Below are 72,089 nucleotides of genomic sequence, written 5' to 3' on the forward strand. Positions count from 1 at the left end.
AACAACATGGTCAATTATTTCAGCACGAAATACAGAAAGATCTTCAGATGGGTATTTCATAGCATCCAGAATATTAAAATGAACAGTTATATAACCAAACTCCATGGATAGTGTGCCTGCATATACATCTATCTTAGTTCTAGCAGTTTTCATAAACGGTCTGCCTAGAATGATGGGAACTGATCCTTGAGAAAATCCATCTTCCATATTCAAAATATAAATATCAACAGGGAAAATCAGTTCACCAACTCTAACTAAGACATCTTCTATGAAACCAACAGGATAGGCAACACTTCTATTAGCTAAATGAATTACCACATCAGTTGACTGCAAGGGACCTAGAGATAGAGAATTAAAAATAGACAGAGGCATAACACTAACAGAAGCTCTTAAGTCTAGCATGGCATTGTCAAACTTACTATTCCCTATAATACAAGATATGCTGAATGTACCTGGATCTTTGCATTTTTCAGGAATTTGAGGAACAGATTTACCAATCAATGCGGAGACATTTCTGCCCATGCTAATCCGTTCACTTCCTTTAAGCTTCCGCTTATTAGTGCACAGCTCCTTCAAGAATTTGGCATATCTTGGAATTTGCTTTATTGCATCTAATAGAGGTATGTTTACCTCTACTTTTCTAAACGTTTCCAAGATCTCTTTCTCCGCCTCTTCCATTTTTTTGTTAGAAACTGCTCTTGGAGGGAATGGAAGAGGAGGAATGTGCTGCTTTTGCAAATCAGAATTACCTGTGGAAGAAGATTCACCTGCACAGAAATTGTTAGGTAAATTTTTGTCATCACCTTTTCCTGGAGTAGAGTGAAGTTTGGCAGGTTCATTTGCAGACGAGGAAGGTGCTACTGGTTGAGGTCCTTGACACTGCTTTCCCGACCTCAATGAAATGGCACTGACATTTTGGGATTTTGGACAGCTTGAGAAGGTAGCTTGTCAAAATTCTGGGACTGTTGTTGATTCAATTGTGTAGCTAATTGTCCCATCCGATTAGTCAAGCTCTGAATGGAAGCTCTGGTCTCTTGCTGAAACTGCATGTTCTGCATAGTCATTTGCCTCACAAGTTCTTCGAGGGAAGGTTGTGGAGGGGCCTCAACTGTTGGCTGTTTCTGGGGTTGTTGTTGGATTGGTGGAGGAATGTATGGTCTGCTTGGGCCAGCAGCATTTTGGAAGGAAGGAGCAGGCTGCTGTTGTTGTTGCTGAGGGCTGGACCATTTGAGGTTAGGGTGATTCCTCCATCCAGGGTTGTATCTATTGCTGGAGAGGTCATAATTGTTCTGCTGAGGTTGAGGAGGTCTATTGTAAATGTTTGCAGCATAAGCTTTAGGCTGCACAATTGCTCCAGGTTGCTGCATGGAAGGGCAAAGGTCTGTATGGTGGTCAGCAAAGGAGCACACAAACCACAAACTCTTGCGACAGGAACAGATTTCTGATTCAAGGCCAGCTGGGTTACTAAGTTAACCAATGCATCCAGTTTGCCTTCAAGCTTCTTAGTTTCAGATGATGCAGATGGGCTTGTAGCTACCTCATGCACTCCTCTAATGACTATGGCATCATTTCTGGCGCTAAACTGTTGGGAGTTGGAAGCCATCTTCTCAATTAAATTTCTGGCTTCAGCAGGAGTCATGTCTCCAAGGGCTCCACCACTGGCAGCATCTATCATACTTCTCTCCATATTGCTGAGTCCTTCATAAAAATATTGGAGAAGAAGCTGCTCTGAAATCTGATGGTGGGGGCAACTGGCACATAGTTTCTTAAATCTCTCCTAGTACTCATACAGGCTCTCTCCACTAAGTTGTCTAATACCTAAGATATCCTTCCTGATGGCTGTGGTCCTGGAAGCAGGGAAAATTGTTTCTAAGAATACTCTCTTAAGGTCATCCCAGCTCGTGATGGACCTTGGAGCAAGGTAATACAACCAGTCCTTTGCCACTCCCTCTAATGAATGAGGAAAAGCCTTCAGAAATATGTGATCCTCTTGGACATCTGGGGGTTTCATGGTGGAGCAAACAATATGAAATTCCTTCAAATGTTTGTGCGGGTCTTCACCTGCAAGGCCATGAAACTTTGGAAGCAAATGAATCAGTCCAGTTTTAAGAACATATGGGACATCCTCATCAGGGTATTGGATGCACAAGCTTTCGTAGGTGAAATCAGGTGCAGCCATTTCCCTTAGAGTCCTCTCACGGGGTGGAGGTTGTGCCATGTTCTCAGAATGTGCAAAATCAGAATGCTCAGAATCAGAATGCTCAAAATTATAATGCTCAAGATCAGGATGTTCTAAATCACCAATAACAGAATGCACAGATTCACCAGTAATGGAATGCTCAGAATGATCAAAAGGTATAAAATGATGCCTAACTAATCTATGAAATGTCCTATCTATCTCAGGATCAAAGGGTTGTAAGTCAGATGGATTGCCTCTAGTCATACACTACATTCAACATGCACACAACTAGTTGCCTTGTCATGTAAATAAAGGTGTAGGTTTGAACTACAACTACCCTCAAATGATATCCAAATGACTTGAAATTTTGTGAGCAACCTTATAAAATTATGAGAAGATAGCACAAAACATTTCAAACAAAAATTCAAAGTCTAACTATGAAAGCTAAAAATGGTAAGTTAAGAAAAATAAGTGAATAAAACTTGAAAAATAAAAAACTTTTGACAGAATCGCTTTTTTTTTAAACGATGGAGACCTCAGCCAGCCTAGGGCAGGTTGCCACGGCGTAGGAAAGTTTTTTCTACCCCAAATGCATATATAATAATTGCGATTCTGATAACCGGAGCGAAAGTTATGGCCGTTTGAAGTTTTGACAAACACAAAATTTGCTACTTTTTTTGGAACTTTCAAATCTGACCAAACTAAAGGCTCTAGCAATTTTTCTTACAAAATGTGGATTAAAAGAAGTGACCACAAAAAAATTCATCCAAAAATAACAACCCTAGCTACTAAAACAAAAAATCACAAATAATTCAGCATGGGTGGTCGCTAAAATCCGTCGCTAAGGGATTTCTACTACTACTCTGGTTTGCCGCAAGCAGAAATGGTCGCTAAGTCCGTCGCAAAACACCCAAAACTGAAACAGGGGAAGCGCTTAGCAGGAAAACTGAAACAGAACACACACTAAACAAAATACCAAGATACTAAACAAACACTAACACACATACTAACAATTAAACATAAAACACGAAAGAATTAAACACACGATGCGCTAGCTATTATGAACCTTTGGACACTGCTCCCTGGCAACGGTGCCAAATTTGATCGAGGGCGTACCCGAATCAAATAAACATGAAAATGCAATAACTAGGAAGTGATCCTAGGTCGTTTCCCAACGAGCAGTGACACACCAATTGTTCATAATATACTTGCAGTAACAGTAACGATTGAGGGGGTTTTGTTTGTTTTGTGATTAAAGAGTAGAACAAGTAAACTGGAATACGAAACTACTAATATTAAAAACGGGTTGTTTCCTTTGATTCAGAAGCCATTCTCTTATCCTGGGTTGTGGAGAATTCGTCCCTAACAGTCAACCACTTAATCCAACCCTATTTCAATTTACTAAGCGAAAATCAACTTAGGGTTGTCAATACGTGATTAGGCACCACATACACCAGTTAGCCCTTCGTCCATTAAGCATGAACGCAAGTTAGGCTAAGAGGCAATTAATCGAACACGAAGCGTGCACTGATTAATATTCACGAATTTGGGATAACCGGTGAAGGGAAAACTGCCAGGAAACCACATTACAAGCGAAACCTCAAAGAGAGTTGGGCTTCGTCCTCAAAAGGAAACAACACTAGAAAATCTAGCCTTCCATGGATTCAAACAGAAAACGCAAATGAAACATGAAGCAGAAACGTAAATGAACAGAAACGTAAATGAGACGGAAACGTAAATGAGAGTAGAAGAAGAAGCAAGAACGAAAATGTAATTAGAAGCAGAAAACGTAAAATTGCATTACGAACTCAGAAGCATCAAAGCAGAAAAACGAAAACCCTAAAACAAAAGCTCTGAATAATGAATAGCATAACAGAATGCCTTGCACGAATCCCAAGGCTGCTATTTAAAAAGAGTCACTCAAAGTCACTGGGCCCTATTACAATACTCTGGCCCAAAATGAAATAAACACTGAACAACATAAAATAAAATTGCGAAATTTCCTAATTAACTAAGGTAAGCACTGCTTAATTTGCCCTCTTCAAGTCCATAACCAAAATCCGGATTAAGACCAATGTTTCCTTAATTCCTGAAATTAGATTAAAAACATCAAATTAGCTAAATGAGCCCAAATAATAAAACTGCCTGATTAATTGACAATTAAGACCAATTAGTAATTAAAATGGTGCAAAAAAGGTTTAGAAAATAGAAGAAAATGATGGCACATCAACTGGTTCATTGTCATGGAAGAAGAACTTCACCAGTTTACCAGAAAGGATGTCTACGCACTTGTTCTTAAGCCTAAGAAAAAGCATCATTGGAACAAGACGAGTGTTCATAAACAAACTGGATGAACAAGGCAAATTAGTAAGAAACAAAGCAAGGTTAGTAGCTCAAGGTTGTAACCAGCAAGAAGGTATAGATTTCACTAAAACCTTTTCTTATGTTGCTAGACTTGAAGGTATACCTATCATGCTTGCCTTTGTTGCTCATAAAAACATAAAGATTTTTAAAATGAATGTTAAAAGTGCCTTCTTTAATGGCTTTATTGAAGAGGAAATGTATGTCAAATAATCTCCTAGCTTTGAAGATCATACTTTTCCAGACTGTTAGTGCTTAGCTTTACTGAGCTTTAAAAGATTGGCTAAAATTTTGTTAAAACATAAGCACTTAGACAATGAAGGAAAGCTGGAGTTGCTGCACATGATGTCCAACGCTATGTCAAGGAATCAGATTGGGCTGCACAATGCACAAGGCAAGACAAAATGTCAAATGAAGAATTGAAGCTGCAGGATCCACGATGTCGGATACAATGTCCAGGACATCCTGCCCGAAAATACTGGACACATAAATCTGTTATATCTTTAACAGATTAATGTGCAGGACCCACGATGTCGGATACAATGTCCAGGACATCCTGCCCGAAAATACTGGACACATAAATCTGTTATATCTTTAACAGATTAATGTGCAGTTAGCAACAGATTTGGCGATCTATCTTTAGGAACGAATTAAAAGATAATTAAAGTTCGAATTACAAACTTGAATAGTTCGTTCAGGGATTAGAGATTAAAGATAAAAACTAAAAGATCAAACTGTATCTTTTAGTTCTTTAAGTGCAAATTTTTCGGGAGAATGATAGATCTCATCCAGCACAAGTTGATGCAGCCCAGATACGCACACTGCTATATAAACATGAAGGCTGCACGAGTTCTATACCAAGTCCGAGATTGAAGAGTTATTTTGTGAGTTTTGGGACTTGAGTGTTTTGTGAGCCACCTTGATGGTACCCTAACATCAAGTGTTGGACCTGAGTGTGTAGAGTTGATCTCTAATGTTCAGAGAGCAATCTCTGGTGTGTCTTTGATTTAATTGTAAACACGGGAGAGTGTTTGAGAGGGAGTGAGAGGGGTTCTCATATCTAAGAGTGGCTCTTAGGTAGAGGTTGCACGGGTAGTGGTTAGGTGAGAAGGTTGTAAACAGTGGCTGTTAGATCTTCGAACTAACACTATTTTAGTGGATTTCCTCCCTGGCTTGGTAGCCCCCAGATGTAGGTGACGTTGCACCGAACTGGGTTAACAATTCTCTTGGGTTATTTACTTGTTTAATCTGTTCATACAGTCAAATATAATCTGCATGTTCTGAAGCGTGATGTCGTGACATCCGGTACGACATCTGTCCCCAGTATCAGAATTTCAATTGGTATCAGAGCAGGCACTCGAAATCACTGAGTGAGATCTAGGGAGATAAATTCTGATGAACATGGAGAAAGAAGGAGGACCAGTGAACAGACCACCAATTCTGGATGGAACCAACTATGAATACTGGAAAGCAAGGATGGTGGCCTTTCTCAAATCACTGGATAGCAGAACCTGGAAAGCTGTCATCAAAGGCTGGGAACATCCCAAGATGCTGGACACAGAAGGAAAGCCCACTAATGAATTGAAGCCAGAAGAAGACTGGACAAAAGAAGAAGACGAATTGGCACTTGGAAACTCCAAAGCCTTGAATGCTCTATTCAATGGAGTTGACAAGAATATCTTCAGACTGATCAACACATGCACAGTGGCCAAGGATGCATGGGAGATCCTGAAAACCACTCATGAAGGAACCTCCAAAGTGAAGATGTCCAGATTGCAACTATTGGCTACAAAATTCGAAAATCTGAAGATGAAGGAGGAAGAGTGTATTCATGACTTCCACATGAACATTCTTGAAATTGCCAATGCTTGCACTGCCTTGGGAGAAAGGATGACAGATGAAAAGCTGGTGAGAAAGATCCTCAGATCTTTGCCTAAGAGATTTGACATGAAAGTCACTGCAATAGAGGAGGCCCAAGACATTTGCAACATGAGAGTAGATGAACTCATTGGTTCCCTTCAAACCTTTGAGCTAGGACTCTCGGATAGGACTGAAAAGAAGAGCAAGAATCTGGCGTTCGTGTCCAATGATGAAGGAGAAGAAGATGAGTATGACCTGGATACTGATGAAGGTCTGACTAAAGCAGTTGTGCTCCTTGGAAAACAGTTCAACAAAGTGCTGAACAGAATGGACAGGAGGCAGAAACCACATGTCCGGAACATCCCTTTCGACATCAGGAAAGGTAGTGAATACCAGAAAAGGTCAGAGGAAAAGCCCAGTCACAGCAAAGGAGTTCAATGCCATGGGTGTGAAGGCTATGGTCACATCAAAGCTGAATGTCCCACTCATCTCAAGAAGCAGAGGAAAGGACTTTCTGTATGTCGGTCTGATGATACAGAGAGTGAACAAGAAAGTGATTCTGACAGAGATGTGAATGCACTCACTGGGAGATTTGAATCTGCTGAAGATTCAAGTGATACAGATAGTGAAATCACTTTTGATGAGCTTGCTATATCCTATAGAGAACTATTCATCAAAAGTGAGAAGATTCTTCAGCAAGAAGCACAACTAAAGAAGGTCATTGCAAATCTGGAGGCTGAGAAGGAGGCACATGAAGAGGAGATCTCTGAGCTTAAAGGAGAAGTTGGTTTTCTGAACTCTAAACTGGAAAACATGACAAAATCAATAAAGATGCTGAATAAAAGCTCAGATATGCTTGATGAGGTGCTGCAGCTTGGGAAGAATGTTGGAAACCAGAGAGGACTTGGGTTTAATCATAAATCTGCTGGCAGAATAACCATGACAGAATTTGTTCCTGCCAAAAACAGCACTGGAGCCACGATGTCACAACATCGGTCTCGACATCATGGAACGCAGCAGAAAAAGAGCAAAAGAAAGAAGTGGAGGTGTCACTACTGTGGCAAGTATGGTCACATAAAGCCCTTTTGCTATCATTTACATGGCCATCCACATCATGGAACTCAAGGTCGCAGCAGTGGAAGGAAGATGATGTGGGTTCCAAAACACAAGACTGTTAGTCTTGTTGTTCATACTTCACTTAGAGCATCAGCTAAGGAAGATTGGTACCTAGATAGCGGCTGTTCCAGACACATGACAGGAGTTAAAGAATTCCTGGTGAACATTGAACCTTGCTCCACTAGCTATGTGACATTTGGAGATGGCTCTAAAGGAAAGATCACTGGAATGGGAAAACTAGTCCATGATGGACTTCCTAGTCTGAACAAAGTATTGCTGGTGAAGGGACTGACTGCGAACTTGATCAGCATCAGTCAGTTGTGTGATGAAGGATTCAATGTAAACTTCACAAAGTCAGAATGCTTGGTGACAAATGAGAAGAGTGAAGTCCTAATGAAGGGCAGCAGATCAAAGGACAACTGTTACCTATGGACACCTCAAGAAACCAGTTACTCCTCCACATGTCTATTCTCCAAAGAAGATGAAGTCAAAATATGGCATCAAAGATTTGGACATCTGCACTTAAGAGGTATGAAGAAAATCATTGACAAAGGTGCTGTTAGAGGCATTCCCAATCTGAAAATAGAAGAAGGCAGAATCTGTGGTGAATGTCAGATTGGAAAGCAAGTCAAGATGTCCCACCAGAAGCTTCAACATCAGACCACTTCCAGGGTGCTGGAACTACTTCACATGGACTTGATGGGGCCTATGCAAGTTGAAAGCCTTGGAGGAAAGAGGTATGCCTATGTTGTTGTGGATGATTTCTCCAGATTTACCTGGGTCAACTTTATCAGAGAGAAATCAGACACCTTTGAAGTATTCAAAGAGTTGAGTCTAAGACTTCAAAGAGAAAAAGACTGTGTCATCAAGAGAATTAGGAGTGATCATGGCAGAGAGTTTGAAAACAGCAAGTTTACTGAATTCTGCACATCTGAAGGCATCACTCATGAGTTCTCTGCAGCCATTACCCCACAACAAAATGGCATAGTTGAAAGGATAAACAGGACTTTGCAAGAGGCTGCTAGGGTCATGCTTCATGCCAAAGAACTTCCCTATAATCTCTGGGCTGAAGCCATGAACACAGCATGCTACATCCACAACAGAGTCACACTTAGAAGAGGGACTCCAACCACACTGTATGAAATCTGGAAAGGGAGGAAGCCAACTGTCAAGCACTTCCACATCTTTGGAAGTCCATGTTACATTTTGGCAGATAGAGAGCAAAGGAGAAAGATGGATCCCAAGAGTGATGCAGGAATATTCTTGGGATACTCTACAAACAGCAGAGCATATAGAGTATTCAATTCCAGAACCAGAACTGTGATGAAATCCATCAATGTGGTTGTTGATGATCTAACTCCAGCAAGAAAGAAGGATGTCGAAGAAGATGTCAGAACATCGGGAGACGATGTAGCAGATACAGCTAAAAGTGCAGAAAATGCAGAAAACTCTGATTCTGCTACAGATGAACCAAACATCAATCAACCTGACCAGAGACCCTCCATTAGAATCCAGAAGATGCACCCCAAGGAGCTGATTATAGGAGATCCAAACAGAGGAGTCACTACAAGATCAAGGGAGATTGAGATTGTCTCTAATTCATGTTTTGTCTCCAAAATCGAGCCCAAGAATGTGAAAGAGGCACTGACTGATGAGTTCTGGATCAATGCTATGCAAGAAGAATTGGAGCAATTCAAAAGGAATGAAGTTTGGGAGCTAGTTCCTAGACCCGAGGGAACTAATGTGATTGGCACCAAGTGGATCTTCAAGAACAAAACCAATGAAGAAGGTGTTATAACCAGAAACAAGGCCAGACTTGTTGCTCAAGGCTACACTCAGATTGAAGGTGTAGACTTTGATGAAACTTTCGCACCTGTTGCTAGACTTGAATCCATCAGATTGTTACTTGGTGTAGCTTGCATCCTCAAATTCAAGCTGTACCAGATGGATGTGAAGAGCGCGTTTCTGAATGGATACCTGAATGAAGAAGCCTATGTGGAGCAGCCAAAGGGATTTGTAGATCCAACTCATCCAGATCATGTATACAGGCTCAAGAAGGCTCTCTATGGATTGAAGCAAGCTCCAAGAGCTTGGTATGAAAGGCTAACAGAGTTCCTTACTCAGCAAGGATATAGGAAGGGAGGAATTGACAAGACTCTCTTTGTCAAACAAGATGCTGAAAACTTGATGATAGCACAGATATATGTTGATGACATTGTGTTTGGAGGGATGTCGAATAAGATGCTTCGACATTTTGTCCAACAGATGCAATCTGAATTTGAGATGAGTCTTGTTGGAGAGCTGACTTATTTTCTGGGACTCCAAGTGAAGCAGATGGAAGACTCCATATTCCTCTCACAAAGCAAGTATGCAAAGAACATTGTCAAGAAGTTTGGAATGGAAAATGCCAGCCATAAAAGAACACCTGCACCTACTCACTTGAAGCTATCAAAGGATGAAGCTGGCACCAGTGTTGATCAAAGTCTGTACAGAAGCATGATTGGGAGCTTACTATATTTAACAGCAAGCAGACCTGACATCACCTATGCAGTAGGTGTTTGTGCAAGATATCAAGCCAATCCTAAGATAAGTCACTTGAATCAAGTAAAGAGAATTCTGAAATATGTAAATGGCACCAGTGACTATGGGATTATGTACTGTCATTGTTCAGATTCAATGCTGGTTGGGTATTGTGATGCTGATTGGGCTGGAAGTGCAGATGACAGAAAAAGCACTTCTGGTGGATGCTTCTATTTGGGCAACAATCTTATTTCATGGTTCAGCAAGAAGCAGAACTGTGTGTCCCTATCTACGGCAGAAGCAGAGTATATTGCAGCAGGAAGCAGCTGTTCACAACTAGTTTGGATGAAGCAGATGCTTAAGGAGTACAATGTCGAACAAGATGTCATGACATTGTACTGTGACAACTTGAGTGCTATTAATATTTCTAAAAATCCTGTTCAACACAGCAGAACCAAGCACATTGACATTAGACATCACTATATTAGAGATCTTGTTGATGATAAAGTGATCACACTGAAGCATGTTGACACTGAGGAACAAATAGCAGATATTTTCACAAAGGCATTGGATGCAAATCAGTTTGAAAAACTGAGGGGCAAGCTGGGCATTTGTCTGCTAGAGGATTTATAGCAATTACTGATAGCGCGTTCTCTACTGGGTCAAAACAAATTCGACCGTTGCTTCACACGTCCCTCTAAATTCCTCATTCAAACTCATATTTACGTGGTAATCTCGGTTTCATCAGCATTCCCCAACAGCTCTCAGAAATTCACGAAACCATTCCAAAGGCTCTGCTTCTCCATGGCTACCGCACCAAAAGAAACCTCAGCTCCTGGTTCACCCTCTGTACCATCATCTCCATCATCCACTAAAGCACCATCACACCAGGAACGACCTGAATTCAATATCCAACCCATACAAATGATTCCTGGTTCAGCCCCTGTTCCTGAGAAACTGGTCCCTCAAAGACAACAGGGAATGAAGATTTCTGAAAACCCTAGCCTTGCAACAAGTCCTAGGGAAGTAGACACGGAGATGGACAAGAAGATTCGCAGTATTGTGAGTAGCATTCTGAAAAATGCTTCTGTCCCTGATGCTGATACAGATGTTCCAACATCTTCCACCCCAAATGTTTCTGTCCCTGATGCTGATAAAGATGTTCCAACATCTTCCACCCCAAATACTGAAGTCCTCGCTTCATCCAGTAAAGAGGAATCAACAGATGAAGAGGATCAAGCCACAGAGGAGACCCCTGCACCAAGGGCACCAGAACCTGTTCCAGGTGACCTCATTGACCTAGAAGATGTAGAATCTGATGAGGAACCCATTGCCAACAAGTTGGCACCTGGTATTGCAGAAAGACTACAAAGCAGAAAGGGAAAAACCCCCATTACTAGGTCTGGACGAATCAAAACTATGGCACAGAAGAAGAGCACTCCAATCACTCCTACCACATCCAGATGGAGCAAAGTTGCAATCCCTTCCAAGAAGAGGAAAGAAATTTCCTCATCTGATTCTGATGATGATGTCGAACTAGATGTTCTCGACATCAAGAGAGCCAAGAAATCAGGGAAAAAGGTGCCTGGAAATGTCCCTGATGCTCCATTGGACAACATTTCATTCCACTCCATTGGCAATGTTGAAAGGTGGAAATTTGTATATCAACGCAGACTAGCTTTAGAAAGAGAGCTGGGAAGAAATGCCTTGGATTGCAAGGAGATCATGGACCTCATCAAGGCTGCTGGACTGCTGAAAACAGTCACCAAGTTGGGAGACTGTTATGAAAGCCTAGTCAGGGAATTCATTGTCAACATTCCCTCTGACATAACAAACAGAAAGAGTGATGATTATCAGAAAGTGTTTGTCAGAGGAAAATGTGTTAGATTCTCCCCTGCTGTAATCAACAAATACCTGGGCAGACCAACTGAAGGTGTGGTGGATATTGATGTTTCTGAGCATCAGATTGCCAAGGAAATGATGTTTCTGAGCATCAGATTGCCAAGGAAATCACTGCCAAACGAGTCCAGCATTGGCCAAAGAAAGGGAAGCTTTCTGCATTGGGGCTGCAAACTGGGTACCCACCAATCATACTTCCACTGTTGCCACAGGTTTGGGTAAATTTCTGTATGCTGTTGGCACAGGTTTGGGTAAATTTCTGTATGCTGTTGGAACCAAGTCCAAATTTAATTTTGGAAACTATATTTTTGATCAAACTGTTAAGCATTCAGAATCGTTTGCTGTCAAATTACCCATTGCCTTCCCAACTGTATTGTGTGGCATTATGTTGAGTCAACATCCCAATATCTTAAACAACATTGACTCTGTGATGAAGAGAGAATCTCCTCTATCCCTGCATTACAAACTGTTTGAGGGGACACATGTCCCAGACATTGTCTCGACATCAGGGAAAGCTGCTGCTTCAGGTGCTGTGTCCAAGGATGCTTTGATTGCTGAACTCAAGGACACATGCAAGGTGCTGGAAGCAACCATCAAAGCCACCACAGAGAAGAAAATGGAGCTGGAACGGCTGATCAAAAGACTCTCAGAAAGTGGCATTGATGATGGAGAAGCAGCTGAGGAAGAAGAAGAAGCTGAGGAAGAAGAAGAAGCAGCTGAGGAAGAAGAAGAAGCAGCTGAGGAAGAGGAAGATGCAGCAGAGGATACCGAATCCGATGATGATGATTCTGAAGCCACCCCATGACCATCAGACCTTTATTTTTGCTTTTTACTCTTACTAGCTATAGGGGCATGTCCCTTTGAACAATTGATTGCTATTGGTCTGTAATATTTGCATGCATTCTACTTTTGTCAAATTCTGTCTAAAAAGGGGGAGTAATAGTATTATGCATGATTTATGATTTTGAGTAAGTAGGATACGATGTATGCATGTATGCATGATTCATGATTTTGAGGGGGAGTTGTATGTATATGGTTTTGAGGGGGAGACTGTTGCTGATGATAACTGATGTAAGCTGATAGAAGATGCTGCAGTAAGAGCATGGAGACAGGGGGAGCAGAAAGGGGATGTCACATGAGATGTCTTGACATCCTGGAAAAGACTAGTAGCTGATAGAAGATGCTGCAGTGAACTGCTTCACAGCAGTAGGAGCATGGAGACAGGGGGAGCAGAAAGCTGATGTCACGTGAGATGTCTTGACATCCTGGAAACGACTTGCAACTTGCAGAATTTTGCTGTCGCCACTACAGATACCGCTGTGCTTGATTACTCTGATAATGAAAGTTGCTGATCCCACTTGCATAACTGCTCGTACCTGCTCAGGAAGTGTCTAAGTATGTTTTAGACAAAATTTGCCAAAGGGGGAGATTGTTAGTGCTTAGCTTTACTGAGCTTTAAAAGATTGGCTAAAATTTTGTTAAAACATAAGCACTTAGACAATGAAGGAAAGCTGGAGTTGCTGCACATGATGTCCAACGCTATGTCAAGGAATCAGATTGGGCTGCACAATGCACAAGGCAAGACAAAATGTCAAATGAAGAATTGAAGCTGCAGGATCCACGATGTCGGATACAATGTCCAGGACATCCTGCCCGAAAATACTGGACACATAAATCTGTTATATCTTTAACAGATTAATGTGCAGGACCCACGATGTCGGATACAATGTCCAGGACATCCTGCCCGAAAATACTGGACACATAAATCTGTTATATCTTTAACAGATTAATGTGCAGTTAGCAACAGATTTGGCGATCTATCTTTAGGAACGAATTAAAAGATAATTAAAGTTCGAATTACAAACTTGAATAGTTCGTTCAGGGATTAGAGATTAAAGATAAAAACTAAAAGATCAAACTGTATCTTTTAGTTCTTTAAGTGCAGATTTTTCGGGAGAATGATAGATCTCATCCAGCACAAGTTGATGCAGCCCAGATACGCACACTGCTATATAAACATGAAGGCTGCACGAGTTCTGTACCAAGTCCGAGATTGAAGAGTTATTTTGTGAGTTTTGGGACTTGAGTGTTTTGTGAGCCACCTTGATGGTACCCTAACATCAAGTGTTGGACCTGAGTGTGTAGAGTTGATCTCTAATGTTCAGAGAGCAATCTCTGGTGTGTCTTTGATTTAATTGTAAACACGGGAGAGTGATTGAGAGGGAGTGAGAGGGGTTCTCATATCTAAGAGTGGCTCTTAGGTAGAGGTTGCACGGGTAGTGGTTAGGTGAGAAGGTTGTAAACAGTGGCTGTTAGATCTTCGAACTAACACTATTTTAGTGGATTTCCTCCCTGGCTTGGTAGCCCCCAGATGTAGGTGACGTTGCACCGAACTGGGTTAACAATTCTCTTGGGTTATTTACTTGTTTAATCTGTTCATACAGTCAAATATAATCTGCATGTTCTGAAGCGTGATGTCGTGACATCCGGTACGACATCTGTCCCCAGTATCAGAATTTCACAGACCATGTCTTCAAACTCAGATAGGCTTTGTATGGTCTAAAACAGGCACCCCATGCTTGGTATGATAGGCTGAGCTCTTTTCTCTTAGAAAATGGTTTTATGAGAGGCAAAGTAGACACAAATCTTTTCAGAAGAGAAGTTGACAAAGATTTCATTATAGTTTAGATATATGTAGATGATATCATTTTTGGAGCTACTAATGAATCTCTATGCAAGGATTTCTCTGATATGGTGAAGAATAAGTTTGAAATGAGCATGATGGGAGAACTTAAGTTCTTTCTAGGGCTTCAGATTAAGCAATACATCAAATGTATATATATTCATCAATGGAAATTCTAAAGAATTTCTAAAGATGGAAGATGCTAAACCAATGAAAACCCCCATGCATGCTATCAATCCTTTAAGCAAAGAAAAATTAGGTAAACTAGTGGATCGAGCGATGTAGAGGTATGATTTGGTCACTTTGATATCTAACATATAGCAGACTTGATATTATGTGTAATGTATGTCTATGTGCTATATTTTAGTATGATCCTCAAGAGTCACACTTCAAAGTTTTTAAGAGGATCTTATGATATCGAGTATGCCCTAGTAACCAAAGTTTGTTCTATAAAAAAAATTAAGATTCTAAGTTAGTAGAATATTATGATACAAATTATGCATAAGATAGAGTGAAACGAAAAAGCACAAGTGGAGGATGTCATTATATCGAACCTTGTTTAATATCATAGGCAAGCAAGAAGAAAAACTCTATTATTTTCTTCCCTCATGTTGATTTAAGTTGATGGTCCAATCAACCACAACCATAACAAAAATTACTCAAGCGCTCACACTTAAAGGAGACCATCAAGGCTTGATTGTTGCCAAATTTCAATTGTCACTCTTCTTATAAGTTTACACTACTATGAATAAGGCTTTCGATGACGGTTCTCTAAGGCCTTTTATGATGATTTTAACCATGATGGAATTCATCGTTGTTGAATGTAAACTACTTTTAATGAAAATTTTAAAATTGTCATAGAATATGTTATGGTTTTACAAAAAAAAAAAAAAAAACATTTTTACTTGCAGTTTTATGATGATTTTTATAACTTTTTTTCTATGACAATTTTTTGAAAACTATCGTAGAAAGTTTATCTTCTATGACAATTTTCTAAAAATCGTCATAAAAGATTGACTTTCCATGATAGATTTTTGAGAATTTTCATAGAATTCTTTTTAATGTTCCTTTTGTTTTAAGGAATACTAAATTTGTAATTTAACAAAGAACAAATACATGTTATCTAGTGCAAAATAAATATAGGAAATACGTCCCGACAGTCTAGAGCAAATTATAAATTAGGATAATTAATTAATATCAATAAATATGATATAAAATTTATATAACATTAACAAACATTATTCACATAAATGCGTTGTTTTTCATTTTAAAAAGCATGTTTTTCATTCCTTGCAAATTGTTGTAATCTTCTCCAATTCCAATGGTGTTTGACCACTAAACCAGTGCAATATATAATAAAAAAAGTTATAAAACATTAAGTTAAGGATTGAGATATTACTAGACATAATTTGATTTGTAATTTAAAACATGTAATAAGAACAGATGTGTCAGAAAGAGATACATACCTCCAAAGATGCTCAGTAACAAAAACAAAAAGTGTGGTGATGGCAGTAATATACTATACAAAAGTGTTGAGTCGAGTACTTGTACCTACAAGCAAAACTAATTGTTAAAGATTAAAGATTAAAAATTGTTGGCATAACAAGATTAATTATAATAACTTCAAGGGGAAATGAAGCCAAAGCCTCAGACATGGCATAATCCAAAATAGTTAAAAATAAAAATAACACTCTATCACACACACACACACACACACACACAATAGTCAAATGTAAGATTTAGGTAAGGCATAGCATGAAAAGATAAACACAAGTTGTCCTATTAAATTAATCAAATCATATTTTTATGCTACCATGACCATATGACCTATTAAATTAATTTCCTTGGATAGAATTTTCCAAGTTGTCATCTCAGCCTATTTCATCAAATTCTTGACAAGAAATTTCATCTTGGTTCATATTTTATACTAGTTTTGTAGTTTTACGATGTGAATTCATGCTCCTCGGTTCTCTTTATGTGTCGTGTACTATCTCTTATCTTTATATATAGTATTCTTTTATAAAATAGGAACTGATTATCCTTGCTCATATACCAATATGCTTCATTCTATCATAATTATTTAATCTTAGATTGATACTAGTTTTTTCTAAAATTTGTGTCATGTGGGATCACAAGAAGCAATGTTCATAAATGGAATAAATACATAACAAGCTAACACAATCACAAAATTAAATAGGTTGTTGTAAGATGAAACAAAGCTATATTACCAAAAAAAATAACCATAAGATTGAAGGGGTTTATCATAATTATACAAAACATTTCCATATTGAATCAATAAAACAGAGTCAGAGAAGGAAATGTAGAAAATAAATTGAATATCTCAAGCAAGGATGAGACTTTATAAATTGTGCTTCCTCAACGTGTGTCAATGGTTTATTAGGATGATAAGTATGGTTTTGCCGCTTTGCCCATAGCCAATAGCACTGAAATTGAACGGGTTATGTTACAAGCATCAAGAGTCATACATAAGTACATAACAAAGTAATTTTAGAAAAGTTCAATATAATTACCCTCAATAGTACCAACAGATAATGCATATATGTGTTCACTAGTAATCTATTAAATTAGGAGGATCATGGATGTCTGTTAACGCAAAAAACAAAAATTCATGTAAGGAAAAAAGTTGAGTGCTTCACTATGTGAAGGTTGTCATAAGGAACTTCTAGGAATACAATTATATTCTACTAAAAAGAACATCCACAATAATATCAATAGCATATTGAAGTGAAATTAGTGCTATAGGACTATTATTATCTCTATATTACTTTGAAAAATCACGCATAAGGATATTAATGAATTTGAATGCAAAGAACACAATATCTATTCCTTAACCTATTAACAAAACTGAAAAGTACTTAATTTTCTTATACTGATCTTGTGGGTTCTTTAACAATTAACAGTTGTAGTGTAGTCAAGTGAAAATCAGAAAGGAAACACCTTGAAAAATAGATTGCATATACTAGTGTAAAATATGCAGTTCATGTACCATGTGATTTTTATTAATTAATGTCACATTAACATTAAAACATAATGCAATTCATATTCAAGTATGATGGGCGAAATTCAGTTATACTATATTTTCCATTCAGAACAATGAAACATTGAATTCCAAATAAGTTTAAAACTAGTACAATAAAACATAATTTGTAGCTATCAAATAAAAATGTGTATATGACACATCACATACATTCCTCATTCTACAACCATATGTGTTCTTTCCAAATACATCAATCCCCATGTACATATCAGACTTTCTATCACCAGCAACAACAACAACAGATCGCCTCGGATAATCTTCCTACATTGTATTGATAACAATAAAATTAACTCATAGAAAATAACAATTGACTAAACAACAGTATTGGAGCAGCATGCCATGGGAACATAAGCAATACTTGCCATGAATAGTTTGTAATATCCCACCATATATATCAAAGAAAGGCTTATTACGTTCATTTAGTTCATCTTGCCACCACAACCATTAATAGTGACACTGTTATACTTGCATGATCTAGAAAGGGCATAAAAGTCACTAAAGAATGTGTTAAAAATGATATATGATTGACAAACTCTTTCAAATTAGAAATCTGTTCTGGCTTTAATGATGCCTCTATATTCAACTACAATTGAGTGTAGCTATTTGAATCATTGAAAAGATTAAAAAATGGCATGCTTCATGGTATTAGAAGATTAATTATGTATATTTATCTTAATTATGACAAATTGATTACCAGTCGTCCGTCAAAGCCTAAATTAACAGCAAGCTCTACCAAGTGTTTTGCATACATTTGGGCAGACTCCTTTGTTGAAAGCATTTCATCACAAACCACCTTTCCTTCATCCCCTTTAGTGATGAAAGCCCTCATAAGGGTACAATTTCAACAAAAAAAGTTTAAGAGCCATAAAACATTTAGTAATAAATAATGTGATGCTTATTTAATTCGAATTTAGTCAAGTAAAGCAATTGAATTATCTGGTTATCCTGATTAAAGCATTTGGCAAAAAATAATATTGCAATAAACATTTGACAAGGGTTATATTTACCATCTACTAATCTCTAATAAGATAAACTAAACCAACTATAGAAGCTTATGATTGACCTTAACCAACACCAGTTAATGCAAAATAAAAATAATTTATCACATTTTTAAAGCTTACAATTGTGCTTATACTATCGGCCAACTCTAAGCTCTCATATTGGTCTTGGTTCAATCTATTTTATCTTGTTATTATATTTTCTAAATACTTCTAAAATAAAACCAGCCAATTTCAAAGCTAAAGTGAATATCATACATAAGCAACAAGAAAGAATAATTAATTAGTACCTTAACACCATGACGATGAGAGATCATATTGATTTGTGTAATATATTATATTATATTCCAATTTTCAAATAAAACATAATTTATTTACAAAATATGTCAGACCATATTGATTCATGTAATACATTACATTCCTAATACCAAATACAAAAGTTTCCAAGTGATTTCACTAGTTGAATATGAAGGTTAGAAATAATTATGCAAAACCCAAGGTTTGTGTTGTAAGCAATACTGTTATAGATTAGAGGTATGTTACACACCTAATAGTATACAAAAGATCCTAGAGATCGATGTTAATACACTGTCGAGATATCATTTCAAATAACTAAAGTAAATTCACAAGGTTAAGACAATAAAAATTCTTTCATCAAAAGAAGAGGTTTAGTAAAATGAGTTAATGTGATTTTAACAATATTATCCAACAACTAAGAAGTGAAATAGTATATATATTAAGTGACACATGCTTAATATCTTCTCTAGTCACCTATTCTACACTAACAACAGATTTGGCAATGTAGATGATGCATAATTGATTAGGAATTTATGTAATTTTTACATTATGAAATTGATTAGGCTAAATACAATTTTGGTACCCTTGGTTTCATGATTTTGGTCCCCTTGATTTTTAATGCTTCATTGTTTTGGCCAATAACACACTTTTACAAGTTTAGGAATTGTTTGGATAAACTTCACAATAAACAATTATAGAAGAAGAAAACAAGAAGTAAAATGAATTAAACTCTTCCTATATATGAACAAGTTAATTTATAGAAGCTCTCTTATTTGACTCCTCCAAAAGCTAACTTAAACTTGGGCAAAAGCTAATTTTAACTTGGAAAAAGTTTAATTCATTTGACCTTCTTACTCATTTCTCCTACAAGTGCCTATCCAAAAGTGCATACAAACAGAGCCCAAGTCAAAAACCACACAAGATACAATGTTATACAAATTTACTCTGTAATCATATGAAATGCCAACAATAGTTCATATCAATCACCAAATAAACTAATAGAACCTACCCTCAGAAACTTCACTTAGGAGAAGCAACAAAGAACTGAAATGCACACACACAACACATGTAAAACAAGACCACATCATCACTAGCAGTCAACAAAACCTTCAAATCCTAAAGTCAAAATTTTGCAAACACAAGGCAAATGAATGCCAAGGAAGAACTCAACAACAAGTTCAAGAATGTTGGAAAAAAAGAGGCAAACACAGAGCAACACAACAAGCACACTATCTCACAGTAAGCACAATGCAGTGACCTAGATGTTGAGGCCAAGGGTGTCGAGAGCATAAGTAGCATGCAAAGTAGAGAATGAGTGTGGAAATAATTCTAAAGGGTTTTTTTCCTTGATTTCTATGATGATTTATATAAAACAATTTTTGAAACTTGATATCTATGATGTTTTTATAAAACCGTCGTTAAAAAGATTCTATTATTTACAAAAATACCATCACATCTTGAATAATGACGATTTTGAAAAAAAAACTCTTATATCCAACGTCATTGAAGATCAATTTTGTAGTAGTGTTAGTAGCGTCCAGGGGAACTCTCACTCTCATGGATTTCCTAAATAGTTATCCTCATTATCATCCCAATCCAAAAAATATGCCAAAGTATTTGCAATAATCTCTGCCACTTTTTTAGTACGTCAGTTAATAGGAAGATCGTAAGCAATACCAGAAAAGAACATTGACTGAGAGGCACTAGACTAAGTTTTGTCTCCCTATCAAGATCGTTGAGGATAACCAATTTGCAATCAAAATTCCACGAGGCCTGCTTCATCACCACATCCATGTCCTTCTTCTGAAAGAACCTAAAGATGAACAAATTCTTTTCAATGTCCTTATTTCCACTCTAACTTTTATCTTCTAAGCTTGTGCCATTGTTGCCTTTTAAAATCCTTTGCATTCACTAATCCTTGTGTAAGTACCCTTCCAACCAACCAATGATGATCTGGTTCTATCTTCCAAACATGACCATATTCACCTAGATCTAGAATCTTAATCACATCTCCATCATCTTCCACTAAAACTTTATTTGTGCACAATCCATGATAACATTCACGAGATCCACACCACAAACCCTAATGAGTTGTGCATGTGAGCGGGATTAAACCCTAACAATCAACAATAGTGCTGAGAAAAGCAAGAATACATATCTTGGGAATGTCAAAACCTTAATGACACCCCTAAGGGAGCATGTAGGAAGAATAAACTTAGGTTTTCTTTTGAATTAAAAGTTTTTGTGGATTTTTCAAAATAAAGGAAATTTTAAAAAGTGCATTTTTATCCCTTTATAATATTTTTTTCTTTTGATTTCTCAATATAGATATTATTTTGTCTTCTGGTATATCACTGTAATTAATGGTTTTGTGTTCATCTCTATCATGTCCCTTCACTATCAAATTAAACAAGTTCTAATTTGACCATAGTCTGAATTGTGGCTTGGACTCTTCTTCCCAGCAATGTACAATGTCCTTCTTCATGTGATGTTCAAAAGTAGTAGAATGTGATTGTGAGATGAGGGGCTAGTATGTACATCCACTATGTGCTTGACTCATTACTAACATGAGAAAAACAAGGGTGTGTATAAATAAGTAAAAATATCTAAGGGTGGTTAGTATAGTTTAGTAAGATCATGTTATGAGTTTTTTTATTACCAGAATAATGTTGGAAATTCCTCCATAATTAATGTTGTTTCATATTTAAGTAAACATACTGTCATACCCTAATTTCGTCTGGGGACCATTGTTTGTTGACATGCGACTTTTGCTTGACCACCTCAAAATGTTTAACACCCATCGTTGTGGAATCCGTAAAGTTCCGAGATGTTTCGAGAAGAAATCGGTCAAAAATACGAAAACGGGAGTGTATTTAGCAAAGTGGGGTGTGTGTAAATAAACTGTTACACTCTAATTTCATCCGAGGACCATTGTTGATCGCTTCGGAAGGCTTAACACTCATCACGGTGGAATCCGTAAAGTTTCGTGAGATTCCGGAGAGAAAACGGCCAAAAACACAAAAATGGGGGGGGGGTGAACTTATCAAGATAGGGGTGTAAATAGCAATTCGAATCTAGGCCCTTTCGGAAAATTTTGGAAATTGGGTTGCTTAAGGAGGAAGCAACTGGGTGGCAAGCTCCTTCACGTTATTGAAAAATGGTTTCCAGGGCTTCCGTAATGCTTCCGTAAAATTTATGAAAACCTTGGGTAAGCATATTTCACTTAACATTGGTGAAAGGGAAGATAAAAAAAGATGAAAATCAAATCCGAAACACTTCCATAAGGCTTCCGTAAATTTTTCGTAAAAAGATCGTTAATGGTCCAACACCTTAACATTTCTCTCCTTTCAAAAACAAAGAGATCGTTAATGGTCTAACACCTTAACGTTTCTCTCCTTTCAAAAGAATCAAAAGATCATTTAAATGGTCCAACGCCTTAAACGACTTTTGTGCAGTTAAAATTGATCTTGCGGAAAAAGATCAAAACAACTTAACCAACGTTTAGTTCTAAAAGAACTACGTAGATCTGATTTCCTCATTGCAATTGAGGATACGTAGGAGCGAGGGAAACACCCTTGTCGACCACAAAAAGATAAAAAAAAATACAAAAAACATAAAAAGCATAAAAATACAAAAAGACATAAAAAAGGGAAAATAAAACAAATTGAAGACATGATATTGCACATTTGATTAAAGGCTGTCGTCCCTTGTGATGGACGCGTGGGGTGCTAATACCTTCCCTGTGCGTAAAAACAACTCCCGAACCTTTCACACTTAAAGTTCGTAGACCACACCTTTCCGGTTTTTTCAACATTTTCCTCGAATAAATGTTTGTGGCGACTCCGCGCATTTTCCTCCCATGGAAGACGCACCTGTGAGCCCTCGCGTCGCCCTCTCGCCGAAGGGTAGGTTACGACAGTTGGCGACTCCACTGGAACTGTTGTTAGAGAGTTAGGCCTTGTAATCTCGTGCAATATCATGACTTCCTCTTTTGTCGGTTTCCTTTTATTTCCCTTACGTTCTTGTATATAACTCTTTGATGCTTTTAGTGTGTTTTTGAAATGTATGCATGAGATAGATATTTATTCATTTGATGCACACAAACACCAATACTATTTGTACACACGGTGAGTTGAAAAGGGGCCCTATACCCGGGTCCATGGGAACATAAGGAGTGGAGGTGAATCTGTGATCATGCTGGGTCTCTGACTTGTTTGATAATAGTGAACCCTCATCTAGAGTTTTTCTCTTTGATAACATATTGTTACTGGTAGTCCCTACTGCCGCAATATGTTTTTTCGAAGGGGATGATACCTCTAGAAACCATTGTCGCAACCTACCCTTTCACGGGAGGGCGATGCGAGGGTGATGTGCCATCATTTTCTTCTATTTTCTAAATCCTTTTTGCACCATTTTAATTACTGATTGGTCTTAATTGTCAATTAATCAGGCAGTTTTATTATTTGGGCTCATTTAGCTAATTTGATGTCTTTTATCTAATTTCAGGAATTAATGAAACATTGGGCTTAATCCGGATTTTGGTTATGGACTTGAAGGGGGCAAATTAAGCAGCGCTTACCTTAGTTAATTAGGAAATTTCACAATTTTATTTTATGTTATTTAGTGTTTATTTTGTTTTGGGCCAGAGTATTGTAATAGGGCCCAGTGACTTTGAGTGACTCTTTTTAAATAGTAGCCTTGGGATTCGTGCAAGACATTCTGTTATGCTATTCATTATTCAGAGCTTTTGTTTTAGGGTTTTCGTTTTTCTGCTTAATGCTACTGTTCACATAATGCAATTTTACGTTTTCTGTTTCTAATTACAATTTCGTTCTTGCTTCTTCTTCTACTCTCATTTACGTTTCTGTTTCATCTACGTTTCTGTTCATTTACATTTTTGTTCATTTACGTTTCTGTTTCATGTTTCATTTGCGTTTTCTGTTTGAATCCATGAAGGCTAGATTTTCTGGTGTTGTTTCCTTTTGAGGACGAAGCCCAACTCTCTTTGAGGTTTCGCTTGCAATGTGGTTCCCTGGCAGTTTTCCCTTCACCAGTTATCCCAAATTCGTGAATATTAATCAGTGCACGCTTCGTGTTCGATTAATTGCCTCTGAGCCTAACTTGCGTTCATGCTTAATGGACGAAGGGCTAACTGGTGTATGTGGTGCCTAATCACGTATTGACAACCCTAAGTTGATTTTCGCTTAGTAAATTGAAATAGGGTTGGATTAAGTGGTTGACTGTTAGGGACAAATTCTCCATAACCCAGGATAAGAGAATGGCTTCTGAATCAAAGGAAACAACCCGTTTTTAATATTAGTAATTTCGTATTCCAGTTTACTTATTCTGCTCTTTAATCAGAAAACAAACAAACCCCCCCCAATCGTTACTGTTACTGCAAGTATATTATGAACATTTGGTTTGTCACTGCTCGTTGGGAAACGACCTAGGATCACTTCCTAGTTATTGCATTTTCATGTTTATTTGATTCGGGTACGGCCTCGATCAAATTTGGCGCCGTTGCCGGGGAGCAGTGTCCAAAGGTTCATAATAGTTAGCTAGTGTGTGTGTATAATCCTTTCGTGTTTTATGATTAATTGTTAGTATTGTGTTAGTATATGTGTTAGTGTTGTTTAGTGTCCTGGTATTTTGTTTAATGTGTGTTCTGTTTCAGTTTTCCCATTAAGCGTTTCCCCTGTTTCAGTCTTGGGTGTTTTGCTGTGAAGATTGTGCTTGCGGCAAAACAGAGTAGTAGTAGAAATACATTAGAGACGGATTTTAGCGACCACCCATGCTGAATTATTTGAGATTTTTTGTTTTAGTAGCTAGGGTTGATATTTTTGGCTGAATTTTTTTGTGGTAACTTCTTTTAATCCATATTTTGTGGGAAAAATAGCTAGAGCCTTTAGTTTGGTCAGATTTGAAAGTTCCAAAAAACTAGCAAATTTTGTGTTTGTCAAAACTTCAAACGGCCATAACTTTTGCTCCGGTTATCAGAATCGCAATTATTATATATGCATTTGGGGTAGAAAAAAATTTCCTACGCCATCGTCTCCATCGTTTAAAAAAACGATTCTGTCAAAAGTTTTTTTTTTCAAGTTTTATTCACTTATTTTTCTTAACTTACCATTTTTAGCTTTCATAGTTAGACTTTGAATTTTTGTCTGAAAGTTTTTGTGCTATCTTCTCATCATTTTATAAGGTTGCTCACAAAATTTCAAGTCATTTGGATATCATTTGAGGGTAGCTGTAGTTCAAACCTACACCTTTATTTACATGATAAGGCAACTAGTTGTGTGCATGCTGAATGTAGTGTATGACTAGAGGCAATCCATCTGACTTACAACCCTTTGTTCCTGAGATAGATATGACATTTCATAGATTAGTTAGGCATCATTTTATACCTTTTGATCATTTTGAGCATTCCATTACTGGTGAATCTGTGCATTCTGTTATTGGTGATTTTGAACATCCTGATCTTGAGCATTCTGATTCTGAGCATTCTGATTCTGAGCATTCTGATTTTGCACATTCTGAGAACATGGCACAACCTCCACCCCGTGAGAGGACTCTAAGGGAAATGGCTGCACCTGATTTCACCTACGAAAGCTTGTGCATCCAATACCTTGATGAGGATGTCCCATATGTTCTTAAAACTGGACTGATTCATTTGCTTCCAAAGTTTCATGGCCTTGCAGGTGAAGACCCGCACAAACATTTGAAGGAATTTCATATTGTCTGCTCCACCATGAAACCCCCAGATGTCCAAGAGGATCACATATTTCTGAAGGCTTTTCCTCATTCATTAGAGGGAGTGGCAAAGGACTGGCTGTATTACCTTGCTCCAAGGTCCATCACGAGCTGGGATGACCTTAAGAGAGTATTCTTAGAAAAAAATTTCCCTGCTTCCAGGACCACAGCCATTAGGAAAGATATCTCAGGTATTAGAAAACTCAGTGGAGAGAGCCTGTATGAGTACTGGGAGCGATTTAAGAAACTATGTGCCAGTTGCCCTCACCATCAGATTTCGGAGCAGCTTCTTCTCCAATATTTTTATGAAGGACTTAGCAATATGGAGAGAAGTATGATAGATGCTACCAGTGGTGGAGCCCTTGGAGACATGACTCCTGCTGAAGCCAGAAATTTAATTGAGAAGATGGCTTCCAACTCTCAGCAGTTTAGCGCCAGAAATGATGCCATAGTCATTAGAGGAGTGCATGAGGTAGCTACAAACTCAGCTGCATCATCTGAGACTAAGAAGCTTGAAGGAAAACTGGATGCATTGGTTAACTTGGTAACCCAACTGGCCTTGAATCAGAAATCTATACCTGTTGCAAGGTTTGTGGTTTGTGCTCCTCTGCTGACCACCATACAGACCTTTGCCCTTCCATGCAGCAACCTGGAGCGATTGAGCAGCCTGAAGCTTATGCTGCAAATATTTACAATAGACCTCCTCAACCTCAGCAGCAAAATCAACCACAGCAGAAAAATTATGACCTCTCCAGCAACAGATACAACCCTGGATGGAGGAATCACCCTAACCTCAGATGGTCCAGCCCTCAGCAACAACAACAGCAGCCTGCTCCTTCCTTCCAAAATGCTGCTGGCCCAAGCAGACCATACATTCCTCCACCAATCCAACAACAGCAACAACCCCAGAAACAACCAACAGTTGAGGCCCCTCCACAACCTTCCCTTGAAGAACTTGTGAGGCAAATGACTATGCAGAACATGCAGTTTCAGCAAGAGACCAGAGCCTCCATTCAGAGCTTAACCAATCAGATGGGACAATTGGCTACCCAATTGAATCAACAACAGTCCCAGAATTCTGACAAGCTGCCTTCTCAAGCTGTCCAAAATCCCAAAAATGTCAGTGCCATTTCATTGAGGTCGGGAAAGCAGTGTCAAGGACCTCAACCCGTAGCACCTTCCTCATCTGCAAATGAACCTGCCAAACTTCACTCTACTCCAGAAAAAGGTGATGACAAAAATTTACCTAACAATTTCTGTGCAGGTGAATCTTCTTCCACAGGTAATTCTGATTTGCAGAAGCAGCACATTCCCCCTTTTCCATTCCCTCCAAGAGCAATTTCCAATAAAAAAAATGGAAGAGGCAGAGAAAGAGATCTTGGAAACGTTTAGAAAAGTAGAGGTAAACATACCTCTGTTGGATGCAATAAAGCAAATTCCAAGATATGCCAAATTCTTGAAGGAGCTGTGCACTAATAAGCGGAAGCTTAAAGGAAGTGAATGAATTAGCATGGGTAGAAATGTCTCCGCATTGATTGGTAAATCTGTTCCTCAAATTCCTGAAAAATGCAAAGATCCAGGTACATTCAGCATACCTTGTATTATAGGGAATAGTAAGTTTGACAATGCCATGCTAGACTTAGGAGCTTCTGTTAGTGTTATGCCTCTGTCTATTTTTAATTCTCTATCTCTAGGTCCCTTACAGTCAACTGATGTGGTAATTCATTTAGCTAATAAAAGTGTTGCCTACCCTGTTGGTTTCATAGAAGATGTCTTAGTTAGAGTTGGTGACCTGATTTTCCCTGTTGATTTTTATATTTTGAATATGGAAGATGGATTTTCTCAAGGATCAGTTCCCATCATTCTAGGCAGACCCTTTATGAAAACTGCTAGAACTAAGATAGATGTTTATGCAGGCACACTATCCATGGAGTTTGGTGATATAACTGTTCATTTTAATATTCTGGATGCTATGAAATACCCATCTGAAGATCTTTCTGTATTTCGTGCTGAAATAATTGACCATGTTGTTGATGAATACATGACTGATCTTTATTCTAATCTGCATGCCTCTCACTCTTCATGCATTGAGTCTGAAATTGTACTTGATCATATGTCTGAATTTGATGCTGAGAGTGATATTGATTGCATGCCTGGTGGTGGTGTTTTACCTCTTGAGATTGATTTTATAGAGTCAGATAGGACTAACCATGTTTCAGGAAGTACACATACCTCTGACTTTCTTTATGAGGTAAAGGCTGAGAAACCATCTCCTTCTACCACTGTCCAGCCGACCACATCAGAGTTGAAGCCTCTGCTATCAAATTTAAAATACGCTTACTTGGATGATAGCAAGGAGAAAGAGGAGAAGTTGTTGTCAGTTCTCAAGAAACATAAGAAGGCTATAGGCTGGACCTTGGCGGACATTCCTGGTATTAGCCCATCCACATGTATGCATCGAATAAATTTAGAGGATGGAGCTAAACCAGTAAGACAGCCACAGAGAAGACTCAACCCGGTGATTCTTGACGTAGTGAAGAAGGAGATAACCAAGCTTTTGCAAGCTGGAATCATTTATCCTATCTCTGACAGCCAATGGGTGAGTCCCGTCCAGGTAGTCCCGAAGAAGACCGGCCTCACAGTGATCAAAAATGAGAAGGAGGAGCTAATTCCTACTCGGGTGCAGAACAGTTGGAGAGTCTGCATTGACTATAGGAGGCTGAACCAGGTTACCAAAAAGGACCATTTTCCCCTGCCATTCATTGACCAGATGCTTGAACGACTGGCAGGTAAATCCCACTACTGTTTCCTTGATGGTTTTTCTGGTTATATGCAAATTACTATTGCTCCTGAGGATCAGGAAAAGGCCACATTCACCTGCCCCTTCGGCACTTTTGCCTATAGGAGGATGCCTTTCGGCCTGTGCAATGCCCCTGGTACCTTCCAGCGGTGCATGATTAGTATTTTCAGTGATTTTTTAGAAAATTGCATAGAGGTGTTTATGGATGATTTCATTGTATATGGATCCTCTTTTGATGGTTGTTTGAATAGTTTGGAAAAAGTTTTGAATAGATGCATTGAAACTAACCTTGTTCTAAATTTTGAAAAATGTCATTTTATGGTTGAGCAAGGTATAGTTTTAGGCCTCATTATTTCCAATAAGGGTATTGAAGTAGATCCTGCAAAAATTTCTGTTATTTCACAATTGCCTTACCCTTCTTTCGTGCGAGAGGTGCGATCTTTTCTTGGTCATGCAGGATTCTACAGGCGCTTTATAAGGGATTTTAGCAAAGTAGCCCTTCCACTGTCCAACTTGTTGCAAAAGGAGGTGGAGTTTGACTTTAATGACAGATGCAAAGAGGCTTTTGATTGCCTCAAAAGAGCACTGACTACCACCCCCATCATCCAGGCACCCGATTGGACAGCCCCTTTTGAGCTTATGTGTGATGCATCAAATTATGCATTGGGGGCTGTCCTAGCTCAGAAAATTGATAAATTGCCCAGGGTGATATATTATGCTTCTAGGACTTTAGATGCTGCCCAAGCGAATTATACTACTACTGAGAAAGAGCTTGATGGAAGCTTGCTTGTGGAGCTTCTATGGAGGATGGATCTTTGAGCTTCAATGTGGTCCTTCAATGGTGATTTTTCACCATGGAGATGCAGCGGAAGGCAAAGGAGAATAGGAGAGGGGAGGCACCATCCACTAGGGAATAAGCCAAGGAAGAAGGAGCTTCACCACCAAGAATTGCCTTGGATAAGAAGCTTGAAGATGATGCTTTAATGGAGGAAAAGAAAGAGAGAAGGGGGGAGCACGAAATTGAAGGAATAAAAGAGGGAGAGAAGTGGAACTTTGAAGTGTGTCTCATAAGACTCTCATTCATCAAAGTTACAACAAGTGTTACACATGCTTTTATTTATAGACTAGGTAGCTTCCTTGAGAAGCTTTCTTGAGAAAACTTCCTTGAGAAGCTTCTTTGAGAAAACTTCCTTGAGAAGCTAGAGCTTAGCTACACACACCCCTCTCATAACTAAGCTCACCTCCTTGAGAAGCTTCCTTAAGAAGATTCCTAAAGAAGCTAGAGCTTAGCTACACATACCTCTCTAATAGCTAAGCTCACCTCCTTGAGATGAGAAGCTAGAACTCAGCTACACACCCCCTATAATAGCTAAGCTCACACCCATGACAAAAAACATGAAAATACAAAAAAAAGTCCTTACTACAAAGACTACTCAAAATGCCCGAAATACAAGGGTAAAACCCTATACTACTAGAATGGCCAAAATACAAGGCCCAAACGAAGGAAAAACCTATTCTAATATTTACAAAGATAAAAGGGCTCATACTTAGCCCATGGGCTCGAAATCTACCCTAAGGCTCATGAGAACCCTAGGGCCTTCCCTTGGATCTCTAGCCCAATCTACTTGGAGTCTTCTACCCAATGCCCTTGCGGGATAGGATTGCATCATTCCCTCCACCTTGGAAAGGATTTGACCTCAAATCCTGAGGTTCTTCATACTCTTGGCTCCGTCCCTCAACACCTGTATAAAGAACAAAAACATATGTATTAGTGGTGTTTGGTATGTTGAAGTAAGGTAAGGTCTGAAAACCCATTTCCTGGGCATCTTCCCATGAAGGAACATGGTTTTGCACCAACTCAATGAGTGGTGCTACAAGTATAGAAAAATATGGGACAAACCTTTTGGAAAAGTTTGTTAAGTCATGGAAGCCCCAAATTTTTCTTATACTTGGTGGAGTGGGCCACTCAGGAATGACCTTTATTCTCTTAGGGTTCATGGGAACCCCTTGATCACTATTTGAAAAATTAAGAAAAGTAACGCAATAAAACATACCTTTTTCTGTATTTTCATATTGATTATTCCTACCAAAAAGTATGACAAACCTCAGGTGTCCCATATGAGTACCTAAGTTTGTATTGAAACTAAAAATAAAAACAAACCTACCTAATGGGTCCCTATGTACACACACCATGAAGATGTTAGGTGTACGAGTGATTTTACAAAAGAGGGTTGCACCACTCAAAACATTCATCATACCACCTATTTTGGGCACCAACAAAGCACAAGGATTTAAGCTCTTGCAAACCAAACCCTCATCCAACAACTTCTTTACTTGAGGAATAAAGTCAAGCCCAAGAGGTGTGGCAATGCTAGCAAGTGCCTTTTTACAAAAGAGAAAATGTGGAGGTTGTCTAAGAGGGAAAGTTTCTTTAATGTTTGTCTTTATTGTAAAATGAGTTTCCTTCTTAGCTAAACTCTTGGAGGAGACACTTACCTCCTTACACTTCTCTTTAACCACTAATGGTTGTCCTTCTTCTTGGGGGTAGATTTCTTCACTAGATTCTTCCCCTTTTGCTTTTTCACTTTCACTAGAGGAAGGTGAAGTAGTAGCCTCATCTTGGCTACTATAAATGTCTTGGCCCCTCATAATCATGGTTTTTGTGGTGGGACATTGAGAAGTAATGTGTCCTCTTCCAAGACATTTAAAGCACTTTATAGAGCTAGTTTTCTCTTGCATACTAGCCTTAGGGGCTTGCTTTTCTATTGTCTTCCCCTTATCATCTTTGGGCTTAGAAGGTGTCACCCTTAAGATGCCTTGACCTTGGTCTTTCTTTGGATAAGAGTGAGAGCCATAAGATTTTGAAGTAGACTTCTTTTTAAGTTGTTGCTCTACCCTTATTTCCCAATCTATGTTAGCCTCTACATTGTCCTTCCCATGGAAGTATGAGAGTTTAATGTTAGCCTCTTGAGGCTTTCTTTCCTTTTCTCTTCTATGGGAGTGAGGTCTAAGATGTGACCTATGCCTTCCTTCGTAATAGTCACGAAGTTCTTCACTTAGGCTTTTGCAAGAGTTATGACTACTATAGGAGGCATGTTTTTCTCTTTTCATTTCTTTCATTATTTTTCTTCTTTCTTCCTCTCTTATTTTCTTTCTTTCATCTTGGCTTATTTCTTCCACTCTTTTTTTTCCTTTTTCTTTTCTCTCTTGTTTTTCTTTCCATAACTTGAGGGAACTCAACTCATCTAAGATTCTAGATAAAGGGTCTTTATGACTAGCACCCTTGCCATTAACACTAGATGAATGATGACTCATGTTGGTTCCTAAGTTGTGGTTCTTTCTTGTTGGAGGTTTGAAAACAAAAGGTAAAAGAAACTATGGTTGAAACTAGCCAAATAAACACTAAAAGAGGTGTGAAAGATAAGGTAAAAAACTAATTGGTAAAAGGAAAGCTATCTAGGCGGTTTGACAATGGAAGGTAAAGGAAATAAGCTATGAAAGTAAGCAAGAAATGTAAACTAGGCGAATCCTAAGAGTGTTTGGATGATCACATTCAAGGTTCCCAACAAAACACTCACTATCCTAAGGAAAAATTGCCTAAAATTATTACACACAAATGGAAGTTTGGTAACCTATTGGAGGCTCCCAACACACTTCCAATGAAAGGCCTTTTTGTTACAAAACTTGAAAGCAATGAAGGTAAGTAAATTGCAAATTACAAAATTAAAAAACGGTCCTCAATTTTGGTGATTGTTCTCTCTTTGGTGATTCACTCAATTTGGAGTGCTTCTTAGTCTAATAGCTCTTAAGGTGGTTGGCCCCTTGCTTCTGGACTCAAATTCTTCAAGGGATGGCACCAATCCTCCTTCCAATTCCCTATATGGCAACCCACAAACAAGGAAACAAAGAAACAAGAAATAACCAAAGACAAAAAAAAAATGAAATGAAAGCTAAACCAATGGAGTTTTAACAAGACAATTTTTCAAGGATTATTCAACAATTAAAGCAATGAAAAGGACATAGAAGCAAGCTAGGACTCAAAGAGAAACTTAGAATGGCTCTAAAGTAGAGTAAAAAAACTGAAAAAAAGACTCAACAAACCTCTAGCTTTGGCACTTGTCTTCAGACTAATTTTCAATTGAAATTTCCAATTATAGAATAAATTGAGCCAAAACAACAAGCACACTTCCCTTTCACCTTTTTTTTTTCTGGATACTGATTTTCCTGCCAACTTGTGTGATTTTTCGTATTTTTTCCTTTTATCCAAATCACTTGTTTATTTTTTTATAAATTTTTTCCAGATGTCTAGAAACTTCAGTAAAAATTTTAGCTCAAAATTAGAAGTAACCAATTCTCAGTAATTTTTACAAGTTTGTATGTCCAAGCTGCCAGCACCAGCGATTTGTTTCTTTAAGCATGGTATATTGATTGCCTTGGGCTTACTTTCAACCTTCCTATGTATGTTGAACTCACTAGGATTGTTTACCACAGTTTTAGGAGTTCAATATTCACTTAGGATCAACATTTCAGCCAGCAATTCAATCACCAAAACTCAAATTCACAATAGACACAATCATAAGGAAACCTAAAAGTTCAAGAAAAGGTTCACAATCAAAGACTCTCTAAGAATTTTGCATGAACATGTTAAGGTCTAATTAACATGAAAGATTTGACTCAAATCAAATAATAGGCTAAAAGAATTTCATACACTCATGAACAAATGAGTTAGACAAAGAAACAAGAAAATAAAATTCAGCACAGCATAAGAAATCTTATGTGACAAGTTTCATGACTAGACATGACTTCTATGACAAAACTACAATAGGTGAACAAGTCACTCTAGATTTTTGAGGTTTTCTTCTACTTTAATATTTTTGTAAGAATTTTATGGTTTAGGTTTCAACCACAAAAAATAACAAGACAAAACTCAAAGGAACCTAAACTCAACACAATTCATGGTTCAAGAACAAGAACAAGAAATTTGAACCATAGAAAATCAAATCTAACTTCTATAGCAAGTTTAATCAGTGCAAACTCTAAAGAATCATGTTAACAAAATTTAGAACAAGACATGTGAGGAGATACATGGAGAAAAATGAAGAAAAAACAATGGAAGAGAAGGTAAAGCAAAAAATTAATGGAGGTTTAGGGAGCACCTACTTGAAGCTCTTGTGCTCTGATTACCACTTGATGGAAGCTTGCTTGTGGAGCTTCTATGGAGGATGGATCTTTGAGCTTCAATGTGGTCCTTCAATGGTGATTTTTCACCATGGAGATGCAGCGGAAGGCAAAGGAGAATAGGAGAGGGGAGGCACCATCCACTAGGGAATAAGCCAAGGAAGAAGGAGCTTCACCACCAAGAATTGCCTTGGATAAGAAGCTTGAAGAGGATGCTTTAATGGAGGAAAAGAAAGAGAGAAGGGGGGAGCACGAAATTGAAGGAATAAAAGAGGGAGAGAAGTGGAACTTTGAAGTGTGTCTCATAAGACTCTCATTCATCAAAGTTACAACAAGTATTACTCATGCTTTTATTTATAGACTAGGTAGCTTCCTTGAGAAGCTTTCTTGAGAAAACTTCCTTGAGAAGCTTCTTTGAGAAAAATTCCTTGAGAAGCTAGAGCTTAGCTACACACACCCCTCTCATAACTAAGCTCACCTCCTTGAGAAGCTTCCTTAAGAAGATTCCTAAAGAAGCTAGAGCTTAGCTACACATACCTCTCTAATAGCTAAGCTCACCTCCTTGAGATGAGAAGCTAGAACTCAGCTACACACCCCCTATAATAGCTAAGCTCACACCCATGACAAAAAACATGAAAATACAAAAAAAAAGTCCTTACTACAAAGACTACTCAAAATGCCCGAAATACAAGGGTAAAACCCTATACTACTAGAATGGCCAAAATACAAGGCCCAAACGAAGGAAAAACCTATTCTAATATTTACAAAGATAAAAGGGCTCATACTTAGCCCATGGGCTCGAAATCTACCCTAAGGCTCATGAGAACCCTAGGGCCTTCCCTTGGATCTCTAGCCCAATCTACTTGGAGTCTTCTACCCAATGCCCTTGCGGGATAGGATTGCATCAGAGCTTCTAGCCATAGTTTTTGCTCTTGAAAAATTTCGATCTTATTTGCTTGGTACCCGCATTATTGTTTACACTGACCATGCAGCTCTAAAGTACTTGTTGAAGAAGGCTGATTCTAAGCCTAGGTTGATCCGATGGATGCTCTGGCTCCAAGAGTTTGACTTGGAGATCCGTAATAGGAGCGGAGCACAAAATCTAGTTGCTGATCATTTGAGTTGGATCGAACGTGTATCTGATGCAGATTCACCTATTCGGGATGATTTCCCGGATGATCATTTGTATATAATGTATAGTATTTCTGACTCTCTTTCTACTCCCTGGTTTGCTAACATTGTCAATTATTTAGTTGCTTCTGTTTTTCCTCCCTTAGCATCTAAGGCCCAAAAAGATAAAATTAAAAGTGATGCTAAGCATTTTATTTGGGATGACCCCTACTTGTGGAAATTGTGCAGTGATCAGGTCATTAGACGGTGCATTCCAGATCATGAGACTGACTCAGTCCTGCAGTTCTGTCATTCTTCCGCACCGGGAGGTCATCTGGGTGTTCAAAGGACAGCTCGCAAAGTGCTTGATTGTGGTTTTTATTGGCCCACCATCTTTAAAGATGCGTGGAAGATCTGCAGCACTTGTGAGCAGTGTCAGAGAGCAGGAAATACACTTACATGGCGACAACAAATGCCTCAGCAACCTATGCTATTTTGTGAGGTGTTTGATGTCTGGGGTATAGATTTCATGGGCCCTTTTCCTGTCTCTTTTGGTTATGTTTACATTCTCCTTGCAGTTGACTATGTTTCAAAATGGGTGGAAGCCAAACCCACTAGAACTAATGATGCTAAAGTTGTTGCAGATTTTGTCAGGTCTAATTTGTTCTACAGGTTTGGAGTACCTAAAGCAATTGTTAGTGATCAAGGAACCCATTTTTGCAACAGAACAATGCATGCCCTGCTTAAAAAGTACGGGGTGGTACACAGGGTATCCACACCATACCATCCCCAGACCAATGGACAGGCAGAAATTTCTAACAGGGAAATCAAGAGAATTCTAGAGAAGATTGTGCAGCCAAGCAGGAAAGATTGGAGTACCAGGCTTGATGATGCTCTCTGGGCACATCGGACTGCCTACAAAGCACCCATAGGAATGTCTCCTTATCGGGTTGTCTTTGGAAAGGCATGTCATCTTCCAGTGGAAATTGAGCACAAAGCATACTGGGCAGTGAAGACTTGCAACTTCTCTATGGATCAAGCTGGTGAGGAAAGGAAGTTGCAACTGAGTGAGTTAGATGAAATCCGCCTAGAAGCCTACGAGAATGCCAAGTTCTACAAAGAAAAGACCAAGAAGTTCCATGATAGCATGATAGTTAAAAAGGACTTCATGGTTGGGCAAAAAGTGTTATTGTATAATTCTAGGCTTGGACTCATGAGTGGTAAGTTGAGGTCTAAGTGGATTGGTCCTTTTGTTGTTACTAATGTTTTTCCTTATGGTACAGTTGAGATCAAAAGTGACTCCACAAACAAGAGCTTCAAGGTCAACGGACATCGACTTAAGCCATTCCTCACGAACCCTTCTCTAGTGGACGTAGTGGTGGAAGAGACTTCCTTACTCCACCCTACTCTTCCTCCACCATGACTTAGGGAGTTTTTCTTTTCCTATCTCCTTCTTTGCTTTTACTACACTTGTCCGATTCTATTTGATGATTTAATTGTTTTTAATCTTTTAATTGTGATACATTGAGGACAATGTGTTGTTTAAGTATGGGGGGGGGGGGGGGGAGTGTTCTTTGGTTTTGCTAGTTTTGTTGGTTTTGTTAATTTGTTAATGTTGTTAGTTTCGTTGGATTGTTAGTTTAATATTTTGGGTTAATTTTGTGTGCATGTACGACTTTGCATGTTTTTCTTTGAATTATAGGATATGTTCAAGAAATGGGTAATTGTTTTGAAAATAAAAGTTCTTGACATTTTGTGACTTGAAATCCTTGATTCTTCTCTACATTTCATGATAGTTTTGAAAGCTCAATTTGAAAGTGATGAGTTTACCTTTGTGAGAATTTGAGCCATCCATCATCATAATCATTTGGTGTGTTTTGTCCCATTGATTGCTTGCATAATAGCCTTGGCTTGATTCTTGTTGATGCTTCCTAATTCACATGCATATTTGGAAATGATTGAGGCAATTTTGTTCTTATACGCTTCTAGCCAAATGGACTTACCTTGAATTAATTCCTTTGATAGCCCTTTTGAGCCTTGTTTCCCTTTCCTTGTTTTGAAGCTCACTACAAGCCTTAAATGAAAAACCATGATATCACCATATCCTTAAGGAATTTTGGAGCTTTAGAATTGTTTTGGGAATAAGTGTGGGGGGTTTTTGTTTCATTGGATAACTTGTTTTGTTGGCTAGGCTTCATGATGTATTTTGGGCCATACTTGATGTACATTGTATATTGGTTAAATGTTGGACATGCTGAATGAAATGTTGTTTCTCAAAGGCTATAGAGTAAAAAAAAATTCGAAAATGAAAAAGAAAAGCAATAAAGTTGAGTGAATAAGATCTTAAATGGCAAAAGAATGATGAGACTCTTGGTTCTACTCTTTATGTTTAAATTTTATCTTCTTTTTATTTTCTTATTTTTTCTTATTATGCACTTATTCCCCATTGCTCCTCTATTCCTTTGGGATTTAGCCTCTTATTCCATATTTTTCCATACCTTGTCCTTGGCCCCATTACAACCTTAAAATACCTTTTGATCCTCATGTGCTTGTGTTTATGGGTTGATTGTCAATTTTAGAATCTTGCCAAGTTTATGTAGTGTTTGTTTTCATGGGTGCTTTGAGGGTAAATAGTAGCCTAGACACTTGAGAGACAGAGTGTATATCTTGTGAGGCTTTATCACTTTTCATTCTTGAGCTGATTAACTATTTTGCCATGATTGGGTTGCTTGGATGATTTTCATGAATGTCTTAACTTTTCAGATCTCCTTATGTTAGATGTTACTCATTACTTTCATTCCTTGATGTTCATTGAGAAATATGTGAATGTTTTTGTTTGTCCCTCTTTGATACCTTGGATTTTGTTCTTTGTTTCATTTTGCCCAGGAGTGCAAAAGGCTAAGTATGGGGGGTTTTGATGTGCCATCATTTTCTTCTATTTTCTAAACCCTTTTTGCACCATTTTAATTACTGATTGGTCTTAATTGTCAATTAATCAGGCAGTTTTATTATTTGGGCTCATTTAGCTAATTTGATGTCTTTTATCTAATTTCAGGAATTAATGAAACATTGGGCTTAATCCGGATTTTGGTTATGGACTTGAAGGGGGCAAATTAAGCAGCGCTTACCTTAGTTAATTAGGAAATTTCGCAATTTTATTTTATGTTGTTCAGTGTTTATTTCGTTTTGGGCCAGAGTATTGTAATAGGGCCCAGTGACTTTGAGTGACTCTTTTTAAATAGCAGCCTTGGGATTCGTGCAAGGCATTCTGTTATGCTATTCATTATTCAGAGCTTTTGTTTTAGGGTTTTCGTTTTTCTGCTTAATGCTACTGTTCACGTAATGCAATTTTACGTTTTCTGTTTGTAATTACAATTTCGTTCTTGCTTCTTCTTCTACTCTCATTTACGTTTCTGTTTCATCTACGTTTCTGTTCATTTACGTTTTTGTTCATTTACGTTTATGTTTCATGTTTCATTTGCGTTTTCTGTTTGAATCCATGGAAGGCTAGATTTTCTGGTGTTGTTTCCTTTTGAGGACGAAGCCCAACTCTCTTTGAGGTTTCGCTTGTAATGTGGTTCCCTAGCAGTTTTCCCTTCACCAGTTATCCCAAATTCGTGAATATTAATCAGTGCACGCTTCGTGTTCGATTAATTGCCTCTGAGCCTAACTTGCGTTCATGCTTAATGGACGAAGGGCTAACTGGTGTATGTGGTGCCTCATCACGTATTGACAACCCTAAGTTGATTTTCTCTTAGTAAATTGAAATAGGGTTGGATTAAGTGGTTGACTGTTTGGGACGAATTCTCCATAACCCAGGATAAGAGAATGGCTTCTGAATCAAAGGAAACAACCCGTTTTTAATATTAGTAATTTCGTATTCCAGTTTACTTATTCTACTCTTTAATCACAAAACAAACAACCCCCCCCCCAATGGTTACTGTTACTGCAAGTATATTATGAACATTTGGTTTGTCACTGCTCGTTGGGAAACGACCTAGGATCACTTCCTAGTTACTGCATTTTCATGTTTATTTGATTCGGGTACGGCCTCGATCAGAGGGCTCACGGGTGTGTCTTCCAAAGGAGGAAAATGCACGGAGTCGCCACCAACGTTTATTTGTGGAAAACTTCGGAAAAACCGAAGGAAACCGGTCATAAAGAATATTCCAGATTCGGGAGTTGCATTTACGTTTGAGGAAGGTATTAGCACCTCTCACGTTTGTCCCAAAGGACAACAACCTTAAATTAGGATTGTGTGAAATTATGTATTTAAACCTTTTATTTCTTTTTTTTTATTTATTTTTGAGGTCTACAAAAGAGGGGCTCTTGCTCCTACGTATCCTCCATCGAAGAGGAAATCAGACCTACGTAGTTCTTTCTTAAGGGGGAATCAAGCGATTCTTTTTACTTGGAAGGTGGTCCTTTTAAGGCGTTGGACCTTAAAATGATCCATTTTTACTTGGTGAGAAAAACTGAGGTATCGAACCTTAAAATCCTTTTTAGTGATTTTGTGCGGACGAGCTTGACTTTGCAAGTTGATTTTAGCCTTAGTTTCACTTTAGTTATTAGTCAAGTCAATTAAGAAAGAGAAACGTCCGATTGATTTTTTTGCTTTATTTTACTAAAAAATATTTTTTGATTATTATATTATTATTTTACCTCTTTTTGGTTTCCAACGTGGTTACGGCATGACCGAACGGTCGGATTTTACTTTAATAGAAATTAACGGATATTACAAATCAAATGATCGGTGGAAATTTATTTTATTTTTTGATTAGGCGAGAAAATGACTTAAGTAAATGACTGAAGCACGTCAAAAGGGGGTACAGAAAGTAAATGAAACGAAAATAAAAGTACACAAAACAAATGGGGACAACCAAGGGTACATAGAATGAATTGAAAAGTTCGATTTCGGGAACTTACCGGTTGAAGACCGAAGAACGACGAAGAACAAACGATGAACGATGAAGAACGATTGAAAATCTTCGCCAAATCACCCACGGAAACGTTACGGAAGCGCCTCGGCTTGGATTTTCTTCACGGAAACAATTTTCCTCACTAATTTTAAGTGATTACGAAGTGCCAAGAGGGCTGAACCCTTTCCTTCTTCAATCCTCCCTCTATTTATAGGAGAATAGGGGAGGAGTTTACCACCCAGCTCGCCTAGGTGAGCCAGGTTGCTTCCTCCAGAAGCAACCGCCTTCTGGAGGAATAATCTGGAAGGCCCAAGTGGGCCTGGTTGCTATTTGCACCCCTTTTTTACTAAATACACCCCCCTTTTGCTTCTTTTTTGTGATTCTTTTTTCCGTAACGTTACGAAACTTTACGAATTTCGTAACAATACTTGTTTTCTTTCCGTAAGGTTACGGAACCTTACGGGTCATGTAATTACTCCTTTTTTAGCTTTCGGAATGTTACGGAAACTCACGGATTGCGTAACAACACTTCCTTTTGATTTCCGGCATGTTACGGAATTTCACGGATTGCGTAACAATGCTTCATTTTGATTTCTGGCATGTCTCGGAACTTCACGTATTGTGCAACAAAGGGTGCCAAGTACCTCGAAGCGGTCAACAAAGGTTGCATGCCATCAAACAATGGTCCCTGGGCGAAATTAGGGTATGACAGTTGCCCCTCTTTACTTACCTTTTATCGGAGATAAGAGGAAAGCAAAGATAAAACACTGATTTCGTCCATCTTCGCCCTTTCCGTGATTAGTCTATGACGACTTCCGTCTCTCTTTCTTCTTTCTCCGCACAACACAAAACAAACACAAACAACAAAAAACACCAATAACATAATATACACATATACACATGTTTGGCGAAGGAACCGATCGGGAAAATAACAAAAAACCATATTTCCCAGTCACCGGAGGCTCCGCGCTTGATAACGGAGGACACATGAATAGCGCTAGGCAATCAACTCATGGGTCCCGAATAAGATTTGAGGGTGGAGGATAGACGAACAGCGCTAGGCAATCAATTCGCAGGGCTCCAGACTCGATGGTGGAGGATGCATGAATGAGAATCAATTCATGAGACTCCGGATAAAATTTGAGGGTGGAGGATAGACGAACAGCGCTAGGCAATCAATTCGCGGGGCTCCAGACTCGATGGTGGAGGATGCATGAATGACAATCAATTCATGGGGCTCCGGATAAAATTTAAGGGTGGAGGATAGGTGAACAGCGCTAGGCAATCAATTCGCGGGGCTCCAGACTCGATAGTGGAGGATGCATGAATGACAATCAATTCATGGGGCTCCGGATAAAATTTGTTGGCAGGACCGAATGATCCACCGGGTTTTTTCACCTAAAAAGGCGAACATGCTTTAGCAAGGAAAAATAAATCATTCACGAGAGCACCATATCTTAGAGAAACAATACACCCATGCCAAAAGTAATTTTCCTTGTAACCGAAAATGAAGGGTAGGATGTCAACATTTAGCTTTTATGAACATTCAGGGGAAACGTCGGGTCAAACTGAAACTGGGAATAAAATCACTCATAGTGTATAAAAACTCACACATGCAAGTGTTTTACCTTAATTCCAAACCATAGCTGCACATGACTTTATTTTGCACATGATTTCCTATCGAACCAAAAGATCACACGCACGATCACGGATCAATAGGATTTTCTCGAGGGTAGTGTTTTTGGAGAGGAAGCTGGGTGTTTCGATCTTTTCCTCTTTGTTTATGTGGGGCGGGATATCGCCAGTCGAGAGCGACTTCGAATAGCAATCCCAAAGGAAGAACCACTTAAAAGATGGGTTTTCTCTTTGCCAACGGTTATTTACCTTGCCGAAAATTTATCTGGTCTGAAGATCTCTTGTTCTCTTTCTTGCTTTCCATTATTGATCGGGAATTATTCTGTTTTCCTCCGACCTTTTCCTTTTTACTTTCTTCCGATCTTTGATCGGCAATTCTTCTTTTCCTCTCTTTTCATTTCTTCCTTTTCTTTTCTTTCTTTGGGAATTCGGGTTTTAGCATTCGTTATTCACTCTCCCTTGAGGGGATTCTGTGTCTTTCTCTTCGGGGGAAAGGGCGAGGATTCTCTTCATAGGCCAAGGTTCAAAGTAGCTTAAGGTTGTGTCTCAACATGGTCTTTTCATCGTGTGTGCCCGATTTGGATATTTGGGGCAAGACAAATTCATGTGTCAGGGTGTCGGTTTCGGGTTAAACTTCCATATCATTTCCACAAGGCACGCGTAACAATGATGATTTGGAAACAACGTGCAAAATTAGTCATGGCCAGAGCTAGGTGGGTACTCAAGCATCCAGATTATGACATTGTGATACTAAGGCTTGGGTTTTACACAAGTAGACCCAATATTTCCAAATTATGTTCTTTCATCGGTTCAATGAATCCATCCATTCTTACCTCGGTTATTCCGGAAAATAAACTCTTAGCGTCAGTCCCTTGTTTCCAAAAGATATTTTTGCTCCCTATGAATGATTTATGCTTCCTAGGACCATAACATGCCGACCTTCGAGGTCTTTCTTTCTTTGTTCTTTTTTGTTTCATTTTTTATGTTTGCAAAAACTATACATCCATCGTTATCTATGAGAAAAACTTTTCTTTGTACACCTACATCCCTATACATGACAGACTTTTTCTGTATACACACGCATTAAAACTCTTTCTCTTTATATCAAACACGGTCTATATAAAAACTCTATTCCTGTTCAAAGATTTCTTTTTCGTACAACTCGTGGTTTATACAAAAACTTCTTTATATACACTCATTGCTCACACACAAGAATTCTTTTCACACATTATTTACACACACACAAAATCTTTCCATACACTGTTTATATATATAAAAAACTCTTTTTTTTCTTTTCTTTATATATAGACACGACATTTGTTCACAATGCCTCTTTCTTTTTTCTATTCTTGGCGTTCATCATGATTTTTTGTTCGTTTTATTTTTTAGGACGACGTTCCTAAAGGAAAACTCTACAAGGTTCCGGAATTTCAACAAACATTATCGACAATAACGAAGTAAACACTAACGCAATAGTTCAAACAAAATATATGCACAAAACAAATGACAATCGAAACAACAAAAAATAAACGTTAGTCCCTCAAGTCATAGAAAATAAAATAACATGTAATAGATAAAAGAGGAAATATAAAAGAAAATATGAATCTGGGGATCTCCTAGTCATGTGGCTCCACTCCCTCCTAAGAAACCGAGTAAATCCGACATCTCCTCATCCATGCTGGCCTCCTCTTCATCGTCGGGAGCCTCTGCGGGCGCCTCCCCTGCTTGGGCCTCGAGCCAATCTCCGGGCCATGCGACCTCTGCCCTGAACTGATCTGGAGTAGGGCACGCAAAAGGAGCGAAACCCTGGCTCTGCATACTGAGGCTGAGCTGGTAGTGACACTCATGGACCTGCCCCAGCCCCCTGTGGTTGGCCGCGTGCTGGCGAATCGAGTGCCGTAAATACTGCTCCGTGTCAAATGACCCAGTTGGGTCAGCCTGATGAGGTGGTGGCGGCACGTCTGCGGCCTGTGGTGCATCACCCTGCGCCTGTCTAGGCGTGCAATACTTCTCAATGAAGGCCCGGGTGATCGGCGGTCGAATCACCTTACTGGGTGTGACGGGAACTCCGAATGACTAGCAGAGACCCGTGATCAATGCTGGAAAACCCAGGGCCCTGTTAGACTTATCTGGGTCTAGAGGGTGCCTGGTAGGTGGCATACCTGCAAATAAATAAATGGCGTCAGCGATCAACTGAGCCACATGAATGGTCATCCGTGTCAGGATGGCATACACCAGCTGACACTTTGACAGAGGGAGGTCGGAATTATGATCGCTGGGCAGGATGTTGCTGAGCAGCAACGTCATCCATGTCTGGGTCAAGGTAGTCATGCTGGTGCGCATGATCCGCACCCGTCTCCCGGCAGGGGTCCGGGCAAAATCCTGACCCGGTATGCATAGCAGCTGGGCAATGGCCTCCTCGTCAAATCCATCAGCCCGGTTCCTTCTCTGACTATACTCGCACTCCTGGCCCTCCTCTAACACTAGTGGGTCTCCCAGGAACTGGCTGAGGGCGTCTGCATCAAAAGGAATCCACTGACCCCTTACCCATGACCGCATGTCCCGCACGCCCTCCTCCGTGGGCCAAGCATTAGCGTAAAATTCCAGGACTATCTCTGGGTCAAACTTAGCCATGGGGGTGACTAGCAACGTCCAACACCGGCGAGCTATCTCTTCCTGGAAGTCGGTGTACTCATCGTCCCTGAGCTGGACGCGTCTCTCTCGGTGGAATGACCATCCTTTGATGGCCTCGAAACGCTGCTGGTGCTCAGCGCTCCTGAAACGATGGCTGTCGAACTCGGGGGCAGAACTGGTCCCTTCAACTACGATGTCCTTCCTAGATCTCTTTGCGGAAATCTTTCTCGGAGCCATTTCCTGCGAGGACAAACATTTGGAAAGTTTAGTTTACAAGACAACGCTTATTTTAAGGCAAAAATGGCATGCTAATCTTTCCGATTTAGAACAAACTTGTGCATACATTTCCTTAATGTAAAACATTTATGAACATGCATATGCGTACAATATCCTACTATTTATATGAACATACAAGGATATTCAAAACATTCTAGTTACCACACACACACACACACACACACACACACACACACACACACACACACACACACACATATATATATATATATATTGGAAAGAATACATATACGCATGCTCAAGGTATTGTGTCAAAATTATACATGTTCATATCCTAAGTATTTTGCTACCACAAACTACCTACGCACATTTGAAGTATTTTATTAACATACAAATTTTTGTTGTTTCATTCACATTTATTTATACATATATGCACATTGGGGAGCCAATCTCACGTCACGCACACACTTGCATTTGAAGAGGAACTTTCATGCCCTCTACCTACACTTGCAAGGCAATTCCACATCATATATTCATTTGGGAAGCATTCTCGTGCCATTTTTGACATGGGTACATTTTTTTGAAAGGCTTCTTATGCTACCTATCCACAAATATACATATTTTGAAAGGCATTTTTACGCTACCTATCCTACATAGACAGATTTTTGAAATGCATTATTTGCTATACATTCACACTTTGCAAGGTATTTTTATGCCATATGTTCACACACTTTGCAAGGCATTTCCATGCTACATATATTCACATATATATATATATATACCGTTGAAAGGTATTTTCCATGCTACCTAGGTGCAAGGTATTCCTCATGGGGCAGCCAAATTTAAATTCTAATAAAAACCTCTCAAACATGTCCTAATATTCATGCCTTTCTACATTCAAAACCAAAACTTAGATTCCTGAGCATAAGTCATGCTTCCTTGTATTGAAATTTAAAAGCTTGGGTTCCTAGGCCTAGAATCGCATTCGGGCACTTATTTTAAATCCTTCATGCTGTCCCTATACATATAAAACAATCCCACAATCCCAAGCTTACAAAACCATGCCCATATGTCATTGAGGCATTTCACCGAGCACTTGGTGGGCGCATGTTTAGGCATGAATAGCAAGAGAATGGGGGCAATGTGGCATGCCCCATTACTCCAGAATGCAACATAGGCCTAAGGTCATCTCTTACAACCCCCTAACTCAAACCAATAAAGCATGAAACAAAACCAAAATTGCCCCACATATTTGAGCATATTCCCACCAAAAGAAGACCAAAATACATCAATGGAAAGCTAGAAAACTCAAGGATGAGATACTTACTTGTTGGTGACGAATAAAAGCGCAAAACGGAATCAAAAAACACGAAAAATGGTGATCCTAGGGCTGCAAACTCGTGAATCCCGTGGGTATTGCTTTTGAATAAGGGGGGGGGGGGAGTTTTTGGGGTGCAGAAAAGTCCCCCTCCCTCGTTTTTATATTTTTCGTACAGGGGTTGCTCGCCCAGGCGAGCTAACCAGTACTTTTTTTTTTAGGAGGAAATAATTAAGACTCCTAAGGGTCAGAGTTTACTTGCTTGAAACCCCTCAGGGTAGATTATACATCTAATACTCACTTTATAGACACAACAACAATAATTACTGGAGATTTTTAAAGGATACTAGGATGCTTTGCAGCGGCGCTTTCCGTTTGTCCCGAGCTAGGCACAGGATGACGACCTATTGGTCGTGACCCTAGCCTCTCCTTGCGTCCGTCCCTAAGTACCTGAAAGTAGGAAACAACAATGCATGGCAAATCGTGATCGCGTCGTTGTCTTACCTTGATTGGTTTCTGCCTTAAACCTTGTCTCGACCTCTGACCATTGCCTAAGAGGATTCTGCCCCTGTTATCACAAAATATGCATGCGTATGCGTATGCATGAATGTTTTCAAATGCAATAATCTTCTTAGTGAAAGCTGGTTGGGTTCAGTTTTAATTAAGCGCTTGAGGCACCCCATGAACTGAGCGAAAGGGCTTAGGTTATTACAAACTATACATGGTTTAAAACCAAAGTGAGGACTGAAGCCTCAGGCCCATGTTCTCTTCTTTTAAAGAACTGTGGCGAGACATATACAGCGGACAGGAATCCCTGGAGGAAACCAAAAAGAACACACAAACACAAAAATAAAAAGAACATGCAGCGGTTTCCTCAATTGCCCCAGATTTCAAGCGTAATATAGCTTAACGACATCAGAGTTCACGGGCGAGGGTAGCTCCTCGCCATCCATGTTGGTGAGCACCAGAGCCCCCCCAGAAAAAGCCCTTTTGACAATGAAAGGTCCTTCGTAATTCGGGGCCCACTTCCCTCGATTATCTTTAACAGCGTGGGATATCTTTTTCGATTGTACCTTCTTGTCGAACGCGTTCTTTATCCTTTGTTGATACAGGCGCCCATGGCTCATGGCCGTCAAACGCTTACCTTCAATAAGGTTGAGTTGGTCGTAGCATGTTTGAGCCCACTCTGATTCTTCTAGGCCCGATTCCGCTAGTATCTTCTGGGAAGGGACCTCTACCTCAAATGGGAGTACTGCTTCCATCCCATAAACCAAGGAATACGGCGTTGCCCCAGTAGAAGTTCGTATCGAGGTTCGATATCCATGCAGGGCAAAAGGAAACATCTCATGCCAATCTTTGTATGACACCGTCATCTTCTGAATAATCTTTTTAATATTTTTATTTGCAGCCTCCACAGCCCCGTTTTTTCTTTGGCCGATAGGGGGTGGAGTTATGATGCTGGATCTTGAAATCCCCGCACATTTCCTGCATCATTTTGTTGTTCAGATTGGTGCCATTGTTAGTAATGATCTTCCTAGGGAGTCCGTATCGACAAATCAGTTCCTTCTTTATGAATCTGACCACCACACTCCTCGTGACATTGGTATAAGAAGCCACTTCGACCTACTTGGTGAAATAATCTATCGCCATGAGAATGAAGCGATGACCGTTCGAAGCTTTGGGTTCGATGGCTCCAATGACATCTATCCCCCACATGGAAAAAGGCCAAGGGGCGGACATGACATTCAGAGGATGTGGCGGAACATTGACATTGTCCGCGTACGCTTGACATTTATGGCATTTCCTTACATGGACGCAGCAATCGCTTTCCATAGTGAGCCAGTAATAACCTGCTCTAAGGATCTTCCTGCCCATGGCATACGTCCCAAATGAACCCCCGTGGATTTCCTCAATCATGTAGTTCGCCTCTTTGGAATCTACGCATCGCAGGAGGGTCATGTCGTGGTTTCGTTTGTACAGGATGGTACCACTCACAAAGAAACTAGTAGCCAATCTCCTTAACATTCTTTTGTCATTTTCATAAATCCCTGGTGGATATTCTTTGTTCTCAACATATTGTTTGATGTCGAAGTACCACGGTTTCCCATCTCGCTCTTCCTCTATCGCACAACAATGTGTCGGCTTGCCCCGAGATTTGAATTCAATGTATGGGAGATCCCCGTGTGGGGCAAGTTGAAACATGGATGTAAAGGTGGCCAATGCATCGGCCATTTGGTTTTCTTCCCGAGGTATGTGGTGGAAAGAAATGTTGTCAAAGAATTCGACTAACTTCAAGATATGAGTTTGATAGAGTATCAACTTTGGATCCCTAGTTTCCCATTCTCCTCTCAACTGGCGTATTAGTAAAGCCGAGTCTCTATACACTTTGAGTAGCTTTACGTCAAAATCAATGGTCGCTTGAATCCCAAGGGCGCATGCTTCATATTCGGCCATATTGTTGGTACAATCGAAACCTAGCTTGGCCGTGAAAGGAATACATTGATCATCTGGGGATACAAGGACTGCCCCTACTCCATGGCCCAAAGCATTAGATGCCCCATCGAAACAAACAATCCATTTGTCTATATCCTCGTGCGTCCGCTTCTCCTCGAATAGGACCATGATGTCTTCATCTGGGAACTCGGGGTGCATCGGCCGGTAATCTTGGAGGGGTTGTTGGGCCAAATAATCTGCCAAGGCGCTCCCCTTTATCGCCTTTTGGGTGACGTACACAATATCGAATTCAGATAGTAGTACCTGCCACCTAGCGATTCGTCCCGTGAGGGCCGGCTTCTCAAGGATGTATTTCACGGGATCCATTTTGGAAATAAGCCACGTGGTATGACTGAGCATGTACTGCCTAAGACAATGTGACGCCTATACCAAGGCACAACACGTCCTTTCCAACATTGAGTAATTCATCTCACAGGCGGTAAACTTCTTGCTTAAATAGTAAATGGCTTGTTCCTTTTTCCCAGAGTCATCGTGCTGACCCAACACGCACCCCATAGACTCGTCTAACACAGTCATGCACAGGAAAAGAGGTCTTCCTGTTACAGGTGGCATGAGCACCGGGGGATTCGCGAGGCTCTGTTTGATTTTTTTGAAGGCCTCTTGGCAGTCGCTGTTCCACAGGACCGCCTGGTTCTTACACAATAGTTTGAAGATGGGCTCACAGGTAGGGGTGAGTTGCGAGATAAATCTCGTGATGTAATTCAACCTGCCTAGGAAACCTCGAACCTGCTTCTCCGTGCGTGGCTCTGGCATTTAAAGTATGGCCTTCACTTTCTCGGGATCTATCTCTATCCCTTTCTGGCTTACGATAAATCCCAATAACTTCCCCGATTTCACCCCGAAGGTGCACTTGGCGGGGTTTAGTTTCAGTTGGTATTTCCACAGCCTTCCAAACAGCTTACGCAGATTGACAAGGTGTTCGTCCTCGGTCCGAGATTTGGCAATCATGTCATCTACATAGACTTCTATATCTTTATGCATCATGTCGTGGAACAACGCTACCATGGCACGCTGATAGGTTGCCCCAGCATTTTTCTGCCCGAAGGCCATCACTTTGTAGCCGAATGTTCCCCATAGGGTGACGAAAGTAGTCTTCTCCACATATTTAGGTGCCATCTTTATCTGATTATACCCTGAGAAACCATCCATAAAGGAGAAAAGGGCGAACTTGGCTGTATTATCTACCTGTATATCAATGTGTCACAAGGGAAAATTGTCTTTAGGATTGGCTCGGTTTAAGTCCCGATAGTCTACGCACATTCGTACTTTGGCGTCCTTTTTTGGGACCGGGACAATGTTGGCTACCCACTCCGGGTATCGAGCTACAGCCAAGAAACCTGCATCGAACTGCTTTCTCACTTCTTCTTTAATTTTCAAAGACATTTCGGGTCTCATCCTTCGTAGCTTTTGCTTAACCGGGGAAGACCCAGGATTCAATGGCAACTTATGCTGCACAATGTCGAGGTCTAGACCTGGCATGTCTTGGTATGACCATGCAAAGATGTCTTGATATTCTTCAAGAAGGGTTATCAAACCTTGGCGGATAGGTGTGGTCATACCTGTTCCTACCTTCACTTCTTTCTTTCCCTCCCCGGTCACTAAGTTTATCAGTTCGATTTCCTCTTGGTGAGGCTTCATTTCACATTCTTCTTGAGCGATCAACCTCTCCAACTCTGGTGAAAGGACGTCCTCTTCCTCTTCTTCGTTTATTGTTTGACTTACTTCTCGGTCAAAATTGATTATCAAACCCTCGTTGTTAGGATCCTCAAAGAATCGACCCTCACATCTATACCATTCAAGACAAAAACAAAAACATGCAAAATGATATGAGAAAAGGTGGAATCGCAAGAACAGATGAAACAAGATCTCTTTGTTATTTAATAAGGTAGGTTTCACAAAACAAAAGAGAAAGGAATCTATAGCCTCTAATTACATTGAATCAGCAGTATAGACTTCCGACTGACTCATCACGCGCCAGTTACCCACTTGGGAATTGGGATGGCACGGTCATACGAAACTTGGCGGATCTTGTGGAGACTCCTCTCCTATTGCCGCCACCTCTTCCTCGAGCATGATCCCGACACTTGTGAAACACTAGCTAACATGACCGGGCCACGCCCTATCCGCTCAAAGTCTTGATGGTGCATTCCTTCTTTCAGGTTTCCCGGGTTCATACCCCAACCCATATTTGTACGGGTTACCCCTAATGTCAACCACATCGGCATCCCCGTGGCTGTCCTTGCCCAGACCCATTTCGGGCTCATAGCCATGCTTGAGCATTACCCGCGCCACCATCAGGGCCGCATTAGAGAGACAAGGTAGCAATGGACTTGTTTTCACAGAGGCACAACTCACCACCTCGAAGGATTGGAAAGCCGTTTACAATGATTCCTCCGCTGCTCCTACATATGGCGCTGAGGAGGGGCAGCTCACCAACATATCTTCTTCGCCCGACACTATCACCAAGAGTCCACCAACCGCGAATTTCAATTTCTGGTGAAGTGTCAAAGGGACCACTCCTAGCGCGTGAATCCAGGGTCTCCCCAAAAGGCAGTTGTAGGTGGGATTTATGTCCATCACTTGGAAAACCACATTGCAAGTGTGGGGGCCTATCTGAATGGGGATGTCAATTTCCAACGTCACCTCCCGCCGACTACCGTCAAAGGCTCGTACTACCATCAAACTCGGTTTTAAACATGAAGCATTAAAAGGAAGTTTCTCCAAGGTGGTCTTTGGCATCACATTTAAACTTGAACCATTTTTGATGAGTACCTTAGCGACGACATGGTCCATGCATTTGACAGACACATGTAGAGCCTTGTTGTGCCCTCTCCCTTCAACGGGAATCTCTTCTTCCGCGAACACGATATAGTTATTGGTGGTTATATGATTAACAATGCCTTCAAAACCTTCGACCGAGATGTCGTGCGCTACGTGGGCTTCGTTGATGACCTTTATCAATAGTGCACAATGAGGCTCGGAGCTTATGAGCAGTTCGAGCAAAGAGATCCTTGCCGGAGTTTTATTCAGTTGCTCAACTACTTTAAACTCGCTTTGTTGGATGAGACGAAGAAATTCATGAGCCTCTTCCAAAGTCACCGTCTTTCCTTGAAGACCCTATTTCTTTTCAGCTCCTTTTACCACCGGGGGACCCACTTCTTTTGAGGGGGTGGCCACATCTGCGGGCTCTTGGATCATGGGTGCTTTCCCCTTGGAGAGCAATTCCGCCGAGTGGGGGGGGGGGGGGAGCAAACACCCGGCCACTACGGGTTACGCCACTAAGGCCGGTGATGTTGGTTACCTTGGCTGACAAGGAGTCAACCTCGGTTGCAGCTTTTTCTCCAAAAGCGGGAGGGGTATACTTCCATGGAACGACCTTATTGCTTTGATAGGAAAACGGCGTTGGCTTGGGCACTGTCGGGGGGTACTTGGACCTGGAGCCGGTCACATTCCTAGTGAAACATATTACTAGGGCTTTGGGGGTTGGGGGAACCTTCCTTTCTGCCGACTGCATGCAAATCTGCGGTTCTTCCCTATCTCCTTTGGACACTTCGAGCTGCCCCCAGTCCATGAGCCGTTAAAGTAACTCTTCCACTGCGGGGCATGTTTCCATGTCGTGTGATTCCCTGAGATGAAACATACATTCGTCACTTTCACCTCCGCCACGAGAGATCATGCATGTTGCCTACAGCGACTGGTAGATGAATCGTCTAGACGTAGCCACATCTTCTAATCTCTTTGACCCTGACAGCCTATCCTTTTCGATGGCATTTATGCTAGCTCCTCCATGACTGGCTAGTGGATTGGTCTTAATGTTGGGGCCCTCTTCTTGAAATGATAGTCAGCCGGCATTTATTAGGTGTTGCACCTTATACTTGAATGGCACGCAAGAATCAATGTTGTGTCCGGGGGCTCCACTATGGTATGTGCACGTGGCATTTGGGTTGTACCACTTAGGGTATGGTGGCTGGAAGACCTTTCCGGGTATGGCCACCACCAAATGGTTTTCCAACAATGAGGGCCATAACTCGGAATACGCCATGGGAATAGGAGAGAACTGGTCTCTCGGGGGGCGTCGCAGATTGTCATAGCTCGTGCCAGGAGTTGTATTATTGGCTGGCCGGGGTGTGGCTGGAGCCGCATGTTGCGCAGGCATTTTTTCTGTTGTGGTAGGCCCTTCTACTTGAGTTGGGAGGGAACTTCCGGCTCGGATCAAAAAGTTCGGGTGGTTGTGTTGGTATGAGTTTTGGGCATTTGGGGGCATTTTCATCCATGTTGGGGCGGTGGTGACCGCGTGGGTGTCCCCTTCCTTTTTCCGTGTGCCTACCACTGGGGCTCTTCTATTGTTGTTGGGGGCAATGTTAGAGGCATATTCGAACTTTCCTTTTCTCAGTCCGGACTCGATTCTTTCTCCGGCGAAGACGAGGTTTGAAAAGTTAGCCGGCATATATCCTATCAGCTTCTCGTAGTAGAACGTGGGCAACGTATCTACCATAATCGTGATCATTTCCCTTTCAGTCATAGGTGGGATGACTTGGGCTGCTAGGTCTCTCCACCTTTGAGCATATTCTTTAATGGACTCATGTTCCCATTTGGTCATGCTCTGAAGTTGGTTCCGATCAGGAGCCATATCCGTGTTGTATTGGTACTGCCTAATGAAGGCAGTTGCCAAGTCTTTCCATGACTGGATCTGAGAAGCTTCCAGATTGGTGTACCATGCCACTGCTACTCCGGCTAAGCTGTCTTGAAAGAAGTGCATTAACAACTTTTCGTCCGTAGAATATGCCCCCATTCTTCGGCAGTACATCCGAAGATGACTTTTTGGACACGTCGTCCCTTTATATTTATCAAAATTGGGTACTTTAAACTTGGGGGGAATGATGATGTCGGGTACCAGACACAAATCCGCTAAATCCGAGAATGGATAGTTGCCGAGGTCTTCTACCGCTCTCAGCCTCTCTTTAAGTACATCAATCTTTCCTTTGTCTTTTGCAAAGGGAACGAGTTCCTTAACGGGCGCGGATGGAGATGGGACGTGGCGGACTATGTTTGCTTGGGGTAACTCATGAGGAGTCGGTTCCTTGAGGGGAAGTAGAGGGCCTAGATGGGCATCTTCTTCATCATCTTCCTGCAGAGGATAGTCGGCAGGAGGAGGGAGTTGTCCCTCGAAGGTAGGAGCTTGGCTCAAATCGTCTAGAGCAGTACGGGGAGTGAAGTCTGGAGGCAAACCATAAGGGCAGGCTTGAGGAATATACCTCCGATTGAAACCCGTCATGTTTCTATCTTGGCCTAAGTTTATTGCGGGTTGTAGCACCGGTTCCGCTTCCCTAGCTGTATTGGAAGCGGCCGCCGTAGCATTATCTTCTATAGTTTTTTGAAGCTTTAGCATGGCCTCCGTGATAGAAGCCATTTGATCTTTTAAGGTCGATAGGTCGGCCTTCATCTGTTCTTGCACTCCATCTTCATTATCCATCTTATTTCTGGATCGAGTGTTATAGGGGTGCCTTTGTGCTTTTTTGTTATGGTGAGTTCCCTAAAGAAACAAACAGTGGTGAGTATGCCACCAAAACATGAATATGCTAATGAATGATCAGAGCACTTGGATCCACCTCAAGGCCTTTTTTAGATAACGTGATGAGTTTCAGAACTTCTCTTTTTATAAAAAGGAACAAAGCTTTTATCTAGCCAAGATCATACAAAAGTGTTACAACAGAACCTAGTGGTTTCTAATTATATGGGCCATCAAATCTATCATGTGTTGACAGTAATTGATTAGCCCGTGAATTTCCTCTGGGGTTGAACACACTTCAGCGATGGCCTTTGCTTTGGCTTGTAGTCGCGGGAGGTCTTGACTTCCATTTAAGGTCAAGGCGAACCTATCCATCCACATGGTCGCTTCTTGATGCAATGCATCAATCACCCTCCCTCTTGCTTCCTTCTCGGCGTACGCTTGTGCGAAGTCCTCTACTAGTTTTTGTTCATGGGTCAAAGACTGGTTTAACTCTTCTTTATACTTCCCTATTATAGCTAGCATGCTTTGCTCTATGGCTTCTAAGTGTTGGGCCAAACTCCTCTGGGATCTTGAGCAAGCAGCTAACTCCTCCTTTAAGACCATGCCATGTACTCGTGACTGGTCTCTTTCCTCTTTCCGGAGCTTGAGCTCATTGTTGCTGCCCTACAAAGCTCATCGGAATTTATCTCAGCCATGCTCTTCCTTGCGAGCCCTCTCGGTTTCTTGTTCAAGGGCTCTTGCGGTAGCCGCATTTTCCTCTCGTAACTCGGCACACTCTTTCCGGACGTTTGTAGCGGCTGACTTGAATTTTTCTTTGGCGAGTCTTGCCTTTCCTAGCTCTGATTTCAGAGCTTGGATTTCCTCATCCTCTTCCGGAGCTTCAAAGTTCTCCTCGTTGATAATTTTCAACTTGGAGAGCCAATCTAACCCTCGTGTATGAACTCTTAGCCATTCATGATAACCACCGATGATGTCATCACGGATGCCCCTAAGTTCTTTATCTTTCCTTAACGGGCTTTTCCACGCCTTGTGGACTCTTTGTACAATCTTGAGACTTTGCGCGCCGAAATCTCTCACAAGGAAAGGCGAGAGGCTCTCTTCCGTCGGTGCTCCCCTCATGGGGTACCCTAACTGTCTTATAGCAAGTGCAGGATTATAGTTAATGCAACCCCTCGTCCCTATCAACGGAACATTTGGGTAGTCCCCACATGAGAAGAGAACTCCCTCATTTCCTTCCTTCCATCGAGGAAACCAGTTGATTGTGCTGCCTCCTATCCCCGCCAAGTATTGGTCCCAATCTACTCTTCTCTTTTCGACGCACGAGTGATAACTTTGAAGCGGACACGGGTGCCTTATGTCTCGTTGGAATAGGTGCAAAACCAACCACACACAAAGAGCGGGTAAACAGCAGACAATTTGTGCGCTGTTCTTCTCACACCTCCGATCAAATGTATCAAATAAGTCTGCCAAGATAGCTACCACCGGGCTTTCCTTGCTATGGTGATATGCAAGGAAAGCATCAATTGCGGCTAGGTCCACCAACCCGTCCACGTTTGGAAAGAGGACAACCCCAAAGATTAGCAAAGCTAGTATATCTGCAAACGGGACCCACTCCTCTTGACTCACCATATCCCTTGCCTTGCCTTCCAAGTATTTCCGCGGTAGGCCCACTACGCCGTTTCGAGTTTGCTTCATACAATCCAACTCTTTCGCCGAATCTCCGACCACAGCTGCAATCTTGCTCAAGGAAGGAAGAAACCCGGAGAAAAGATACGGTTTTCTTCCCCCAAGAGGGCATCCTAAAATCTCCTCAAATTCTTCAACAATCGGTACTATTTGGAAGTCCCCAAACGTGAAGCATCTCAATTGCTGGTCATAGTATTGGGCGAGGGATACAACGACTTCCGTAAATACCTCCGCTGTGGTCAAATCTAAAATCTTTCCGTACATTTGCGGAAGGCTTGACTTTGGAGGGGTCCCATCAACCGTCCCAACTCCTTAAGGCTGGTGACATCTAGGCCCTTGATCTTGACTTGATAGAACCTTTTTCCGTTTTGATTTGTCCCCATCATTTACCTAAAAAAGGGGTGAATCAAGGCTTCGATATGAATGATGCAATGCGCATGCATGAAACGAAAAGAAAAACAAGTGGTAATTTACATATACGAGATCGAAAAAGGTCCATCTTTTTAATACTACGTTCTAGGCATTGCGGCGCCCCAACGTATGCATTAAAAAGTGACGCGTTACTCTAAAGAGACAAAATATCACTAGCTATACATCAAAACTATAATTTATGCGCTATTCGCAGAAAATGCATGAGAACAAATGGCACAGAGCGTGTTTGCTCCATGCCCCTATTTGGGGACCTATAGGATAATATCTAGGGGTCTCTAATAACTACTCCCAACGATCCATATCTTACATGGCTGTTTTCTAGAGGTATCATCACTCAATATAATAATATTGCGGCGGTATGGAATACCAGCGACAACACATTATAAAGAGAGAAAGCTCTAGATGAGGTTTCACTATTATCAAGAAAGTCGGAGACCTAGCATGACCATAGATCCACCTCCACTCTTTAGATTTCCATGAACCCGAGTATAGGGCCCCTTTTTACTCAAACCTGTGGGTGTTTAGAATGTAGTGTAAAAATGTGGAAAAGACAGCATTTACTATATTTACACAGTTCAAAAAAATGCACACACAAAGTTTCACAATTCCACACTTTCCTAAAATAGGCCTAACTCACAAAATAGTCCCCAGCGGAGTCGCCAACTGTCGCAACCTAACCTTTCGCGGAAGGGCGACGCGAGGGCTCACGGGTGCGTCTTCCAAAGGAGGAAAATGAGCGGAGTCGCCACTAACGTTTATTTGTGGAAAACATCAGAAAAACCGAAGGAAACCGGTCTTAAAGAATATTCCAGATTCGGGAGTTGTATTTACGTTTGAGGAAGGTATTAGCACCTCTCACGTTTGTCCCAAAGGACAACAGCCTTAGATTAGGATTATGTGAAATTATGTATTTAAACCTTTTATTTCTTTTTTTTTTTAATTTTTGAGGTCGACAAAAGCGGGGCTCTTGCTCCTATGTATCCTCCATCGATGAGGAAATCAGACCTACGTAGTTCTTTCTTAAGGGTGAATCAAGCGATTCTTTTTACTTGGAAGGTGGTCCTTTTAAGGCGTTGGACCTTAAAATGATCCATTTTTACTTGGTGAGAAAAACTGAGGTATCGAACCTTAAAATCCTTTTTAGTGATTTTGTGCGGACGAGCTTGACTTTGCGAGTTGATTTTAGCCTTAGTTTCACTTTAGTTATTAGTCAATTCAATTAAGAAAGAGAAATCCCAAAGAGAAACGTCCGATTGATTATTTTGCTTTATTTTACTAAAAGATATTTTTTTATTATTATATTATTATTTTACCTCTTTTTGGTTTCCAACGTGGTTACGGCACGACCGAACGATCGGATTTTACTTTAACAGAAATTAACGGATATTACAAATCAAATGATCGGTGGAAATTTATTTTATTTTTTGATTAGGCGAGAAAATGACTTAAGTAAATGACTGAAGCACGTCAAAAGGGGGTACGGAAAGTAAATGAAACGAAAATAAAAGTACACGAAACAAATGGTGACCACCAAGGGTACATAGAATGAATTGAAAAGTTCGATTTCGGGAACTTACCGATTGAAGACCGAAGAACGACGAAGAACGAACGACGAACGATGAAGAACGGTTGAAAATCTTCGCGAAATCACCCACGGAAACGTCACGGAAGCGCCTCGACTTAGATTTTCTTCACGGAAATAATTTTCCTCACTAATTTTAAGTGATTACGAAGTACCAAGAGGGCTGAACCCTTTCCTTCTTGACTCCTCCCTCTATTTATAGGAAAATAGGGGAGGAGCTTGCCACCCAGCTCGCCCAGGCGAGCTAGGTTGCTTCCTCCAGAAGCAACTGCCTTCTGGAGGAAGAATCTGGAAGGCCCAAGTGGGCCTGGTTGCTATTTGCACCCCCTTTTTACTAAATACACCCCCTTTTGCCTTTTTTGGTGATTCTTTTTTCCATAACATTACGAAACTTTACGAATTTTGTAACGATACTTGTTTTCTTTCCGTAAGGTTACGGAACCTTACGAGTCATGTAATTACTCCTTTTTTAGCTTTCGGAATGTTACGGAAACTCACAGATTGCGTAACAACACTTCCTTTTGATTTTCGACATGTTACGGAATTTCACGGATTGCGTAACAATGCTTCCTTTTGATTTCCGGCATGTCTCGGAACTTCATGTATTGTGCAACAAAGGGTGCCAAGTATCTCGAAGCGGTCAACAAAAGTTGCATGCCATCTAACAATGGTCCCCATATGAAATTAGGGTATGACAACCATGAAGAGAGATATGACCACCTTGGGAATTATCACTAAAAGCCTTTTAGTTCCTCCCGTTTAGGTCCCTAAAATAGGGGCACAAAGTGAACAAGCTATGTGCCTTTTAAACACTGCCATGCATATAACCTAAATGTCATGTACGCCTTTGTTGTATGATTATTTGAGGATATTACCATGCTGTGTACATCCCCCTGTTGCGCTTTTGCACATCTGCATCATGTCGTCACACATGCGTTGTATGTTGGTCTCGTCTTTTGTCACGAGAAGCTGGAAGGTCCATATCACCTTCTTAACTATACACATGGGGCACTGCGCCCCCAAATGCGCAAGTAAGAAGATATGATTTTTCGGTCTCTCATGTCCGTAAATGCATTCATATCATGCACCACATAAGCATCTCTTCATGGCATCGTAATGGACATATTGTTCCTGCATTTGTCACTTACCATATTCATGCATTGCATTTTGCATAAGTCACTTCATCACCATGCATCTGCATCTAACATGTTTTTTGCATACCATTTGTTTTCATGTTTACTCATGCATGATCCTTGCATTTTCCTCTGCAAAACAAAAACAAAAAAAGAAGCATGAAAATTTACGCTGCATTCTTAGTTGCATATGTTCGGTACCATAATCCAACCATGTTGGGATCATAAACCCGTTTCACTTAAAAACAAAATGATTGAACATGGTACCTAATGCATGGTTAACTAAGAAAATATGTTTCTTCGGGCATCTCAATTTCATAATTACATTTGCCATGCATAGCTTAAGTATGTTCGAGTCATTCATCTCTGTGAAATGTTGTCAAATTATTCGCAATTGAAATTGCCATTCCTTGGGTTATGGGGTTGAACCAAGCTCATGCTTTTACGAAAAAGGTTCATCAAGTCAAGTTGAAGTATGAAAGTAACCATCTTGCAAAAATTGGGGCAAAAGATGGACCGGGTTACATTGCTGCTTCGTCTACTGCCAAACACATTCAGGACTGTTGATGTCCTTGTTACTTCTAGTTTCACCTTGACAAAGATGTCATGGACCATGTTGAAAATCTAAATTGATTCAACCCCATGTCTTGCGTAAAATTTCGCAATACTTTAACTGTGCATCATTCGTATACATCCATGCTTTTCATTGGTTGCATTGCTCATTGCATTCTTTCCTTGAAAAAAAATGAACTTAATCATTGTTATCAAAAGGAAAGAACACGCTTTACGGTGCCCTTACCAAACCCGTGCTAGAGCTAGAGTAATGGGTGAAGTAGAGGAGGTGCAAAAGCAGATGAAGGCCGACATGGAGGCCATGAAAGAGCAAATGGCCACAATGATGGAGGCCATGATGAGCATGAAGAAGATAATGGAAGCCAATGCGGTTGCAGTTGCCGCTACCAGCGCTGTTGCTAAGGTGAACCCGATGCCCCCATCTGGCCTCAACCAAATGAATCATCCAACCTCAGCTATGGTAGGCAAAGATTTGGGAAGTACGAGCGGCCTCTATTATGTGCAAATTCAAAACAAGCACGCCTTCCCACTATATGGCTTGCCTCCCAAATATACACCACCCAATGTGGCATACACTCCCAGTGAGGATGTCAATAACTCTGCTCCCATACTCATTGAAAGCCGACAACCTCAAATTGATCATGCACATGTCTCTCAACCCATGGGAGAGACACATGAAATGCCCCACCACAATCTAGCGGACTTTGAGCTTTGCCTCGGATATGCCACTGAAGGGCAAGCAATTGGTGGTATACCCTTGCAAAACACTTTGGAGGGCCCTCGGTATCACCCACAACCACACCCCTCACATTCCACAGCGGTTAAAAACCCTCATGCTATGGCAGAAATGGGAAAGTTGGATCATCTAGAGGAAAGACTCAGGGCCATTGAAGGAGGTGAAGATTATGCCTTTGTTAACCTAGAAGAGTTGTTCCTAGTACCCAATATCATCACCCCTCCCAAGTTCAAGGTGTCGTACTTTGACAAGTACAAGGGGACTACTTGCCTTAAGAACCATCTAAAGATGCATTGTCGGAAGATGGGGGCATACGCAAAAGATAAGCAACTGCTGATACATTTCTTCCAAGAAAGTCTTACTGGGGTAGCTGTTACCTGGTACACTAACTTGGAACCTTCCCGAGTCCATTCTTGGAAGGACCTAATGGTTGCCTTCGTTAGGCAGTATCAGTACAATTCTGATATGGCTCCGGATAGGATGCAACTACAGAACATGTGCAAAAAGGGGCATGAATCTTTCAAAGAATATGCCGAAAGGTGGAGAGACTTGGCATCTCAAGTGGCACCTCCAATGACAAAGAAAGAGATGATCACAATAATAGTAGACACATTACCAGTGTTTTACTATGAAAAAATGGTGGGGTACGCACCTTCAAGCTTTGCGGATTTGGTCTTCACCGGCAAAAGGATCGAAGCGGGTCTAAAAAGAGGCAAATTTGATCATCCTACTTTGATAAGTGAGAAAGCTGGGGCAAATGAAGAGGATGAGAATGAGGGAGAAACCCATGCTGCGACTGTCATTCCTACATGGCCAAACTTCCCACCAGCCCAACAATGTTATTACTCAACCAATATCAACTCTTCTCATTACCCACCACCCAATCATCCACAAAGGCCATCCCTAAATCAATTACAAAGCCTGTCTACCGCACGCCCAATGCCCAAACACCACCTTTAGTGAAAACCAAAAAGGAATTTTGCAGCAAAAAGCCTGTAGGATTCACCCCAAATTCTGGTGTTATATGCTAACTTGCTCCCATATCTACTTGATAATGCAATGGTAGACATAACTCCTGCTAGGTTTCCTCAACCTCCATTTTTCTGAGGATACGACTCGAACGCAACATGTGCATATCATGTAGGAGTTTTGGGACATTCCATTAAGCACTGTATGACTTCGAAGCGTTAGGTGCAAAGTCTAATTCATGCGGGCTGGTTGGAACACGAGGAGAATCGCTTGTGAATCCTAACATTGACAAGAAACACCACACATGGGACAATTTTGAAAGCTGTTGTTAGATGTGTCTAATGACTCATCAGGATTTTCAAGTTTATGCCATTATTGTAAACCACAGTTACAATGCTAAATAAAATGGATAAATTTGACATCTTTGTCCCTCATCCTCTCGTAATTACATCTTTGCTTCCACTGGAATGTAGGTGCAAGCCATTGGTTTGTTTGCTTAAGCAACCTGCGCTCCTGAGTTTGCACTTCCAAGACCGTTCAATCAGAAATTACTCGTGCTACACATTTGGTGAGGGTGCTGTAAAATGACGAGTAAAGTTCAAAACAATAAGTTTCAAAATAAAAGAAAAAAAATTTTGATTGGTTGTGTCTCAAATAAAGTACATACATTCATGTGACCTCATTTTATCATTCTTGAAAGTTTGTCTTTTTTGAGAGAGAATGTGAGTTATCAAAAATAGGAATCATTTGACTTAATCTGTCAATTGAAAAAAAAAATCCTTCAGATGTTCCTTGTCCTTGAAAATTCATTTTTGAGAACCTGCACAGTTTCTTCCTTGCTACAAGGTCATGTCAAAAGACAAGGTTGATACCTCAAAGCCCTACACTGGGGCAATGAGGGGCACTATGCATAAGCCTCGAGCGAACCTAGGGGAAGATCAAAAGTTCTCACCCGTCGATGTTTTTAAACAAAAAAGGGGGGGGACAAACCCTAGGATTTTGTTGGATCAAGTGACCTCAGAATAATTAAGAAGGGGGGGTTGAATTAATTATTCCTAAACCTTTACTAATTAAAAATTTACTCTTCTAAGGCTTTTAGTTATGTTGTTAAGAGAATAAGGAGTAGAAGAGAAACTTAACCAAAAGTAAAAGCGGAAATTAAAATGCACAGCGGAAAGTAAAAGAGTAGGGAAGAAGGAGACAAACACGCAAGAGTTTTTATACTGGTTTGGCAACAACCCATGCCTACATCCAATCCCCAAGCGACCTACGGTCCTTGAGATTTCTTTTCCAACCTTGTAAAAATCCTTTTACAAGCAAAGATCCACAAGGGATGTACCCTCCCTTGTTCTCTTTGAACCTAGTGGATGTACCCTCCATTAGAACTGATCCATAAGAGATGTACCCTTTCTTGTTTTCAGTCAACAATCCAAGTAGATGTACCCTCTACTTGTACCACAAAGGATGTACCCTCCAATGTGTTAAGACAAAGATCTCAGGTGGTTAAACCTTTGATACTTTGTGAATGAGGATACAAAAGAATTCTCAGGCGGTTAGTCCTTTGAACGCTTTTGTATAAGGGAAAGGGAAGAATCAAAAGAATTCTCAGACTGTGTCGTTTTGAATTCTTTGACAAGGGAGAAGGGAGACACAAAAGAATTCAGGCGGTTAGTCCTTCGTTCTTTTGGAAAAGGGAGAAGAGAGACACAAAAAGAATTCAGGCGGTTAGTCCTTAGCAAATTCACTTTGGAAAGCTTTTGGCACAAAGAAGAAGAAGAAGTTCAAAGAGATTCAAGACTTGTAAAGGATTGTATTGGATTGATAGAAAAGATTGATTGAAAATGCAAAACAAAGCCTTGCTTTTATAGACTCTTCATGTCTGGTCAAGAGGACCATTTAGAAGAGTTATAACTTTTAGAAAAAACTTAAAACCAATTTGAAAAAGTCAAAAACCATTTGAAGAGTTACATCTTTTGATTTATTCAGACACAATCACTGGTAATCGATTACCAAATCAGTGTAATCGATTACACAAAGCTTTTATGTGAAAGGATGTGACTCTTCATATTTAAATTTGAATTTCAACGTTCAAAGGCACTGGTAATCGATTACCAAAACATTGTAATCGATTTCAGCTTTTTGAAATCAATTGGAACGTTGTAAATTCAGTTGAAAACTTTTTGAAAACCATTTTGCTTACTGGTAATCGATTACAACAATCTGGTAATCGATTACCAGAGAGTAAAAACTCTTTGGTAAACATGTTTTGAGAAAAATCCATGTGCTACTCAGTTTTTGAAAAAACCTTTTCGTACTTATCTTGATTAAGTCTTCTCTTGATTCTTGAATCTTGAGTCTTGAATCTTGATCTTGATTCTTGAAGCTTGATCCTTGAATTTAACTTTCCTCTTTATTCTTGAAGTGTTCTTCAACTTTCCTCTTGAGTCTTGAAGTTTTCTTGATTCTATCTTGAACATCTTGAACTCATTCTTTGATTGACCTTTGAGCTTTTTGTCATCACCTTTGTCATCATCTTTGTATTCATCAAAACATCTTTGAATCAATCTTGATTCATCATGAAGCTTTGCTTCTACAGATTTCAATGGATTGATTAAACGTCAAACGACTCCATTGTCGTCACTCCAAAATGGTCAAGTGTTTAAATCAAACAGAACATACACTCTGAGGGAGTTCCTAGAGAGATTTGCAAAAGATAGAATGAGGTTGCATGAATTATCACCTCTTTCAAAAGGACATTCAATCTGTGTTTTCCGAAAAAAATCAAATCAAAATCAAAATCACAAAATAGGGAAAAAATGTCATGAACATTGTACAACTTTCCATTACATTGCATTGTTGCATACGAAGTCCACATTTACTGCATTTCAAGACAAAGGTTGCATGCATCTGCATCCCTAAAAATCATGTTAACTGCATAGATTTCCTACATCTAATATCTAATCTTTTGAATTTGGGGATGACCGACCCTCTCAATGAGTCAATCTCTTGCTTTCTCATAAGGGTGGACCCTTAGGTACTAGTACCCTAGCCTTCGGAGGACTGCACGCCCACGCCTTTAGAGGGTTGCGTACCCTCACCTTCAGAGGACTACATGTCCTCGCCTTTAGAGGACTACGCGTCCTCGCCTTCAGAGGGCCACACGCCCTCGCCTTCAGAGGACTACACGTCCTCACCTTCAGAGGACTACACGTCCTCGCCTTCAGGGGGCTGCATGCCTTTACCTTCAGAGGACTACACGTCCTCGCCTTCAGAGGGTTACACGCCCTCACCTTCAGAGGACTACACGTCCTCGCCTTCATAGGGCTACACGCCCTCACCTTCAGAGGACTACACGTCCTCGTCTTTAGAGAGCTGCACGCCATCGCCTTCAGAGGACTACATGTCCTCGCCTTCAGAGGGCTACACGCCCTTGCCATCAGAGGACTACACGTCCTCGCCTTTAGAGGACTACACGTTCTCACCTTCAGAGGACTACACATCCTCTGTTGGATCAAGTGGTCTCGGAATAATTAAGAAGGGGGAGTTGAATTAATTATTAATGAACCTTTACTAATTAAAAAATCTATCCTTCTTAATGTTACTAGATTCAACTAGACTTTTACTATAATGCTAAGAAAGTAAAGAACAGAAATAAAAACTTAACCAAAAGTAAAAGCGATAATTAAAGTGCACAGCGGAAATTAAAAGTGTAGGGAAGAAGAAGACAAACACAAGAGTTTTATACTGGTTCGGCAACAACCCGTGCCTACATCCAGTCCCCAAGCGACCTGCGATCCTTGAGATTTCTTTTCAACCTTGTAAAATCCTTTACAAGCAAAGATCCACAAGGGATGTACCTTCCCTTGTTCTCTTTGAACAACCAAGTGGATGTACCCTCCACTTGAACTGATCCACAAGAGATGTACCCTCTCTTGTTCTCAGTTACAACAACCCAAGTAGATGTACCCTCTACTTGTACCACAAAGGATGTACCCTCCAATGTGTTAAGACAAAGTTCTCAGGCGGTTAGTCCTTTGAAATCTTTTTTTTATGGGAAAGGGAAGAATCAAAAGAATTCTCAGGCTGTGTCGTTTTGAATTCTTTGACAAGGGAGAAGGGAGACACAAAAGAATTCAGGCAGTTAGTCCTTTGTTCTTTTGGAAAAGGGAGAAGAGAGACACAAAAATAATTCAGGCGGTTAGTCCTTGGCGAATTCTTTTTTGGCAAAGGGAGAAGAGAGACACAAAAGAATTCAGGCGATTAGTCCTTCGTTCTTTTTGGCAAAGGGAGAAGAGACACACATAAGAATTCAGGCGGTTAGTCCTTGGCGAATTCTTTTTGGCAAAGGGAAAATAGAATGAAAAAGATAAATAGCACACTTTTGTTTTCTGTGAAAGAACAAGGTTTGGAAACCATAAAACTTTGAAAGCTTTTGGCAAAGGAAGAAGAAGAAGAAGAAGTTCGAAGAGATGTTCAAAAAGGTTATTAAAAAAGATATGTAAGAGTTATGCAAAAGTTGTAATAATTTTTCTTCAAATGCAAGTCAAGGTCTTGCTTTTATAGACTCTTCATGTCTAGTCAAGAAAAACATTAGAAGAGTTATAACCTTTAGAAAAAACTGAAAACTATTGGAAGAGTTATATCTCTTGATTTTTATTCAAAACTTGCCACAGGTAATCGATTACCATTAAGGTGTAATCGATTACACATCAATAGATGTGACTCTTCATTTTGAATTTTGAAAATCTTAACGTTTTAAAAACACTGGTAATCAATTACATGATTATGGTAATCGATTACAACTTTGTAAATCAATTTGAAAAACAATGCTGGCTACTAGTAATTGATTACTACCTTCTGGTAATCGATTATCAGAGAGTAAAACTCTTTGGTAAAAGATTTTGTGAAAACTTTTGAAATCAAACTTTGCCACTGGTAATCGATTATAGGAAACTGATTATCGATTACCAGAGAGTAAAAACTCTGGTAACTTAGAAAATTTTGAAAAAAACTCTTTTGAAAAAACAAAACTGTGCTATGTTGTTTTTTGAAAAATCTTTTCAATACTTCCCTTGTGAAGTCTTCTTGATTTCTTCTCTTGAATCTTGAATTCATCTTCTCTTGAATCTTGAAATCAAACTTCTCTTGATTCTTGAATCTTCTTGATTTCTTCTCATGAAACTTGAAATTAAACTTGATCTTGAACTTGTTGACTCAATCTTGAAATCATTCTTTGGGCTTTTTGTCATCATCTTTGTCATTATCAAAACTACTTGAATTAACTTGATTCATCATCATGAAACTTGCTTCTACATCCTCGCCTTTAAAGGGTTGTGTACCCTCACCTTCAGAGGGCTACACGTCCTCGCCTTCAGAGGGCTACACGTCCTCGCCTTCAGAGGGCTACACGCCCTTACCTTCAGAGGACTACACGTCCTCGCCTTCAGAGGGCTGCATGCCCTCACCTTTAGAGGACTACACGCCCTCGCCTTCAGAGGGCTGCATGCCCTCACCTTTAGAGGACTACACGCCCTCGCCTTCAGAGGACTACACGTCCTCGCCTTCAGAGGACTACACATCCTCGCCTTCAGAGGACTACATGTCCTCGCCTTCAAAGGGCTACACGCCTTCGCCTTCAAAGGGCTACACGTCCTCACCTTCTGAGGACTACACGTCCTCACCTTCAGAGGACTACAAATCCTCACCTTGAAAGGATTGCACATCCTCACCTTTAGATGGCTACATGTCCTTGCCTTCAGAGGACTGCACATCCTTACCTTCAGAATACTGCACATCCTCGCCTTCAGAGGACTACATGTCCTTGCCTTCAGAGGGCTGCACGCCCTCGCCTTCAGAGGACTACAAGTCATCGCCTTTAGAGGGCTGCACGTCCTCACTTTCAGAGGGCTCCACATCTGCACCTTCAGAGGACTTAAGGTCCTCTGTCCTTAATGCTTAACTGAGACTTGTGCTCCCAGGTGAGGGGCCAGTAGTTTCCCTTTATCAGTCCCTTGGTCACCCCCCTGATCTCGGAGGAGGGCCAACTGTATGAGCACAACCAGAGGGAGGCTATCGTGTAGCCACTATGCATACTGGGGCAAGATTTCACCCGTGCCGTTACAAAGAGATGAGTGCGGATCATGCGCACCAACACGACCACTCTTACATAGATATGGATGATGTTGCTACTTAGTAACATTCTGCCTAGTGACCACAATGCTAATCTCCCCCTGCAAAGGTATCAGTTGGTCTGTGCTGTCATGACATAGGTAAGTATGCACGTGGCTTAACTGATTTCTGATGCCATCCACTATTTGCAGGGATCGCGCCCACAAGACACCCAATGGACCCAAAGGAGCCCAACAGGGCCCTGGGGTTTCCAGCTCTGGTTACGGGCCTCTGTCAGTCTTATAGGGTGCCCGTCCCCCCCAACAAGGTCATGCCATCGTGACAGGTAAGTATGCACTTCTCTCAACTGATTTCTGATGTCATCTATTATTTGCAGGGATCGCACCCGCAAGACACCTAGTGGACCCGGAGAAGTCCAACAGGCTCTTGGGGTTTCCAGCTCTGATTACGGGCCTCTATCAGTTCTACAGAGTGTCTGTCGCCCCCAGCAAGGTCATCAGGCCCCCTACTAACCAAGCTTTCATCAAGAAGTACTGCGCCCCCAGACAAGCGCAGGGCGAGACACCACAGCAGCCTGGGGATGGCCGGTAGCGGGCAACAGACGCACCGCCGCCACCTCCAAAGCCCCTCAGCTCATCTACAAAAGCTGGAGTGTTGCCTATGACCCGTGGTCGACCAGCAGACGACTAAGTCCAAAGCCAAAGGTAAGCAAAAGTACTAGGTCCGTGAATGACAAGTCATCACGCATCTAGCTCAAGATGTTAAAGAAGCGCTACTAGGAGGCAACCTAGTACCTTTTAAATTTCTGCTTGTTATTTGATCACCTTTGTTTCTCAAGTCATAGTAGGACACACCTAGTTGCTCATGATCCTAGGAATTTAAATAAAACAAGCACAAGCTCAGAAGGTAGTCATACCTCACAAAATATATATATGTATGTTTAGGTAGCAAGATACCTTGGATATGCATGTATATAGCAAAAATACCTCACAAAATATATATATGTATGTTTAGGTAGCAAGATACCTTGGATACGCATGTATATAGCAAAAATACCTCACAAAAATATACATATGTTTAGGTAGCAAAATACCTCATGAAAAAAAAAACAGAAAAAGTAAAATAAAAATTGTCGCAACGTGCCCTTTTGCGGGCGAGCGAGGGCGAGGCTCGCGGGTGCGCTTCCCAAAGGAGGAAAGATGCGCGGAGTCGCCACCAACATTTATTTGTGGAAAACGTCGGAAAAACCGAAGGAAACCGGTCGAAATAAAAATTCTAAGTTCGGGAGTTGTATTTACGTTCGAGGAAGGTATTAGCACCTCTCACGTTTGTCCCAAAGGACAACAGCCTATTTTTTAGAATTGTGAAATTGTGTTATCTTAACTTTTTATTTCCTTTTTATTTTTGAGGTCGACAAAAGCGGGGCTCTTGCTCCTACGTACCCTCCATCGAAGAGGAAATCAGACCTACGTAGTTCTTTCTTAAGGGTGAATCAAGCGATTCTTTTTACTTGAAAGGTGGTCATTTTAAGGCGTTGGACCTTAAAAATGATCCATTTACTTGGTAAGGAAAACTGAGATAATAAACTTTCAAATCCTTTTTTAGTGATTTTTTGTGGACGAGCTTGACTTTGCGGGTTGATTTTAGCCTTAATTTCACTTTAGTTATTAGTCAATTCAATTAAGAAAGAGAAATCCCAAAGAGAAACGCCCGATTGATTTTTTCGCTTATATTTTACTAAAAGGTATTTTTTGATTATTATAGTATTATTTTACCTCTTTTTGGTTTCCAACGTGGTTACGGCATGACCGAACGGTCGGATTTCATTTTAACAGAAATTACCGGATATTACAATTCAAATGATCGGTGGAAATTTATTTTATTTTTTGATTAGGCGAGAAATGACTTAAATAAATGACTGAAGCACATCAAAAACGGGGTACGGAAAGTAAATGAAACGGGAATAAAAGTACACAAAACAAATGGGGACCACCACGGGTACATAGAATGAATTGAAAAGCTCGATTTGGAAACTTACCCGTTGAAGAACGAAGAACGGATGAAGAACGGTGAATAATGGAGGAAAACCTTCACGGATTTGCTTACGGAAACATCTCGGAAGCATTACAGAAGCACCTCGACTTGGATTTTCTTCAAGGAAACAATTTTTTTCACCCAAAACAGCTGAAATACATCACTAGGGGGATCCGGGATCCTTAGAACAGCCCCCTTCACCCTATTTATAAGAAAAAGGGGGAGGAGGTTGCCGCCCAGCACGCCTAGGCGAGCTGGGTTGCTTCCTCCAGAAGCAATCCAGCTTCAAAAATCATTCTGCAAGGCCCAATTCAAAATTTTCGAAATTGCTATTTGCACCCCCAATTTTGATAAGTTCACCCCCCTTCTTTCGTAATTTACGGAAAAGTTACGGAAGCCTTACGGAAGCATATAGGACTTGATTTTCTTCTTTTTTTTCTCTTCCCTCTCACCCGTATTAAGTGAAATATGCTTATTTAGGGTTATGAGAATTTTACGGAAGCATTACGGGTGTGCCAGAAGCCCCGAAATCCTATTTTTTAACAAAACGGCGGAGGTGGTTGCCACCTAGCTCGCCAACCACCTAGCTCGCCCAGGCGAGCTAGGTTGCTTCTACCTTAAGCAAGAAATTGCCCAGAAACCTCTAGAAGGGCCCAGATTCGAAAATTACTATTTGTACCCCCATTTTACTAAATACACCCCCTTTGCCCTTTTTTTGCTGATTCTTTTTCCGTAACGTTACGAAACTTTACGAATTTCGTAACGACACTTATTTTCTTTCCGTAAGGTTACGGATCCTTATGGATCATGTATTTACTCATTTTTAGCTTTCGAAAAAGTTACGGAAACTCACGGATTGCGCAAAAACACCTCCTTTTGGTTTCCGGCGCGTCTCGGGACTTACATATCGTGCAACAAAGGGTGCCAAGCATCTTGAAGCGGCCAATCAAAGGTTGCATATCATCAAGTAATAATCCCCAGATGAAATTAGGGTATGACAGTTGCCCCTCTTTACTTACCTTTTATCGGAGATAAGAGGAAAGCAAAGATAAGACACTGATTTCGTTCGTCTTGCCCTTTCTGTGATTAGTCCATGACGACTCTCGTCTCTACTCATTCTTTTTTCTGCACAACACAAAACAAAATACAAACAACAACAAAAACAAACAATTATATAATATACATATACATGTTTGGCGAAGGAATCAATCGGGAAAATGACAAAAACCACATTTCCCAGTTAAGAGGGTCCGCACTTGACGGTGAAGAACACATTGGAGAATGGAGGATTGCACTAGAGGGTCCGCACTAGGCGATCATGAAGCATGGCTCCAAACTCATTGGTGGAGGATGCATGAACGAAAACGCAATTCATGGGGCTCCGAATAAAAGGCGAGGATCGAGGATTGCACTAGAGGGTCCTCACTAGGCAATCATGAAGCATGGCTCCAAACTCGTGGGTGGAGGATGCATGAACGAAAACGCAATTCATGGGGCTCCGAAAAAGGGGCGAGGATGGAGAATTGCACTAAGCAATCACTACACATGGCTCCAAACTCATGGGTGGAGGATGCATGAACGAAAACGCAATTCATGGGGCTCCAAAAACAAGGCGAGGATGGAGAATTGCACTAAGCAATAACTATGCATGGCTCCAAACTTGTGGGTGGACGATGCATGAACGAAAACGCAATTCAGGGGGCTCCAAAATAAAGGCGAGGATGGGGAATTGCACTAAGCAATCACTACGCATTGCTCCAAACTCGTGGGTGGAGGATGCATGAACGAAAACGCAATTCATGGGGCTTCGAAAAAAAAAAGCGAGGATGGAGAATTGCACTAAGCAATCACTACGCATGGCTCCAAACTCGTGGGTGGAGGATGCATGAATGAAAACGCAATTCATGGGGCTCCGAAAAAAAAAGGCGAGGATGGAGAATTGCACTAAGCAATCACTACGCATGGCTCCAAACACGTGGGTGGAGGATGCATGAATGAAAACGCAATTCATGGGGCTCCGAAAAAAAGGTGAGGATGGAGAATTGCACTAAGCAATCACTACGCATGGCTCCAAACTCGTGGGTGGAGGATGTATGAACGAAAACGCAATTCATGGGGCTCCGTAAAAAAGGCGAGGATGGAGAATTGCACTCAGCAATCACTACGCATGGCTCCAAACTCGTGGGTGGAGGATGCATGAATGAAAACGTAATTCACGGGGCTCCGAAAAAAAAGGCGAGGATGGAGAATTGCACTAAGAAATAACTACGCATGGCTCCAAACTCGTGGGTGGAGGATGCATGAACGAAAACGCAATTCATGGGGCTCCGAAAAAAAGGCGAGGATGGAGAATTGCACTAAGCAATCACTACGCATGGCTCCAAACTCGTGGGTGGAGGATGCATGAACAAAAACGCAATTCATGGGGCTCCGAAAAAAAGGCGAGGATGGAGAATTGCACTAAGCAATCACTACGCATGGCTCCAAACTCGTGGGTGGAGGATGCATGAACAAAAACACAATTCATGGCGCTCCGAAAAAAGGGCGAGGATGGAGAATTGCACTAAGCAATCACTACGCATGGCTCCAAACTCGTGGGTGGAGGATGCATGAACGAAAACAAAATTCATGGGGCTCCGAAAAAAGGGCGACAGGACCGAACGGTCCACCGGTTTTTTTTCTTTCCACCTAAAAAGGGCAAACATGCTTTTTGCAAAGAAAAATAAATCATTCGCGAGAGCACCATATCTTAGAGAAACAATATACTCATGCCAAGGGTAATCTTCCTTGTAACCGAAAATGAAAGGGCAGGATGTCAACATTTAGCTTTTAAATGAACATTCAGGGGAAACATCAGGCTAAGCTGAAAATAAATCACTTATAGTGTATAAAACTCACACAGGCAAGTGTTTCACCCTATTCCCAAACCATAACTGCACCATGACTTTATTTTGCACACGATTTCCTATCGAATCAAAGATCAAACGTACGATCACGGACCAATAGGATTTTCTCGAGGGTAGTGTTTTTGGAGAGGAAGTTGGGTGTTTCGGTCTTTTCCTCTTTGTTTATGTGGGGTGGGATATCGCCAGTTGAGAATGACTTTGAATGGCAATCTGAAAGCAAGAACCACCAAAAATGGGTTTTCCTTTGCCGGCAGTCACTTACCTTGCTGAAAATTTATCTGGTCTGAAGGTTCTCTATTCTCTTTCTTGCATTAATTGGGAATTACTCTAT

General features: G+C 40.6%; 1 non-coding gene across 1 annotated transcript; it reads right to left on the minus strand.

The window, feature by feature from the left end:
* Positions 1 to 25,890: 25,890 nt before the first annotated feature.
* Positions 25,891 to 25,997, minus strand: LOC113001352 (small nucleolar RNA R71). The gene has a single exon (XR_003266669.1). It is a non-coding gene; the product is annotated as a small nucleolar RNA R71 (small nucleolar RNA).
* Positions 25,998 to 72,089: the final 46,092 nt, after the last annotated feature.

This window comes from Glycine max, chromosome 3 (assembly GCF_000004515.6).
Source record: "Glycine max cultivar Williams 82 chromosome 3, Glycine_max_v4.0, whole genome shotgun sequence".
Classification (NCBI taxonomy): Eukaryota; Viridiplantae; Streptophyta; class Magnoliopsida; order Fabales; family Fabaceae; genus Glycine; species Glycine max.